Source organism: Lactuca sativa, chromosome 6 (assembly GCF_002870075.4).
Source record: "Lactuca sativa cultivar Salinas chromosome 6, Lsat_Salinas_v11, whole genome shotgun sequence".
NCBI lineage: Eukaryota > Viridiplantae > Streptophyta > Magnoliopsida > Asterales > Asteraceae > Lactuca > Lactuca sativa.
In genome coordinates this window covers 14,120,738-14,192,826 of record NC_056628.2, presented here as the reverse complement: position 1 = coordinate 14,192,826, position 72,089 = coordinate 14,120,738, and the positions used below count along the sequence as shown (strand labels likewise).

Here is a 72,089-nt window from a genome sequence, read left to right as displayed (position 1 = left end):
ATCGTGTTTCTCACTCCACGTATACGTAGCTCCTTTATGAGTCAAAGTTGTTAATGGAGCAGGTATCGAAGAAAAGTCTTGGATAAATCGTCGATAATATCCGGCTAATCCTAGAAAGTTTCGAATCTCCGTGGGACTCTTTGGACGTTCCCACTTCATTACAGCCTCGATCTTTGCGGGGTCAACCATTATTCCCTCCTGGTTAACAACATGACCCAAGAATTGGACTTCCCGTATCCAAAAGTCGCATTTGGAGAACTTTGCAAAAAGCTTCTCCTTCTTCAACACTTCTAATACTTCCCGTAGATGCTTGCCATGCTCCTCTTGGCTTTTCGAGTAGATGAGAATGTCGTCGATGAACACTATCACGGATTTATCGAGGAATGGTTTACAAACCCTATTCATCAAATCCATGAATGCTGCGGGAGCATTGGTTAGCCCGAATGACATAACCAAGAACTCGTAGTGTCCATATCTCATTCTGAATGCAGTCTTCTCAATATCCTGCTTTCTCACCTTTAGTTGATGATATCCTGACCTAAGATCGATCTTTGAGAAGTAGCTCGAACCTTGCAGCTGATCGAATAGGTCATCAATCCTCGGCAATGGATACTTGTTCTTCACCGTTTCCTTATTCAGCTCTCGGTAGTCTATACACATTCTCATACTTCCCTCCTTCTTCTTCACGAATAACACCGGAGCTCCCCAGGGTGATGAACTAGGTCGAATAAAACCGTTGTCCAACAGCTCCTGAAGTTGTGTCATGAGCTCCTTCATCTCCGTCAGTGCTAATCGGTAAGGTGCCTTTGCTATCGGTGTTGTTCCTGGTAACAAGTCTATATGAAACTCCACTTGCCTATCAGGTGGTAATCCGTGAAGATCTTCGGGAAAGACTTCCGGATAATCACACACAACCGGTATATTCTGCACCTCTTTCTTCTCCTTCTTAGCATCGATTACGAATGCCAAGTATGATGCACATCCTTTGGACAAACATTTCCTGGATTTCATCAGGGAGATGATTCCAGAATTCAATCTGCGTTTGTCCCCGTACACAATAAATGATTCCTTTCTGGGTGGGTTTACCCTTATTATCTTCTTTCGGCATTGAATCTCAACATCGTTGGCGCTAAGCCAATCCATACCCAAAACGATGTCGAAACCGTTTAACTCTATGGGTAATAGCTCTTCGTGGAATTCGTTTCCGTTTAGGTCAATGACGATGCTCCTAATACGATTACTAACAGGTACGAATTTGCCACTGGCAACTTCTACAATCAGGGCATTATCTAGTTTTTCTACAGGCAATGCTAATTTCCCACCAAATTTATGCGACACAAAGGAGTAGTTGGCTCCGGAATCAAATACTATATTTGCAGGCAAACCATTTACAAGAAAGGTACCTGAAGCGACGTTTGCTGCCTCCTTTGCAGCCTCGAGCGTCATCTGGAAGGCTCTCGCCTTCGGCTTCGGTGGTATGTTGGGTCTTCCTGTCTCCTTCTTCTTCGGGCAGTCCTTCAAAATGTGCCCTTCTTCATTGCACCCATAACAGGCTTTCTGGTTGAGGGTGCATTCATTGGCGTAGTGCCCAGGCTTTCTGCACTTGTAACAAGTGACCCCTCCGTCACACTTCCCAGAGTGCTTCTTCTTGCACTTGTCACACCACTTCGCTTCTGATCCTCCTCCCCTCGAACCAGACTTCGAGAATCTACTCTTCTTGTTGGACTTCGAGGATCCATTGAACTTCCGTTTCTCACCAACCTCAGCCCTCTCCAGACCTCTTTCCTTTTGTTGGGTCTCCACGTTCTTAGCTGCTCGAACAGCTGATTTCAGAGTGGTTGCCATCTTAACTGTTGGGCCAAAGTCAGCCGGCAGTCCGTTTGCGAATTTCTCAATTTTGGAAAGTTCGTTTGGCACTAGGTATGGAAACAACTTCATCTTTTCCGTAAATGCAACAGCATAGTCATCGATGCTCGTTCTCCCCTTCTTCAAATTTTGGAACTCATTGTTCAGATCAATCAGGTCTATCTCTGAACAGTACTGCGCCTTCAGTTGTTCCAAGAACTCATCCCATGACATTTTCAGAGCTTCTCCCCGTGGCATTGTAAGTGCCAATAGCTTCCACCAGCTCAAGACTCCAGTTTTCAATTGTCTCACAGCGAAGACAGTCTTCTGCTTCTCGCTGCAGTCGCAACTCTCAAACACCATCTCCATCTCGGAGATCCAGTCCATAATCTCAACAGGCTTTGGGCTTCCTGAGAGACTTGGTGGTTTCGCACCCAAGAAATTTTTGTACATCCGCCCATCCTTGTTGTTTCTCCCTTCTGGGCCATCCTTTTTCTCACCTTGAGTCCCTAATTGACTCACTTGGCGGCTATAGTTCCCTTCCTCAGATGGCTCGGGAACTGGCTCCGTCGGTTCAACATGTATGGTAGGTTCGTCCCTATTTTCGTGGAGCATCCGTCTCATTTCTTCCCTTTGTTCAGCTAGCATAGCCTGAATCATGGCTTGAGCTCCAGCCATGGTGACTGGCTCAGGTGCAACTTCTTCAACAACAGGTATTTGCTGAACCACTGGGGGTTGGTTCCTACCTCCATTTGCGTTCACGTTTCCGCTACGGGTCCTTGCCATCTTGATCTATACACCGAATAAGGTGAATTTAGATCTTTATTTAGGATAGACGTTTTAAATTGTCCTTATCACTCCAAAACGTTTACATGCTAGTTCTAATATCGTAGTCGTACGTTTAGAATCCTAAACACATAAGGTTTCCAGATCCGGTCGGCAACAGACCATAGATCCGAACAATTAACAGCATATTATGCATAAAGCATTTAGCACATAAAAGCATTTTAGGCACAATTCCTAAAATAAGCTAGTGCTCACACCTCACAATCATCGCTTAGCATTCTAAGTTTAAGTCTAGAAATCCTACAAATTCCTAGTTCGCTTAAACTAATGCTCTGATACCAACTGTGACATCCCCAAAATCACAGCCAGAAAAGACCGGTTTGTTTATGCTTTGTTTGAAAATCAGAGTTACATTTTAAATGAAAGTGTTGCGGAATTTGTCCCAAAACAAAAATATGATAAAGATTTATCAAAGCATTTCCATAGAAATGTATTTCATTAAAAGACTCGGGATGTCATGTTCGTACAGATCAAAAGCATAAACAGTACAATATAAGCCTTACTACATTATTTCATATCTACAGGCCTATATCCGTAATCCCTCGTCCAAAACATCACACCTATGCTCATGCGCCACTATCTGTAATACATAAAACCGAGTGGGTCAGGCTTGGGAGCCTGGTGAGCACATAGGGTTTTCAACCCACAATAAATAAGTTTATTAATTTCATCGATCAACAATAACCCGATTACCCGTTCCCGTTATCCTCACTTTACGTCCCTAAACACCTATCATAAGGGACCTAGCCTAAGGATCATCATCGGGACGGACACTGCTGCTAAGGGGATTCCTCAGCAATAAATGTCCTAAAGGCAACCATGTGGGGGATGGAGTACACCGGTGAACACATCGTTCACAAACACCTACAAGTTGTGAGCCTGCTAGTGTTCCACTGGACTGTCTAGAAGAGTCCGTGGTCGTCATCCATACTCCGCTAGATGACAGAATCAACAACATCAACATCGAGGCCTCTCATCATTTTATCACACATCACCTATTGCATCTACCCATGTTTTACCCCAACATTTTCATAGATATAAAATACATATACAGTTTAAATCATTGAAAACATGTATAACAACGTTCATCTAGCATAGATAGCAAGTATTCAGATAATATGCACACATAGCACGTAATTTATATAAAATACTTCATATCTATGTGTAAGTTGAAAGTAACTATGCACTCACTTGTTAAGGTGATGATTCCAAAATCGGGCAGCGCTTGCTTCTAACGATTCTATTTTCCTTCGACGAAACCTAGCATTATTATCGCTAAATTTTAGTCTAATATTTACCGTGACCAACTATTAGTCTTAGTATTATTATTATTATATAAGCGTTAAACAATATTTTCCAACCACTATGTACAGACAGGGGCCAGACATAAAACACCGGAGGGCAGGACCATTTTGGCATATAGCACTTCTGAAATCCAACAACCCTATGCGGCCCTTTAAACCAGATTCCCCGTACCGCGAGTAGTTAAAAAAAATATTATAACGACACTTATATAAGTTATAATAATAGCTCAAATATTTATTATAAGTTCATAATAACAATACTAATTTTAAATATAAGCTATATTAAAATAAGGTAAGCATAACTTACTTACAAGGGGGTTTTAGCTAGGAGTCGGGCTCTGCAGGGGCAGAACTTCGTCGCTGAATCTTTCTAAGAAAGATTCGTGCAGCGCTTCAGCGCTCACCTTACTATACTAAGCTACAGAAAGAGAAGTCGAATCACGAGGGACCGAAATGCTCGGGGGATAAGGAGAGAAAGACTCTTGAATCAAGAGAATGGTGCAAGAAATATGAGAGCCCAAGGCTCTTATTTATACTAATTGAATTTTCAAAAACTACCCTCCATAATTACTTAATGACCTTTTAGTTATATAAACAACTAAACACCCCTCTATAATACTATTATAAATGGATTTAATGATATTTGTACTAAGCTAATGTCGAAAGAACTCAACATTAGTCTTATAATGACCGCATCGTCGATACCTTTCTAATGATATATACATATGTATATATATGTGTACGTATACATGATTTATACTTTATTTTAATACGTAAATATGCTATTATAATTTGTAACTCGTTCATACGAACTCCGTTTTTGACGTTCTTTATATCCACGCGTAGGTGAAGACGTACTCTACAACTTTCGTTTAGACTCCGTCGGCTAATTTTGACTTTATTTTTAAAGTTATATTTTTAACAAGCCGGGCCAGGATTGGTCTGTTTAAAATCTCATAACTTCTTCATACGAAGTCAGATTTGGGCGTTCTTTTTATCGATGTTCTTAGTTTAACATATTCTAAGACTTTCGTTTAGATCACTAAGGCTAAATCTCGCTCTATCGTAAATTCATTATTCACGCTTCCCGGTATCGTGTCGGTTCTGTCGTGAAACTTCGACGGGTCATAACTTCTTCGTTATAACTCGGATTTCGGCGTTCCTTATATGAACGGAAACCTTGAGACATATTCTACAACTTTATGTAGAGATATCGGGATTATCTCACACTTTAATTTTGACGCTCATTTTTATTCTTTATTAATTATACATTTATAATTAAATAATAAACACATATAATTCACATAATACTCAAATATTTCATCTTTATTATTTCAAAAAGAGTTACAAGAGTTGACCTAGACTATTACATTGACAAAAATGCTTAGCCCTGAAACCCGGGCGTTACAGATACCATTCACATGGAACGATCCTAACGCATATATATATGGCACATATCAATATCATAACATCATAAAAATAAAAAATAGAGGAAAAGAATCATACCCGTCACCACATCGGGTGCGGCGCGAGCCTCCTCGGTAGTCAGCTGAAATGCCCGACTCCTCACCACTGGAGCCTCTGCCTTGCCCTGCCGGCCATCAGTGATCCGCAGGGTCGCTGGAGCTGGCGCCTTTACTGGCGCTGATGCTGTCAACTGGGGGCAATTGGCCTTCTTATGGCCCCTCTGGTTGCAGTGGAAACATAGAAACTCAGACGTCTGTATCACAGGTGCAGGGGCGGTATAATCCCGACTGAAGTGCCCTGACTTGCCGCACTTGTAGCATCTTGACGATCCCATCTTGCATGCTCCCTCGTGCGCCCTGCCGCATTTCTTGCAGCGGCCCCGCCCCTGTTGGCCTTTCGGCCCCGCATCCGATCCCTTGGGCTTCTTCCCCGAAGCCCCCATAACATGCCCCTCTTCCGCCTTCCTCTTCCGGATGTGCTCCAGATCTATGTCCCTCTCCCTTGCCCTAGCAATCATAGAGTCCAGGGTAGGGCAAGCTGAAAAACTGACATGCTCCCGAATATCAGCTCGTAGCATGTCATGATAGCGGGTCCTCCTCATATCCTCATCACCCGCGTACTGGGGCACCAGCAACACCCTCTCCCGGAACTTGGCGGTGATATCCGCCATAGTCTCCGTCGTCTGTCTCATATCCAAGAACTCCCTGGCCAACTGCTGAAGCTCGACAGCCGGCACGAACTCTGCCCTGAACCTGGTCGCGGTCCGACCAAGTCATAGCCTCGACAGCCGAGGCTCCCAACGAGTCACCCACGGACTCCCACCAATCCCTAGCTCGATCTCGTAAACACCCTGTCGTGAACCTCACTTTCGACCCCTCAGGGCAGAAGCTAATCATTCTGTGCAGACTCAATGTCTGCAATCCATCGTCTGGCAGCTATGGGGTCCTTCGCCCCGTGAAAATCCGACGCACCACTGCCCCGGAAGTCCTTGAAGGACAATGTGCGAGATCCCGACTGGACAGATGCCATGTCGCTCCTGAATGCCCTGAGGCGATCCTCCATCAACTCCAATATCCCTTCCTTGATCGACCCGAAGATAATGGGGGTCGACTCAAGGATGCCTCTGGTGATCTCTGACGCGATGAACTCGCGTAGTCCCTCATCTACTGGCTCGGAACCTGATCCTGAACCCGATCCCTCTCCTGTACTGCCAACTGCTGGCCTCGAGCGTAGTACCACCATTCTGAAATACATAAATAATAATTTTTAGTGATACTGATACCTCTGGAGGGATCACACCTACTACAAGTTCCCTGGTCTTATCTTGGCCTTCCTCGGTTCGGATACGGATCCTCTGCTTTCAGTAGTACTAGCCCATACTACCTTCCACATCTATCCGTACCTTTTCCAAGGACTGCCTTGACTCCACTAGGTCCCTTTCACTACTACTAATCACTGATATACTCATCCTAGGCTTGCCCCAGGAAAATCTCTAACTCCACCCTACCCGGTCCTCAGCTGCCGAAGGCCTCCGTGTAATGTCAATTAGTCATTACCTGAATACCATCACATGTGGTGATGCTCAAATAATCCTTCGAGTAACAGACTCGACCCTACAACGGTTAGACTCAGACAAGAGCTGCGCAATAGGGCCAAATCCAGCACTCTAAGATTATTCAACCCTGATCACATGTGACGTGACGTATTCACCTAATGCCTAACTCCCATCATGCAGAGTCCCACGAAGCACAAAGCAAGCAGCATTCAGACAAAAAGGAACAATCTCAAGCAAATCCGTCCTCATAGAGAAAAGCTGAACTAGCATACAATGCTAAACTCATACTATTAGGCATAACCCTAACAGGCTATCCTACTGCTGTCTACTCAATTCTAGCATGAAATTTTCATACACTGAAGCACATAAAGCAGGCACATATGGCATCACTCCTAGATCCTTAGTCCTATTCTAGCATGTTGTTCTACTGAAACTGATAAACATAACATAAGCTGGTATGGGTACTTTGGGGAATACTTACTTGAGCTAGTCCGGTCTCTCACATCACACACTTCGTTCCTTCTTAAAACTCTTTACTTAGCTTTTTTGAAAATATTTTCTTCTTTAAAATATTTTAATCCCTCTATTTGAGTTCAGACACCCCGAAGGTCTGTCCGAATCCCTCAAACCAGGGCTCTGATACCAACTTGTAACGTCCTAAAAATACGAGCCAAAAATTTCATTTTTTTAAAAACATATACTTAGCATACATTAGAATTAAAACGTTCACCAATCATATCATTTCATAAAAGTTATCGCATGTCTTGAAAAACATTTTATAAAACATAATAATGTCAGAGTACAAATTCCCAGGAGGATCTCATAGTGCGGAATACAAGGCATGTGTGTGATGGGCCGCTACCGTGCCAGCTCCTTCCCCTTCGAAGAAGAGGTACCTGAAACCAAAACTGAAACTGTAAGCACGAAGCTTAGTGAGTTCCCCCACTGTACCACATACCATATAATCACAAAACACACATATACTGTCGGGCATATCTGGGTGCCCGACCTACCCCTTCGTTCCTCTCAACCAGATACTGCCTAGCATATATGGGTGCTGGCCTCCCCTTCGGTCCTCACGACCGGATATTGACTAGCATATCTGGGTGCTAGTCTCCCCTTTGGCCCTTACGACCGCATACTGCTTAGCATATCTGGGTGCTGGCCTCCCCTTCGGTCCTTACGACCGAATACTAGGGACTATTCCACCCCCTACTGCTACCACATAACACATATCACATAGCATCATATCATACTAGCACATAAACATAACACAGGTAGTAGCAAACCTAGATGAATATCACAGAGACAATCATCTATCATACAACTCCTACTGGTGGGCCGACATTGTGGCCGTAGACCCACCGCTACTGCATGGTAACTCACCTCGAAAGTAGCTGCTGATGTCTGTTTGCTAAGCGCCTGACTGCTGAACCGGAAATCCTCCGGCTATAAATCATAAACATAGATTAGCCTCTCATACATACCCTTAGGTCAGATGACTGACCCACCCTTGGTCCAAGGTCAACTTCCAGTTGACTGGACTCGCCGAGTCATGGCACCGACTCACCGAGTCCTTCTCCCACTAACCCGGTCCCACTCTACAAGTCCCTTCTTCCCACTCACCGAGTCGTCCTTAACTCACTACTCAGGACGATAGGACCGACTCGCGATTCCAAGCTCTTTAAGAGGTCATGCACTCCATGGGGTCCTCAATCACTTCAACTACAACAACTTTATGCTTCTAACATGTCCATAAGGTCTAGATCTGAAGTCCTTTCGGATCATTAAGCACAAACACATGGAGTTTGGTGTTTTAGGGCTTGAAAACCACCAAATTGGGACAAAATGGGATCTAATGAACTAAAGATCAAGGTAGAGGCTTTACTACCCGAATGGAAGCTCTACTCCCTCTCTTGCACTCTTCAATCTCTTCTTTTCTTCTTCTAAGCTCCAATTCCCTTCACCAAGCAAGAACTCACTCACAAGCACAATATGGGGGACTAGGGACTCTCACTACAACTCTCTGGAAGTGTTAAGGACAAGGGGCTGAGTTAATGTGCTTAAATAGGGTGACAATACTCGGGTTAGGGTTTTTTCCTAAACAGGGCTTACTCGCCGAGTCCAAGGCTCGGACCCCGCATCTCATCTCGCTCCTACTCGGCGAGTCGGTGGACCGACTCGCCGAGTCCAAGGCAAAAATTCAAGAATTAAGAATGTAACATCCCGAAATATCAAGAGTAGAGTTGAAGGGCTAAAAAAGTAAATTGGGAAAGAGTGACTCGGCGAGTCAATGGATGGACTCGGTGAGTAGAGTCGCGATTTAGTCGCGTGTTAAGTAGCCGACTTGGCGAGTCAATGAGATGGACTTGGTGAGTAGGCGCTGAGTGGAGAAAACCCTAATTCTCGGGGTTGAGCCCTATATAAAGAACATTATGTTTCCTTCCCAGCCTCTTTAATACCCCTTGAGTCCCAGAAAACCTAATTTCATGGAGGAACCCCATTGTTGAGCAAATTGGAGCTTGGAGAGGTGGTTGTTGAAGAGATCTTAGAGAAAAAGAGGCTTGGAGCAAGGGGCTTTGCTTGGAATTGAGTTTCATCGCTGTTGGGGCGTTCTTCTGAGGTAATATCTCGTTTTTGAGCTTCTATTTCCTAGATGCATCATTTTGGGGGTATTAGAGATCATATCTTTGGATGTATTGGAGTTTAGAGGTTAGATCTGAGGTTGCTACCTCATATCTGGAATGGAGAAGGGTTGGAATGCATGAAAGTCCCCGTTTGTGAGTGGTTGATGGAGCTATTTTGTCCCAAACCTTAGCCCTAATGTGAAATTGCATAGATCTATTTGGATTCACGTAAAGTTTGCCACTTTACGTGATAGATGAGTTGTAGGAGGCTAGATCTATCAATTGCATGGCCTGGAATGCTTCTGTATGGGTTCAGACCGGTGATACTCGGCGAGTCACATGGGTGGACTCGACGAGTTGGATGAAGATGGCCTGGAACTCAGCGAGTTGTATGAACAACTCGGCGAGTAGGTTGAAGATAGCCTTAGACTCGGCGAGTCTGTTGTTGGACTCGGCGAGTCTTTTCGAAGAGTCCCAATATTTTCTGGTTGAGTCGAGAATCGGCGAGTCAAGGGATGACTCGGTGAGTTGTGTGCGAGTGGACTCAGAGTTGTGGAACTCGGCGAGTCTCGGGGTGACTCGGCGAGTTGAGTCGCGGCATGGGGAAGTTCTGAGCATGGGGACTCGACGAGTCGACGGGTTGACTTGGCGATCAGGGTCAACCAGGAGGGTTGACTTTGACTAAGGACTTTGACCATGAGTTGACCGTTGACTTTTAGGGCTTGGTCAGCGATGTGGCCTTTGGGCCAAGAGAGGGGTAAAATAGTCTTTTACCCTTAAGAGGGTGCTAAGAGAGGGTTGATTCTAGTCTCGAGAGTTATATTCATGAGAGTATATGCCTTATGTATTAGGCGGTGGTGAGTTCGAGATTCAAGTGTGGGGATATCTGCTTTCTGCTTGCCAAGTGAGTCTTCTCACTATACTTTACCTTGAGTAGGTAACCAGAGTTATGTGACAGAGTATTTGTATGCTATGTATGATATGTGTTGTACTGCATTATTTCTATGTGATTTATGCTATGCATGTTTCTAGAGTTGGAACCGGAGGGTTCCTAGAGTTAGAACCGGAAGGTTCACAGAGTTAGAACCAGAGGGTTCACAGAGCAGGGTCCACGGACCCACAGAGTTATAGCCTCGAGTGGCTAATATGTGTTATGTGTGGTATTTTGGGGAACTCACTAAGCTTCGTGCTTACAGTGTTTTGTTTTATGTTGTGTTGCAGGTTTCTTTCTGGATCACGGGACGGCACCGGCTTGATTGTACACACCAGAGAAAGAGTCATGTTTTGAGGATCCTGGTTTTCTACACAAGTGAAAATGGAGTCATGTTTTGTAATTCGATTATGAATGAGAATTTAAACAAGTGTTTCTAAGAATTAAACGATTATTTTAAAATGAAAATTTTGTTTGAAATTTTCGGTGTTACAAAGAATTTTAAATTACAAGAAATACATACCGGGAACCAAGTGCTACAAGGTCACTCTGCAGAGAGATCTCCACGGATTGATGAGTTGCTTCTGTGGAATGAATAAAAAAGCGAAAAAGGTGTCTCCGCAGAGGTGTAGGTCACTTCGCAGAGGGGTCTCTGCGGAATGACCTCTAGCCTCCACGGAATGACCTTAAATGCCTTCCCCCCCCCCCCCCCCCCCCTCTTTTTCTGCCATTTGATATCAACTATTTTTCTATAAAAAGTACATTGCTATTTATTTCATAAACCGAATTAGAAAAGTAATTTTGAAACCTTGTTTTTTATTTTCAATTACTAACATTTTATATGAAATTAAATGTATATGGTATGTAGCACGATGATCTCAATAAAAAAACAGATTTAACATCAAAAGGTGTGATGCGTACGATCATTGAAGACTATTTAACACAATCGCAACGAGTATTATTTGAAGCTTCAGCATTTGGAAGATTCTTAGGAATGCATGTCCCCCATGGTGACCTCTTACTTGTGCATTTGATGATGTTGCATGAAGTAAGGTCTCAACAAGTGTTTGAAATGGGGAGGTTTCTTTTTGAGATACAGGGGATGTAGTTGGATTTTGGTGAAACTAAATATATTTTGATTTGTAGTTTAGGAGTTGGTCCTTATGTGGATTTACTCCATGATGAAAAAGTCCGGTTAAATTCAAATCCTCGTGCTCGGTTATTCCCAGACATTTCTGATGTACATTTGCGGCTGAAAGATTTAGAAGAATACATTATGTCTCTGAATTATTTGTCACTTCAGGATGAAGATGTTGTAATGCTTATCCAACTTGTTTTTATGTTGAAAGGTCTCCACGGACGGGACGTTAAAACGGGCATTCCCGAGGCAGTATACAAGCTTGCTAATAATATAGATGATTGGAACATGTATTACATTTAAAGATTATGTATAAATACAATAATACCTAATTGTAATAAATAAATTGAAATTGCAAGTTTGCATTGGGTACATATTTTTAGACCTATACTTCGAGGTTGATGCGTTGAATGTTTGAGAAAATAGAAAAATTTAGAATATTCAAGCAGGCCAATCCTGAATCCAAGAAAGTACACAAGTATACCGTTGCCAGTTTTATGCTTCCGTTTAAGGTTAGTTTCGAATGCATTTAAATAGTTATCATACTTTCGTGTTTGATACGATAATAACATTGTACTTCGGTTTGTAGTATATAATACCGTGTACTTTCATTTTTATACTATAATAGCATGATACTTACCTTTTTTCCATAGATATGGATTTTGGAGACGTTCCTAAAGGCAGCCCAATATTATATACGGATGCCGACATAATTGTTACAGATGAGGTCGTGGAGAAGTAAAACACTATTATCTTGGGTTCAATATCGTTGAATAATCAATGTGTCTGTGGTATGCCTTTTATATTATATTAAGGATTATATATAATTAGAAATTCCAATGTTTTTTCATGTTAAACTAAGAATATGATTTTTGCAGCCTAACGACCAACATATTTCTGTCGTGGCAAACACAACAAAGCTTATGTTTCCATTTTATATTCGCTACGTCAATTGGACTCTTACCCATGAAGAGTCTCCCCCACGACAACATAGTCCACCTATTGTTGCCTCACCTCCTCAAAGAAAGAAGAACAATTCGGAAACATATTCGAATGCATCTTCCACAAATGCTTCTTCCTCGCAACATCCTGAAATAGAAAGAACTTATATGTTAAGCGACACATCAACAAGGTTAGTAAAGATATATATTATATTATACATCTTCTAAAAACGAATGTGAGTTAACCATTTTCTCCCTTACATTTTTCTTATAGTTCATTTCACCCCTATCATTTTCACTCGTTGTTTATAATTGCCCCTTCTCTTTTATTTAATCACCAACACCTACAATTTTTAACTTTTTGCAATTTAAGTCTTACTAAGTTTGCTATTATCCTTATACTTTGTAAAATGTCATTTTCAACCCTTTATTTTTTAAAATGTTATATTCACGTCTGTGCTTAAACTTTAAAAAATATCAATTTCACCCATTCTATTTTCTTAACTTTTGTTTTATCCATCGTAATATATACAATCTGATTTACCTACGATTACCACTCCTCTAATTTTCTAACCTTTCGTATACATCGGTTTAAATTAGAGGTGGTCAACATTTCAACGTAAATTTAAAACTTTAATTCGCTAGTTTAAAAAATTATTTGTTTTTTTATATATATGTTTTGGTATAAATTCGAGTTCGTCTACATTTCTTTGTAATTTTTTTACGCTCCAATGCTTATTTTTATGTACGTTTCCTATGTATGAGTCGGGTCACATGCAATACGTTTTCTAATTATTTGAATCTTACTTACTTATATTCATATACGTTTTGCATATAATACAGTTTTGGTTATCTTTGTTTGGCATGACTTTGACCATTCACTGTTGTGGTTTTTCAACTTAAGTCTTCCTAAGTTTTTGTTCAAAATATAACAACTTACTTTCTTGTGCTTCTCGAATACAAAGTAAAATCCTAGTTGGAAACTAAAACGTGTGGTTGGTTGTGCAAAACAACTAAAAATAATTAAAAAATACAAAATCCCATCAACGGGTGTGGTCCACCAAACATATAGTTGGGCTTTTTCATTTCTCAAATTTTCTTTTAATTTAGGTTTTCAATATATTTACATTATCAATAACTAAATGATATATTTGTAAGTTAAATAAATAAAATATATTAAAATATGCAGAAAATAATTACCTACAAAACCATATCACTATTGATATTTTTTCTAATATATTTTTTATATAAAATATTGGATTGAGTTTGTTAGATAAAGTTGTTAATATTGTAAAAATTAAGATTAGTTGGTTATATATACGTGGAAGACAAGAGAAAATAATTTTTTAATAAATAGTTGGGTTGGATTTGATTATTAATGAAGATGTATTGTTGGTATTTTTTAAAAATTCGAAAAATTATGATTATATAATAATATGAAAGTTACATTTTTTTAATTTTTTTTTTTTTGTGAATAACTAGAAATAAAACTTTAAAAGCTTTGTATTTTGATAATTAAGACGTTAAAAGGAGAAAAAAGCGTAAACGTCTTTTTCTAACAGTGATTAAGCCCCACATTCACAAGGTTAAGCTGAGTTGACCACTTTGGCACACTTTCCCCATCTTTGACCTCTTTCTTCCCCCAAAAAAAACCACTTTCTTTCGCTCCCAAACATTATCCTTTAATAAAGAGACAATACAATTCAATGTCCAGAAAGTACAATCCTATATTGCTATGTTTATGATTTAATAAAGATCATTATTTCTCATGCCAAATAATAATGGATAGAATTATTTCTTTTCTGGATAATCAATAAGATAACCTTTTACAGTAGAATTTAAAATTCAATTTACCTATTTATACGGAACAGATAAATTTTGTGACATCGTTTTCTTAAATCTGTTTACTAAATAAATTTTTTATTAGCTTAACATATTTTTTTAACTACATGTTTTGTAAAACATTAAAAAAAATATTCTACTCACTTCTAATATAAAATCCGAGATATTTATTATATAAAAAAGAATATATTAGATTTTTCATTCAAAGAAAAAGATTATAATTTTTGTTTTAATTAATTCAAATAATAATATTTTTTAAGGTAAGTTTTGATCCGAAGAAAAAAAAAAGATATCTTTGACCATCAAAATAAGTATTTAAATTTATAAGACAAAACTGCAAAATTGGTCCCTGTGGTATTCAAAAAACTTTGGATAGGGTCCAAAAAAATTTCAACTTGCATGGATGGTCCAAAATTAAGAATTTCCTTTGGTTTTGGTCCTGAAAAAATTGAAAGGACTATTTTGCCCTTAATATTACTTTTTATATTTTTTTTATTTGTTTTAGTATTTTAATAATTATAGAAAAATAGAAAATAAAATAAACCCCACAACCTCTCTCTATCTATCTATCTCTCATCCACACAAATCATTCCTAACCCTAGCTCCTTCTCCGTTTACACAATCACCGACCACTCTCTGAACCACCCTAATTGTTGTGGCAGCACTGACGTGTGACCTCCCTAGAAGTCTAAGAAACACAACCATTGTTGTCTTTGTCCCAGAAGTGCCTACTACTTGTAAGTATGACTCCATTGTTGATAACCAAACACCCTCTGGAATCCCCTTATTCACCACCATGCCCTTTAGCTCGTTCTCTGCTTCCTTCTCCGTATCTTCCTAACCCTAACGATCAGATCTACACAAAGCATTTCTATGTTCTGTCACCGTTAAAATCTTACCTGGGCCTTATTTATCGATGATTCTTGAAACCATAACCAACAAAGCCGATTCAGAGGCTGCTTAACCCTAACAAAAAGTTCCTCTGCCGCCGATTCAAGTACTCTGACATCGATTGAAGCTCTGGTAAACTCTAGATCATTGGTCATTTGTTTATTTGATCTACACCCGTTCTCCTTACTCTGCCCTTTCATTTATGTTTCAATTTCATTTTCCCCACCTAGGATTTTTTCAGAAATTGATGATTCCTCCCTGGAATCACCTATTACTGTGTTATATTGAGCATGTCTTGATTGGTGATTCCTGAATTTAAGGGGGTGTTATAGGAAGAATTGTTGGTAAACCCAGATTTGTCTTTGAAATGTACAAGAGGTGATAATCGGTGGTGGTTGTGGTGTTACCGGAAAAATGGAGGTGCGATGAATGGAGATGATGAGAGATGGGGTTGGGACCAAATCCGATTGGGGGGGAGAGAGAGAGAGAGAGAGAGAGAGAGAGAGAGAGAGAGAGAGAGTATGTGTGTATGAGCATTTTTTATTTTCAATTAAAGTATAAAAATAAATATGAAAAAATACAAAAAGAAATTAGAAGGGCAAAACGGTCATTACAAGTGCTTTATGGACCAAATTCACAGGAAATTCATGATTTTGGGACCAAAACCAAATGAAATTTTTGATTTTGGACCATCCATGCAAGTTGAAAACTTTTTGGACCCTATCCAAAGATTTTTGAATACCATAGAGACCAATTTTACAGTTTTGTCAATTTATAAAAAAGTCCAAAACAACAACAATAAGCTTTTACAACGAGGCAGCAATCAGTGGCGAGTCTAGAAAGTAAAATCACGTGGTTCACTAAGTGGGTTCGGTAGACAATATATATATATATATATATATATATATATATATATATATATATATATATATATATATATATATATATATATATATATATAGTCATATGTCTATCCCGTATAAAGCGGGAGAAGAAACGACATGGTGAAAACACCTCTTTCTTTTGCCTTTTTTCTTTTATCTATGTTTAACTTATTTTGAACTATTTTTTATTGGATTATATCTTAAATGAATTGAATATTTGGCCATAAAATATAAAATGTGGTCTTTAAGAATCTTGATTTATACCTTTTTTTTTTCAAAAACATAAAATTGATTTAAGGTAGTTCACTTTAAATATTTAAGATAGGTCACAATTTATATTTATCAATGAACTCTTATAAGGAAAAGAAAATTAGGTGGGTCAAGTGACCCACCTTCAATACACGTAGACTCGCCCCTGGCAGCAATAAATAACCAGAAATTTAATTTAAAATAAAAAGATATCGCAACAAATATTCTACCAATCTCTTTGATAAGAATCTAAAAAATGCATTAAAATATGTTTTATAAAGAAAATATAATATTTCTTTATTAGTCGTTAAAAGTTTAAAACGAATCATGGCAAATTGATAAAAGCTCGAGGAAGAATCATCACATGCAGAATAGATCTTAAAACCAAAACATTTATTATTATATGTTATAATAAAAGAATAATGCGACTTTCTTGTTGTTGTATTTACTTTTACCTTTCTATAAATCATTAATTTGATTTAATAATTTCGATTCCATTTACGGTTTTTATTTATTTCTTATCAAGAAGCAATCTTGAATATTTATTTATTTCTTATCATGAAGCAATCTTGAATATTTATCCAAATGACAAATTCATTTCATTAATTATATATCAAAAACATGTTTTTTTTAAAAAAGAAAATGATGTGAATTAACAAACAATAAATTTGATAAGAATAATAAATATAATAATATTAATAAAGAACAAGTTATTATACGATGTTACAGAAGCTTTACAGGACTCCATTAATGTCTAATTTACTACTGTGGGGGCATTCCATTGACTACATAATTTACCAACTATGGCCCCTCTCTACTCGATTGATTATTGCAAACTCATTTCAATTCTTCCTCGTTTTTATCACAATCAACATCAAAACCTGAAAAATCCATACGATTTTCCCGCTTTTTGACTATGATCATTTATCTCATTTGCTTTTGTTGTCGTTGATTTCCACCGTCTCCTTACATTCCGCCGCATCGGACGACGAACTGTTTGCGCTTTTAACGTACGCCGCCGCCGGATCGCTGCCTGATCTTGATAAACTTGATGAACAATCCGACACTGAATCTGTAATTTTTTCAACGAATTTTGATAACTTTGAGATGTTTGGAGTATTATTGAAGTATATCAATTGTTGAAAAATCGTGATTAAAATGAAATTTGATTGATTTTGTTACCTCTGGACGCTTTGAATGATCTCTTGCAGTGTAAAATGGCGCTCTGTATCCCATCCTGTTGTTGTAGTAACGAATCGTCGCGACGTTTTGACGATACTGTTCCTGGAGGTGCGGCGGCGACCACCGCCGTAGAAGCGGACCGGCTCTTTCCTAAATGCTTGCAAACAACGCGAAGTCCGGCCGGTAAGTTGCCTTGTTTCAGTCCTTTGGTGTTGCTCATCAGAAGCGGTGGTTCCGAAACTTCTGGAATCGATTCCTTTTCTCTCTTAGGAGACTGTTTTTGTTCTTCCGACGCCGGCGATGCTACCATACTCGACTTGGTTGCCCGTGGTAAGTTTAGTTGGCCGGAAAACTTCAACTTCTCGCCGTATTTTTTCGAAACACGAACGTATAGAGGCTTCACTTTTCTCAGATACTTCTGCATCGATTCCTTTGAAAATTTCTTCTCCTCAGAAACCACGTCGTCGTTTTGTCGCTTTTTTGGAGCCTTTGAACTGTTATGTCTCTTGAACAATGACACAATCGGAACCTCTTCCACTTTAAATTTCACCGTCATCGACTTGCCGGAACCTTCATCTTCTCCGGTTTGATCTGTTGTCTGTTTTTCTTCCTTGGAATTCGAACAACCAGATGCGTTCGCCTCCGAACTTTCACTCCATTTCACATTCGATTTCTTAAACTTCAACATCATAACTCGAAGCTTCGTCGCCGATTTCATCAACGAAACACGAAGCTGCGGTGGCTTTAAATTAGTCTCCGTCGTCTGGTCAACAGGAACGAAACCGCCGTTGAAAAACAACTCATCGGAGGGGGAAACCGAAACATTCGCATCATTCGTACTATCGCCACTGGAACCAGACAAAAGCGTGAACTTCAACTCCCTCTCATCTGATTCCTCTTCATCTTCTTCATCCTCCTCTTCCTCGCCATAATCGACATCGTTTCCAGTGCCACCGTCTTTCGTATCCTCATCATCTCCTCCTTCCACCGGTAAACTGAACTCCAAGTCAAAAAACGGTCCGTGATCATTCTCGTCGTCTTCGTCGTCTCCCGTGTCGGAGGTTTGGGTGCTGACTGCTGTAACAATGGTGGTGGCGGTGGGTGAAGCAGCGGAAGTTTTTACGTTAGCATTGGCGCTTCCATCACCGCCATTACTCCTCCAGTACCTTAGCAAGCTGAAAGCTTCCATAGTTGGGAGAGCCAGAATACAAAGTGATGATGGTAAAAAGAAGGAAGTTAAAAAGGAGGAAGAAGAAGGAGAGAGATGGTGGGTTTAAGGTGTTTGTTTAATGGCGATGAAGTACAGAATCAGAGAGTAAGTAAAGCTTTTTCTCTTTTTACTCTTGAGAGAGAAGAGCATATACTGTATTAACTTTTTAACAGTTCATTTGGAAATTTATCCGATGAATATTAAAAATATATTTAATAAATATATAATTTATTAAATGCACAGGATGAAATATGTAAAATGGTACTTGCTAGGGTTTGTCTGGTTGTTTCGTATATGTGGTTGAAGAAACAGAGTAGTCATGTGAGTGCTGTAGTATATGTAAGCGTGTGTGTCAGAGGAATATGGAATTAACACTTTTACCCCTTATGTTTCAATCCACTTCATAACTCCTACTTTCCAAAAATCAACATGGAATCAAAGATTGAAACTTAGTGACAATTATATATGGATAAACTCAAGTTTAGAGTGTTTATACTTATATCAAGTAAACATCACTAGACAAATTTTGGAGCGTTTTATAGGCCCAAATTTTGGGGTGTTTTATACTTGAACTCATGATATCAATAGACCAAAAATCTTTTAATGTCGATTTTCTTTGAAATTTACTCATCAAGTTAGCTCCTTTTGGCAATTTACTTATTTATAGTTCACTTTGAAAACAAAATATTGAACTTATTTTGACATTTTTACCTTTTTTTTATTGTTAATCAACTATAATCAAGTTACTAAAATGCCCCATACAAAGTGCGGAAATGAAAAGCATACTTTATGGGTAGAAAGGTACTTATACAACAATGAGATCATAGGGTGGTAAGAACTTGGAACATAAATTATAGTAGTTTGAACCTTAGAACAATCATTTGGAGGTTGGTACACTTCGTTTGCAACAAGACTTTGAAGATAAATTTTTTATGGAGTTTGGCTTATTTAAGTTTTAATAAAGAGTATTGATGATTTTCAAGAATTTTTTATTCTTATGAAATCATATTTGTATTAACGTTATTTAATGTAGATTTATTTTAATAAAATATATTTCTAATTGCTTTTTTATTTATTTTTACCATTCAATATTTCCGTTAATACTTAATTTTTGAGAAAAGTAATTTAAACAACAAAAATTCTGCATATATTTTTAAATATTAATGTATTTTTAAAATAATCCTTCATATTCATTTCATATACTCTAATAATAAAGCTGTTGAGAGAAGAGGAATCTTTTATTCTCCTTTTCAAATGATAGCGTATGATTGTCAAATGTACTTTTTTTTTAACCATGTAAATTGCATATGTAACAGCAAATATTTATAATAACTTATTACATAATATTTTGGTATGTATTTAATACCTATAAATTATGAGTAATACAGATATTAAAACTTCACTAACTAACCAACAAAAACACTTAGGAGATATGAAATGAGGGGGATTTTTTTTAAAGAAAAGTATTTGAGATATTTAATATTAATCCCACAAATTTTGCTAATCAAGTGAAGTATGATTTTGTAAAGCATGCCTAAACAAGAGAAAGACAAAGTTAGTCAATGGGTCTAGCGGGTTGTATTGTTGTAGTTAGTACTTAGTAGGGATATAGGGATGTCCCCAAAGTTGAGCACAATCACCCTCTTTTTCTAGCACAACTTTTTTTTTTTTTTTGGTTTAAATTTATTTAGATTAGAGAGAGTAATTATGAGATTTTTTTATGCATCACTTAAATATAATATAGTTTGTTAATCACAACCCTCTATGTCTATCTATCTATATGTTTGGTGCACTAGGGTCAGCATTCAGCGCATACCAAACATTTGGCGCATCCATTTTCTCTATTCTAAACTAGGTTACAACCCGTGGAAACCATGGTAAAAATAAAATAAAATTTTACATTTTGTTATAATATCTTGTATACTACATGGTTCTACAAATTAAAAAGAAAATTAAATAAAAAATGAGTTACATAAAAATTTCTAATTTGATATTTTTGAATTTTATCTTACTAAATGAGCAAAAACAAAATGGATTCTATCAATCGAAAAACCTATTTTCCTTCGATTAAACCAACGTTTACTTTCATAAAGATCATTTGCACCTTTAGTGATTTGTGGTTAATAACTTCCTTGTTAGGAAAAAAGTATATGAAACAAAAATATAATATTCATTGCATTTAGCCCGATTTTATTAGGATTAGATGCCAGAAATAGCAATGAACTCTCCACATGGAACCAAATTGTAGGTACCAGAAAAACTTGAGATCAATGTAAACAAAACAAATGCCAAGTGGAGAAGTTGTTACATTGATTTCAAAAGGTTTTATGGACAATTGCTGCCTAATAAACCACCGACATCGTCGCTTCGTCCTCTGCCACCATCGTCGCTTGCCCATCGCCGCTGGTTCATTCATCCACCATCGTCACTATTCTTCCCATGAGTGGTTTGCGATTTTCGATTCTTTTTGTTACTGATTAGCATATGGTTGTTCACCCTGAGTCTCATTCTTGTCCTTTTTTGCTATACATGAGTACTGAGTAATGTATGTTTTTCTGATGAGTTTTAAAACCCAATTCAGTTTTCATAATCAATTTTATGAATCGTCGATCATGATTTTGATTAATGTCAAACTCTTATGACCGATAATTCCTTTTAATCTTTTTAATCAATGGTGAACAAATCCATGTGCGTGAAACAAATACAAACATGGTGAAAATATTCATTTTAGATGATTGCCCTCTTTTATTAGAAAATTGGGTTTGTCTTTTGACCAAACTGAATTCTTATGATTAATATTTAATACCCCAATATATTTGCTCCAAAGACTTGCATTATTTATGTAGAGTGACATAATGTCTATACTACAGATGATGCATGTGATTGATTTAATAAATTGTGATTGATTTTTTAAATTATCTTTGATCAAAACCATTGAAAGCTACTGAGTTTCTGTGTGATTATTTAACAAATGAAATGGATATGTTTGTTTTTGTATTTTTTTATGTCTATGCGTGAGAAAAGAAATTAGGCATAAAAATATATTATTTTAGCCGGAAGTGGTAAAATATAAAGTTTGGTAAATAAAGGAAACAGTAGAATTAAAATTGTGCAAAAAAAAATGTGATATATGGCAAGCTGAAATATATCTATTTAGTGGGAGGGGTAATATGTAAAGTTTGAACTAGATTAGTTTCCAAAATTTAGGCGACATTACTGCACAGTCACTTTACATTAAAAGAGGGGCATTTTTGGTATTTCAGTTTGTGTGAAAGGGGGTTAAAAATTTGACACGTAGGACATGAAGGTTTCGATTATTAGATAGGAAGATATCCAGTAAAATTTAGAAAATGTGTTACCTATTTGGTATATTTGTAAAAGTTTTGTTTTGAAACCGCTGAATTTTACTTAAGAATCTAGTAAAATATAAAATTTACAAGTGAAGAAGCAATAGTAAGGATAGGACTTTAAATCCAACCGCTCCAATTCACTTTAATTTTAACACGTCTATAAAAAATAAATAAATAAAGATTAGAAAACTATAAATCGAACAAAATTGTTTTCTTTGGCTTACTCGCTCTAAAAGTCATATTGTTTATGAACTTTCAATGTACTTAACATGTCGTAAGAATGACTATGTCTAAACCTTTTTTCTGGCTAATACTTGTTTCCCATTGAAGAAGGTCCAAATAATATCACATGACATGTATATCAAGATTCCATCACTTTGAAATTAACTTCCAAATTTAGACCATTATCGGGCATATGAAAAAAAATGATCTAATAATTTCAAAGTGTGTATCACAACTACTAAGAAAGGAGAGTCCACCTCAATCCTCCACTTATCAAGATTTACCTTTGTTATTAGTTTATTCATTGTCAACTTCCACATGGACAAGTTAACCTTAATGTGGGCCCAATTATTCAATTTAGCTATGAGTCCTTCCTAAATTAACATTTATTTATCAATTCTTTCCTACTCGATGATATATAAGACGCACAAGAAGCATCTAAGTCGCATCGTCATCGGTGACTTCTATCATATATATGATTACTCTTTGCAACATTGTCTTCATGTTAGCTGATCGAGTTTCTCCGCTACTCTAGGTTCACGCCTCAAGCATGTCGAAAATAAACATAGAAGAATATTTACACTACAAAGACGAGAAAACAATAAGTTCTTCCCTTTTCCTCTCCAAATCGCCAAAACAATTTCGTCTCGTTCTTGCTATGATGTGGCCCATATTGAAACCCTAAGGGTTTCATGACAACTGGATATGCTTAAACTTTGGTAGATTGACAATTGAAGTAGATTAGGAACAAAATTGGCCAAACTGCACTTAAGTCTCTCCTTCATTTATACCACCACACCCATAATTACCATGTTTGATTCAATTACCGCGATCATTTGAAAAGCAAACACTAAAACTTGACTTACTCCATGTTTTGAAAATTTTAGCTAGCTCATTATAATTTAGCATTTGGTAAAATAGCTTATCAGATAGTTTGTCAAACATAACCTAAAATTAAAATCTCAAAATATAAAAAATAAATAGATATTAAAATTATTGTAATTAACAATTATTTTTTTTAAAAATTATAATGTCTAATTAGGATATAAATGAATGATAATAGTCAACAAATTAATATATTTTTTAATTTAGATGACAATGAAGTAAAACTATATAATCAAATTAAAATTACATGTATCAATGATATATTTCGATACATTTCTAAAGGTTAATGTCACTGATAAGTAATAAGTAAGAAACTATTTTATTTTCACAAAACATGATTTATTATAAAAATGCTATAGAAGGCAGTTGTAACTTTGTGTTCATAAATTATCACTATTTTTATGATTTTAATGTTATTTTGTGAATAAAAACAGTAGTTTATTATCTATTTATGTAGTTTTTTTTGGATTAACAATAATTTATGAAAAAGTAAACAATTTGTTACTTATTTATGATACTAACTTTATAATGTATGTGTTATAGACTCCATTACCTTTCACTTGTCTCGTGTTACGTCAGCACGTTATAATTTTCTCATCTATCTTTCACTCATTTTTTAACCTATGTTATAAACATTCTTTTACCTTTCACTAATTTATTTACTTTTAATACAACGACTACTACACCATATACATGTCTTTAATGTAGATTATCTAAAAAAAATAAAAAAAATGATATGTTAGTCGGCAGAGGGAGGAGAGAGGCTATGTGGCCAAGTCCATGGTAAGAAAGTAATCATGGTGGCGTCGGGGGCTCATGGCCGGAAGCCACCAAAGCATCTTGATCCATGTAAAGGGTTTAATAAAATATAGCATTCTATAACAGCATTATTAAGCTTGAAAATTAATAAAAGAAAATAAAAATTAATATACATAGAGTTTTTCGACTTATATACAAATCTAATTATAACGTAATTAAATCGGTTTGAAAAAAATATCATTATTACAAATTACAATTTAATTTAATAAAAGTATTTTGTTTTTTGTATTTCCCATGTTTTTGTCAATATTTTCTTGTGGATAATCACGTTTGTTACTCTATGAATCGTGTGAAAATCATTTTAATATGAGTTATGCAGTTTTAATGTGTAATCTTAAAATTTTGAATTCATAATAAGTTTTATCGTAAGTATGTTGAAGTTGAATGATTGATATGATAATTAAACATTAGATAAAACTGTAAAATTGGTCCATATGGTTAGTTAAAACCGTAGATAAGGGGTGTTTGGATAGGACAAAAATAGGTTGTTTATTGCTTATTGTTTAATCTTACGGCAATAAGCAATTTTAAGTGTTTGAATAGGAGTCCTTAAAAATCAACTTATTGCGATAGGAATAAGCTAAATAAGTTTATTTTAATAAGCAAGGGGGGATGTTTATTGCTTATTGGTCATTGTACTCATATAAGTTGTTTTATTTGTCAAACACTTAAGATGTTTATTGCTTATTGCTTATTCTCACTGCAATAAGTTAATCCAAACACATTTTAAAAAATTGTTTATTCCCACAACAATAAGCAAATAAACAATAAACTAATAAGGTAAAAACTATTTATCCAAACACCCCCATAGAGTCTAGAAAATTTTCAACTTAAAAGTCTAAAATTAGAAAATTTTCATGGTTTAGTCCCTAGACTACTTGAAATGACTATTTGCCCTTTTAATTTTTTAATATTTTTTATATCTAGTTTAATGTGTTACATCCTGATTTTTGACATAATTTTTTTTCATTTTTAAAGCATAGGTTTAACATCTAGTTTTCATACAAGATCATTTAGATATATTTATTAAATATAAAAGAGAGTTTTAGTGGAAGCCTTAAAACATTACTGATTTCTTTAATATGAGTACAGTAATGCTGGAACTTTTCCTGATCAGAAGAACAACATGAAAAATAGTTATTCAATAATTAGCCCTACGTAACCTTGTTGTGGGCTTTTTGGGCTAAAACCCACATTGGGCCTTAAGTGTTGGGCCTGGATTTTTGGGCCTATTGTGCTGGAGATTTTGACCAGAGGAATATTGTGTAAGAGTTGAGACTTGGGAGAGCCCATTTAGTATTGGGCCTTGGTGGGCCCAATGAGCTTGAGTTAAGTGTAGGCCGAGTAGTGAGCTATATTTAGACCTAATGAGTGAGGTTTGGTCTTAGATCTTAATTGGGTAATTTTGGGTTTTGGTTCAATGTTAGAGGTTGGTGTGCAACAACAGCATCTATAGGAGTTGTTCCTCATCCGAGGTGGGTCTTCTCACTATACTTACCTAGAGTGGTAACCTTTGTATGACCGGAGGGTCTTATGTGCTTATATTGAGTATTGTGATATTCTGCATTATGTCTTTGTGATTTATGTTGTGTATTATTCTGAGCTTACTGAGTTAGGGCTGGAGGGTCCATCCGAGTTGTTGGACCAGAGGGTTCCACAAAGACACATTGACCGGAGGGTCTTATCTGAGTATAGCCATGAGAGGCTAATGAGATGTGTGGTGTTTTAGGGAACTCGCTAAGCTTTGTGCTTACCATGTTATGTAAAATGTGTTTCAGGTACTTCTCAGGATCGCGAGAAGGCGTCGGCTTGATTGTACACACGAGATGGAGTTATATTTGAGGATCCTGGATTTTTATAATGGATATGTCTTAAATAATTTGATACTGTGGGATTTTTGTGAAATGTGTTAATGAGAATTATGTGATTTTAAAATGAAAATTTTGTTTGAAAATTTCCGGTGTTACAATAGGACACTTTTGGGATAAAAATCAAATTTGAGTATATGTTATGGGTAATGTAACACTGGTGGGAGGTGGTTAAACCGGTGGTGGTTAATGACAGTGGGATGTGATTAAGGGCGGTGATTTCTTCCCAATCTCTCATCTTCCAGTAAACCTAACCCCATCGTTTCCATTTTTCAACTCTGACGGAACCCACTACCATCTACCGGTAAACATAACAGCATTGCTATCATCCCTTTTTTTCTTCTTCCCTTTCAACATCCAAACTCTGACTCTCGACTTTCTAGGTGGGTTTCATAGCAGTAACTGAGTTTGGGGGTTTGATTTGGTTAAGGATTTTTGTTTTTTAAGATTTAATTTTGGTTTTGTTTTTTAGATAATTTTGGTTTTGATTTTTAGAAGGGTTGGTTGATTTTCAGGTTTGAGGTTTGATTATAGTTTAAGGTTTGATTCAGGTGGTGTTACAGGTTGTGGATCTATTTTCCGGTTGCCGGTGTCGGTTGTCGGTGGCTTATGGTGGCCATTGGTCGGAGTGGTTAGAGTGGGAGGTGGAGTGGGAGTGCAAGGGGTCCCACCTATCAATAAATCAATTAATTTGTTTTCCTTAAATAAAAAATAAAAAATGAACTGAAAAAATAACAAGGGTATTATAGTCATTTCTTATCGGACAGGGACTTACACCGTAATAAAATCAAAATCTAAGGACGGTTCAAGTGCAAAAAAAAGAGATAAGGACCAAACACGTAATTTTTGACAAACCATAGGGACGATTTTAGTAATTTATTCAATGATAAAATATCATTCTTGAAAGACATATATTAGGTGTAAATATATAACCTATCCTAAGATCATCTACACAATCCCAACCGATCCTCACGGATCCTAATTTGACATTAATCTGGAAGAATCACCTTACCGGATGAACTGTCTAAACAACTGTTTGACTACACCTGCTAGGGGAGTCATTGGCTAGTGTAAGTCATATAAAGCAACCAATGTTCATAGATTTTGATGAATATGGCTTTCCATTTCATCTACTTCCATGGGTTATAAAGGCATGCTAGCAATGTAATTCACAAGACGCCGAGAACAGCTAAGTGTTGGTCATCTACTTTGGTCGATGACCCAGACATACCGTCTGGTTGTCTGATCGAGACCCACCATTTCTGGTCATCCCAAGACGGGGAAGATTACACTCTGATCTGGTCCCAAACTTTAACCCAACTATGAGACCTAATCGATGTCAAGCCTATTCGACACTAAGCAATCCTTTATAAGTCTTATTCCTAATCTAAGGAAAGACCTACATCTAAAGGAAATTGATTTCTACAACAATTCCTAATCCAAATGTTATTATCTTATCTTTACAAATAGCACAGAACATAGATAATACAAGCAAAATTTATTATATGAATATTTTTAAGTTAAGATTATGTTCTTGATAATAACTACGCACTAACTTGATAAAGTGTCTGGTGATTGGTGAATTGGGCAGAGCTTCGCCTTACACCTTCCTCGAAAGACCTAGATGTACATAACGCTACGTCTTAGTCGAGTTTCATACTACGTGGAATTTATCTTAAGAGTTTAGATTCCTCAACTATTCCAAAGTCTACTTCAAGATCAAACAAGTAAGTGTCAGTCAGGCAGGACAACCAGGAGGCAAGATCATTTCGACATATAGTCTTTTGGAAATCCAATAAACAAGTTGACGTAGTCGATCAATGTGACATCCCCAATTTTACGGCCAGAAAAGACCGATTTGTTTATGCTTTGTTTTATAAAATCAGAGTAAATTCTTTTGATTTAAAAGAGTTGCGGAATTTGTTCCCAAAACAAAATATGATAAAATTTATCAAAACGTTTCTCAAAGAGAATGTATTTTCATTAAATAATAAAACCTCGGGATGTCATGTTCCGATACAGACCAAAAGCATAAACAGTATAAAATAGACCTTACAACAGTTATTTATAACTACTGATCTATATTCCAAAATCTCTCGTCAAGTCCACCAACTTATACTCTTGTGTCATTACATGTAATGCAAAGAAAACTAAGTGGGTCAGGCTTGGGAGCCTGGTGAGCATATAGGGTTTTCAACCCACAATATTATATCTTATATATATATATATATATATATATATATATATATATATATATATTCAATCATCAAACGATCATTCCAATTACCCATCCCCATTATCTTCCTTACTCTTAACGGTCTACCCTAAGAGTCATATATTCGTTCATTCCATAATAGGCACTAAGACAATAGCTTCCAGGATTCTTTATTAGGCACTAAGACAATAGCTGCCAAGGTTCTTTCGTAAAGCACTAATTCCATAGCTGCTATGGTTCATTCATCGGGTACTAAATCCATAGCTACCAGTGTAGGTAATAAGTCCATAGCTACCAACGTTTATCTAACAGGTACTAAGTCCATAGCTATCATCGTCTATCTAACAGTACTAAATCCATAGCTACCAACGTTCGTCTATACGGTACTAAATCCATAGCTACCGAGGCTTATCTTTACAGTACTAAATCCATAGCTACCGAGGTTTATCTTTCGTCTCATCCTCAAACTCATCCTTCATCACACACCAACTATTTCGTCTACCCATGTTCTACCCAACATATTTGTAAAGATAAATACATATACAGTTTAACTCATTTAAAACCTATATAAAACTTCAATTCTATGCCCATCTCAAATAGACAAATAATATATAAACACATAGCACGTATTTCATAGAAAATACTTCGTATTTGTGTGTTAGAAGAAAGTAACTACACACTCACCCAAACATATACTTAATACATTCAAACAATACTTGTATTATACTCGTGTTTATGAAAGGGACTATACACCCACACGTATAAACAACTTTATATAATACACATAGCACGTATTTCATAGCAAACACTTAATATTTATGTGTTAGAAGAAAGTGACCACACACTCACTCGATCAGAAGATGATCGGATAGCACTACGGCTCTTCAAGTAGATATTCTTCGGTGAAACCGGGATCACTTCACACACCGGGTTTCTCGCGGACAGAGCTTCGGCTCGAAAACTCTTTTATTCTCGGGATCTTCGGGCTTCGGTACTTGCTTCGGGTCTCGGGGTTGATACCAGGGCTTTGGGGGGTATTTCTTTGCACGTAAGTCGATGCAATACAAGTGAGAGATAAGAGAATGAGCAACCAAACTCCGCTGGCCCTTCAAATCTATTTATAGGGCAAAATCTGCCCTTGCCAAGTCGTGACACCTTTTTCCACGTCGTGGCTTGGTCGTCGTGACACCTTTTTCCACGTCGTGGGCTTGGTCATCACTGCATGCGTCATCGCAAGTTGCATCTAGGGGACTCCCGGAGGTGTCAGAAGACTGGCCACGTCGTGGCACTGCTTGCCACGTCGTGGTATCTGACAGTTTTGGGGTTTCGCGCCCCGAACTTCAGAAATTCATAACTTTTGCATACGAACTCCGTTTTCGACGTTTTTTATATCGACGTGAAGGTGAGATTATGCTCTACAACTCTCATTTAGACTCCATTGGCTAACTTTGACTTTATTTTTAATATATTATAATTATATTACTTATATATTATTTTTAGTAGGCCGGGACAGGAAAACTCCATTATAAACGCATAACTCCTTCGTCTGACGTCCGTTTTCGTCCGTCTTTCTGTCGTTGCACTACTATCGATGAGATGTTCAATTCTCATTTAGATTGTTTTGGATAAATATCGCTCTAACGTAAATTCACTATTTACGTCGCGCTGTGTCGTGCCGGTTCTGTCGTGAAACTTCGACAGGTCATAACTTCTTCGTTAATATCGGATTTCGGCATTCGTTATATGTACGGAATCCTTGTATCATATACTATAACTTAGTTAAGATTAATCCTTCTAAATAATCTTCCATCAAAAAGTCATTTTTGATGCTTACCGTCTCTAAATTGACTAGTCCGGATCTACGGGCGTTACAATCAATCAACATAACAACTTGGAATCATTGATAAATCTTAATTATAAGATCCTATTAACGACTTACAACTATAATTATAAATTACACAGGGGTAGAGTAATTGTAGCTCACTAACATAGTATAATAGATGAGAATCAGGATCTAAACGGGTAGAATATTGTCTTAGGTCCTTCCTATATGAATATTATGGCAATATGAGCACTCGAGGGTGTCGTAGGGCTTCACCGCAGGCTAGAATGAAGAAAAATGGGCTAACTATCAAAATTTTCAAAGAAATATCCGCTGGAAGGTGTGGGGAGGAGTGAAAGAATGAGTTGGTATTTATTGGTGAGTTTGGAGTCTTGAACGTCGTGCAACAGGAGGTGCGCCATGTATAAGGGTGACGTCGATCCACTAGGCTGCCGACACGTGGTACGATCTGGGTGGGGCGACATGGCTAACTTCGCACGCAAGTTACGCGCGACGCACGTGTGCTTGTGACGTTTTCAAGATTTTCAAAATTGCATAACTCCCTCATACAAGATATGTTTTTTATGTTCTTTATACCCATGGAAAGCCCTCGACGAGATCTACAACTTTCCTTTAGACTCTGTCGGCTAATTTTGACTTTATTTTATTTACACAGGCTTAGCCTATAAATGCCCGTATAAAATGCATAACTCTCACATCCGGCATCCGTTTTCGATGGTTTTTATATCATTGGAATCCTAACAACGAGATCTTCAACTCCCTTTTAGATTGTTTTGGCTAACAATCTATCAATCTAAAATTCAATATCGGTGCACACATTGTTGCACCGAATTTTAGAAAAATCATAACTTGCTCTAGTGAAGTCAGTTTTAGACGATACCTATACGCACGAATTCGCTTTTACAACATCTATGAATTCCGTTTAGACTTCCTAAGCTAAAAAGCAATCTAACCCAGATTCACTTTTTACACTATCTGTAGCCGTGTCGGTTTTATCACGAGACTTTGGCGCTTCCTCACTTCTTCGTTCTAAGTCAGATTGAGGCGTTCTAGATATGTACGGATGCTAATTAGGAATACTATAACTAGGTTGAGATTATTTCCCTAAGTGATCTTTTATTTTTGACGTGTATTTTAAATCTTGTTTATTTTGTTATATAATATATCTTAATATCATATAAAACACATAAGCACAAAATATATGTATACTCCTATCTTATTCGTTCACAAAATCACTACATGACTTGACCACAAAGGTTACATGTTTGATTTCTAAGCCTAGCTGGAAACGCGGGCATTACAATCGTTTAGGTTTCATAACCAATATTTGTGTCTTGGTGGTTGAAAATTCATCATCCAAACCAAGCAATAGCTCATAGAGCCTTTTTTTCTTTCAAATCTACAATTTTTTTCACAATTATACAAGAGCAACCATCAAATGAGCATCTCGGGTTTTGCAAAACCAATTATAGTTAGTCCCACAAAACATAAAGTTTTGTGTAGTATGTCAAGACGAAGGCTCTGTATTATCGTGTGGCTGCCAATCTTTGCTTTAGTTCGTATGTCCTCGGGGCACTTTGTTTTATGAATCTTTCTTTTAGGTAGTTCCACATTTCTTATGTTATACTACATCTTTAATGTTATTTCATATCTCCTTCTCTATAGTCATGTTTAGCCAACCTTTAATCATTGCATCACATCTCAACCACCCTATGTATTCCACATTTGTCTGGTTCGTCCTCTTAATGTTCCCATTAATGAAACTCGTTTTGTTTTTGGCAAGAATGAAGTTGATTATTTCTTGAGACCAGTCAATGTAATTTCCATCGGTGACGGCTTCGCTAACGTGCATTTGTCTAGGGTAGCCAAAGGAATGGATATAATATGGTGTATCATGATTAGAGGTGACTCCAACTTTCTTGTTGTTTTCGTTGGTTTTGTCGGACATAGTAAAGTTGACGGAAGAAAGTGACGAGTTGAGTTTTTTTTTTTTTTTTTTTTTTTTGGGGGGGGGGGGGGGGTAGGGTTTCTTTATTTTGGTCTGCTTTGATACCATCAATGAATATGGTAATTAGATATGTATCTTTCTTATTCATCTAGTGTACACAAAATACAAACTATAAATAGCCAAAGAAATACAACAAAAACGAGAAAATTTATTTACCATATACGCACAAGTCCCTTCCTAGTCTATTTTCGAAAAAAGGAGAAAACATATATTTTCTCCATTCCAAATATGGGAAATCCCTACGTAATCTCGTTATGAAAATTATGTGTAAGCATTATCTTGAGCTAAGAACGCCACGACCCTATTATAATCCCATTCAAAAATGGTACTAAGAAGCATGATCACAAAACCCATTCCACGACTAGGTAATATATTCTTGATACAAAGGCTACTGAGTGTAATACATGTCACAATCTTATCTCTACGATAACCATAAAACAAGAACATATAAAACAACCAATAACGGATAACGTTTGATATATGGCTTAAGTAATGTGATAATTCTCTTCTATGATGGAAATGAGGAATCAAGGCGGGAACTCGACAACAACTTACAGATCCAAGACGCTCGTCTAGATCCACACATAAAGGCCTAATGGCCACTTCTATGTTGCATCAATGATGTTGGCATGTGCTAGATTCATGGTATAGATGTCAAAACATAGTTTATCACTAGTATTGGAAAAGGCATACATATAAAATTTTTCATTCATTCACCACCTTTTTCATCCTTAATATGATCAGTCAGATATACCGTCACAATTTCCATAACTGCCCGTGTGTATACTTATCATCACAACAATTCAAAATATCATGCAATATCAATATATCTCTGTTAGGTATTCAAAATATCATGCAATATCAACATATCTCTGTTAGGTGCATTTTGTGCATTTATTTTGCACATCTAGTTCTATCACTTCATTGCATTTTACTTCATAATTCTTGCATTTGGTTAACTATTTGGGCACTTGCATATTTTATTCGTAATGAATGGTGCTCACTATTTTTGGTTTATTTTGTAGGCATTATGGAGCAATGGAGGTGAGAATGGAGTTGGGAGCTTGGAGCATTGGAGCATGAAGAGAAGATGGACTTGTCGTGTAGCGGAAGAGAACTAGAAGACACAACTCGAGTTGTTGCATTTCATCCTAGAATAGGACCACGTTTGAAGCACGGCCTGTGTCACACCGACGCGGGTCGTGTTTGTCCTTTTCATCTTATATTTGAGCAACATGACTCGGAGTGAAGTTAGGCCGAAGACAAAGCAAAGTTTGAAGACTTATTGGAGTTTTTGCAAAAAGCATGGCCATGCTAAAAAATGGATGACCTTAAGTTAGGCACGTGAACCGTTACTAAAAATTTGGCTTATGTTTTATTGGCCGCTTATATAAATTGAACTCTTGTGTAGTTAATTAACTTTTTGGGCACCTAACCGTTCTATAAAGTTGATAATTGGTAACAAACAATAGCTTTCTTATTATAGAACATATATCACATGTTTTCACACTTTCGAACGTATAAGAAGATATGAACATTGTTGGGAAGCTTGTATAAAACAATTTGATGCAATTTTTCAGTACAATCTAAGAGTGTGTTTAGGTTGAATTAGTAAAGCTAGGTTTAGTCAAAGAGCATGTTTTGGTTAGATAATTTGGCAAACGAGATGTATTAGAGCATGCTAATATCTTTCAGTACCAAATTAGAATAATAATCATGAATTACATCAAGTCATAATCAAGTTAAATGACAAACATTGAGAACTAGAACTAGAACCATTTCAACAACTTGTTTACAAATCTATTTCATTTTCTGTATGTTTTCAAAGTAGATTTTTATTTTTATTATTTAAATTTTTGCAAACAAAATCCCATTCGTGACCAAAATACCTTGTGCAAAGAAGTATATACTTTTATCTTGTGTCTCTATGGTGCGACCATGTTTGTCTTGCACTATTTTTAATGCATTAAAAGAGTATATTTGGAGTCTATTATACCTCTATTATTTGATGAGTTTGATACACCTTACAATCTCATCACCAATTTGTGATTCTGTCAACCCCGTATGTAAACTTATCATCACCAACATGATGATCGTTGTGTGGACGAACATGCTTAAAACCATCTAATTTTGTTGTTTCGTACACAATATCAAGAGGCACCGTAGAATGGAAGAAGTTACATACGTGCTTGTTTCCAACAGCTAACAAATTTTCATACAATCGGTTTTCACCATCAAATCGATTTACAAGGAAATATTTCCACCTTTGACAATATGATCAACATCAAACAATGTTATCATATTTGGTAACAAACAACGAACAACATCTATAAAGTGTTTGAGATCATTGTTGTCATCTAGCTCGATAAGATTATACATTCAAACATATTAAATGAATATAATTATATGCTAAACGTATCTTACTCACCACCAAATTAACCAACCCATAAAAGTTTATATCTAGAGCAAATCCATATAATAATGTATTAATTAACACGCCCCACGCTCTATAAAGCCATTGATTATCACGTACAAAGTACTCTAAAATCCTCATTAAATTTGAACCAAAAAAGCGTGACAACTTGAAACTAATGAAACTTTTGATTAGATCTACAAAACTACTCAAACATATAACAAAAATTTAAGATTTTTCATGATAAAGAGAAATTTTCCAAGGTTGCAAAAGTCCTTCTCTCGAATGATAAGTATTTGTGAGATTTGCTTTGAAAAGATTAATAGCAATTAGTAAAGCTGCTCTGCTACATATTTGGTATCTCACAACTACATCCATATACAAAGTCGATGGTCATTGACAATATGTTAAAATTTGAAAATATGAAAATGGCAAATAGAATAAAATAATCTAAAGATGGAATAGATTAAGATTCAATTACAAAGAAAAAAAACAAGAAAATTGTGAGAACTAACAATTACAATCAGTTATAATAATTAAAAACTGCAGTAATTATAAATTAACAAAACATGAAAAAAAAACCCATACTTTTTATACAACTAAAAAATAAGTAAATAAAATAATATCCAACAATGATATCATTTTATCAGTGTTTACAAAAATACAAATTTACTTAAAATAACAGATGTCTTTGTTATATATTTTTCCAAAATTTACCTAAATATACTGAAATAATAAACAAATATTACAACTGTACAAACAATTCATACTGTACTAAAAAAAATACAAAAACTGATTTGGTAAAAAAAAAAATGATTTTTCAGAAACAATCACAGTTTGGTACATTATAATTTATAAATATCTATAACAAACCCCATTTACTTGCTTCTGGGAAAACAAATAAATAACCCTCATAATAAAAACTCAAAAGGCTGCTATCGTTAAATATTTAATCAACCAGCTTTAAAATAATGAAAAAACAATTTGTGAAAATAAATGAAAAAACAAACTCTGAAAATTATCATTTTCGACGTCTAGCGGTGACCATTTCTGGGCTGCCTTTTCTCATCATGGCTGCAAATTCATCATAATTTATCCGCCCATCCTGCAATAAAAATAAATAATAATAAATAATTTTTATTTTTTCAAAAGTAGATTGCTATTTTTTTTGAGAGAGAGAGAGAGAGAGAGAGAGAGAGAGAGAGAGAGAGAGAGCATAATACATTATCTGTGTCAACTTCAGCAATAATTTCCTTTATTGTTTTCTCATCTCCCATATTGTACTTCTTCAAAGCATGCTCCAATTCTTCCACTGTTATATATCTAAATAATAATAAAAAAAAAACCAACAGATTAATATATAAAAAAAATCAAAAATAGTTTGCATAGAAAATACATATATACTCACCCACTCTTATCCTTATCAAAGTACTCAAAAGCTTTATACAAATGATCTTCCCTTTCCACACGATTCAAATGCATTGTTGCAGAAATAAACTCAATATAATCAATCGTCCCATTTCCATCCACATCAGCCTAATAATAATGTAATAATCAATACATATACAAAGTATGTACTTATAATGTATAATGTATTAAGGGTATTTTAGGAAAATTACCGCTTCCATTAACTGCCTGACTTCTGATTCAGAAAGCTTGGTGCCAAGTTTAGGAAGACCTGCTTTGAGTTCTTCAAAAGTGATTGTGCCACTGTTATCAGTGTCCATGGATTTGAACATCTCCTTCAATCCAATAATCTCTTCTTCTGAAAGATTTTCTGCAATTACTTTCAGAGCTACTTTTTTTAATTTGTTCATGGCACGGAATTGTTTCATTCTTGTAAGGACAGCAATGTCAATTGGCTTATCTGATGCATCACCATCTTCTCTCATCCATGGGTGATCTATTTATAACATTTTACATTCCAAATTTATATCAAACTTATTGATTTCAGACAAAAGTACAAAACCATGCATATTGTAAACTTACTTAGGACTTCAACTGCTGTAAGTCTTTCTTTAGGATCAGATTTTAGCATCTTTTTCACAAGATCTTTTGCACTACTTGATATGCTTGGCCATGGATCAGATACAAAATCAAGATTCCCACGTAGAACAGCATCAAAGATGCTTTGCTCAGTTTCTGTAAAAGATATGAATTGTTGATACATGTATTCTATGATGATAATAACTTCATTGAAATTATGTATATATATACCTCCCCAAAATGGTGGGACACCACTAAGTAAAATATAAAGAATTACACCAGCACTCCAGATATCTGCCTCAGCACCATAATGTCTACGCAGGACTTCAGGAGCCACATAATATGCACTTCCAACAAGGTCTCTGAATACATCTCCTGCAACATATCATCTTAACATGATAAAACGCAAGAAACACAGCAGGATATATCATCTTTTGTAAAACAAATAAACTGCATATGGTAGTATGTGGTTGTGCAAACTTGGTGTAGAAACCTAACCAAGGTACATCGAGAAAGAAAGAAGTTCTATATGATCATTATACTCGAATACATCGTCCGGATGGAAGTGTCCATTTTGAAACCCTAATTAGAGGTTATGTGTTCGAATCTGGTGGAAAATGGAAACTGTTTGATTGATTATCCCCTTTTGGATGTTGGATTGTGATAGAACATGTATTTGGGGAAAAACATCTTAAATGATTTAAATGGAATACCTGGTTTGAAAAACACCGAGAGACCAAAGTCAGTAGCTTTCAATGGCGAGTCTTCATCGGTACTCAAGAACAAAAAGTTCTCAGGTTTTAAGTCTCTATGGAACACTCCCATCGTATGACAATCATGCACCACCGTCACCATCTGCCGACAGAGCCCAGCTGCAGCACGCTCCGAATAATGTCCCTTCGCTATAATCCGATCAAATAGCTCCCCGCCGGCGCACAACTCCATGATTAGGTTAACAGAGTGCCGATCCTCGTAGGCGCCATGGAGTTCGACAATGTTACGGTGTCCGGTGAGGTGATGCATGATCTGAACCTCTCTCCGGACATCGTCGATGTCGTCCTTGTTGATCAGCTTCCGCATCGCGATCGACTTGCAAGCGAACTGTTGGTGCGTGGTTTTATGAGTGACAAGATACGTCACGCCAAATTGGCCGCGGCCTAGCTCTTTACCGATTGTGTAGGTTGCGCGAACATCTTCCATTGGCCGCCCGAGGACACGGCCGACGGAGGCCGGCAGCGGTTGGCGAGGAGGTGCCGGATCCGATGCAGGAAGGATTGTGAGTCCCTTGGGTGGAGATTGTTTCTGAGATGGTGGGGCAGTTGAGTTGGACGTGGTGGTGGTGGTGGCGCCGCCGTTGCCGGCAGCCGGGACGCCGTTGCAATTACCCATTATGCGGTGGGAGTAAATATCGTCAAGATTGAAGTCAAAGCATGTGTTGAGGCATGTGGAGAGATATGTGGAGGGTGTCTAAAATAAGTTGCAGATGCTAAAATTACCAATATACCCTTACAGATGTAATGCTTTAAAGAGTGAGACAAAGGACAGGTGAGTCTATGTAAGGTTATGTTTTAAATACAAAAACAGCATAATCCACTATTTTAATACATGAATTTTGTGAAACAATAATATTATATTTTCAGAAAATTGAAGTTTTTTTTTTATTTTTTTTATCGTCCGTAATAAATAAAAATATTTTTAACACATGTCACATTTTCATGCCACATGTAATTTTATGGTTATTTTAAATTAATTTTTATTTCACATGTTATTTGTCATTTTATGGTAATAAAATATAAATAGTATTTATATTCAATAATAAATACATATTAATTTTATTAATGAATTTTTCTTCTAATTTCAAAATTATCAAATTAAAGATTCATTAATTTTCTTTATTTATTTATCTAAATTATTCGTTTAAATTTAAAAGAGAAAAAAACACTTTAATTTTTATAATTCAATATTTTTCACTTTTCTTATAAATTCATAAATGTTTAGAATTTTATATTTAGTTTTTTAAAAATAAACTCATGTAATACATGAGTCTCACACCTAAATTATTCTTAAATTATTTTTGATTCCACATGTATTGAGACTTAAACCCTCGATTTTAAAGAGAAAGCATCACCAGCTACTATTGGACTAAAAACTATTTGGTTTCTGAAAATTGAGTAACTCATATAAATGTATTTTTTGAAAAAAATAAATCAATATTTTTTTATTTTTGTAAAATCACCGGTCTGGAAATAGGTATTATGTATTCAGGAACCTACTCTGGAATATCGGAGAAGGATTATGCAACAATTAATTTCTTTAATGTTTTTTTATTGTTTTATATTTATGGTTTTATATGTTTTGCATGTTAATTTTTTTTATTTATGGTTTTATATAGTATTTAACTAGACTCTATCTTTGATTTATTGTTTTATATTTATGGTCGTATGTATTACAAAAAAATAATAGTGTTTGAAATCTTTAAATCTAAAAAAATAATAATTATATAAAGTTAAATATGTTTTAAATAATACTACAAAGTTCAAATGAACCCTATCTTATCATCTTACCCCAAAAAATTCCATCAAACCCTTGCGATATTATATGGCCTAGGTTTCGGTTGACTCCTCTATCTTTAATGATTTATCCACGATCAACAACCATGTGAACTAACACAAAAACACTCACAATCCTTTTAACCCATAAAACGACATGTAACACCCGTAGATGCAGGCTAGACAATTAAGAAATAATAACGTGATAAAACGACATTTGATAGAAGGTTATTCCGAATAAATAATATTAGCCAAAGTTTTAGTATGCACAAGGTTCTAAAAAGCTCATCATGGCTCCATGACTTGTATATGCCGTCAAACTTTACCAAAATGTTGTTTTAACTCATATATGTTTATAAAAATGAATAATAATTGAAAATACATATAAAAATATTAATTATATATAAAATTGTCGCCTTAAGTCACGCCTTACAAACGACGGGCTCGCCAACGCTTGGAAAAGCTTGAGGCTTGACATTATCGTCAAGTCATGTCTTACGTTATATAGAACCTTAGTATGCATAACAAAGATTTCGTAAATATAAGGAAATCTGAAATCTGACTTCGTGTGAAGAAGTTATGCTTCTTCGAAGTTTCGCGTTTAAACCGACATGGATATGTGTATCGTAAAAGTGAATTTTTGATAGATTGCTTATTAACCCAGGTAATCTAAATAAAAGTCATAGTAGTCGTAAAACCGAGAGCGCGCATATAGAGAACGTCCAAATCTAACTTCATATGAGGAAGTTATGATTTTTCGAACTTTCAGCGCAGCAGAAATCGAAATCCAAATCGGTTTAATGTTAAGACAAATTTACCTAAGAATGTTAAAGTCAATAAGTTTGACTCTACTTCAGGTAAATTTCACTATCTAACTCTGCTAAGTTTCAATTCTGAGATTCTTGATACATGATGTGACTGGGTCACATATTGATATTTTAAGAATCAAATAAAAGTAAAGAAACTTAAAGAAAGAATATGTTGAATCTGATCGCGTAGATGGATTTCTATCGCATAGTTTGAAGATTGGATTCTTGAGCTACGTCTTAGGAGTTATGAGATATTGCTTAGGAATATATAACAACAAGTTTTCATATTGATTGTAAGGATAAGTTCTTCCGCAAAGTTTTTAAAATAAAAGGAAAATTTCTGATTTTATTTATTTTAAAATATCCTTACAATGGCATTTGTGGAAAAAAGTGTTGTTTATATGATTCCATTGATAGCAATAGTGGGAATATGAATTTGATTCTTTCATTTTTGGTAGTGTCTAAATTTACCAAATAAGGAAAGATACTCATCACCCAAGTTTCAGTTGGATAGAAACTTGGAATCATGCAAGTTGTATAACATGATGAATGAGAACTTTCAAGCATTTGAAAATTAAGACTAACTACTTGTTCACATGGATGTGTGAGTCAAGTGAAGGACTAAGGGATCAAGTACACTTTCTTGTGCACTTATCAAAGTCCACCACAAAAGATGGATAAGACTATTCGTCATGATTTACTAAGGTTTAGTAAATATGATTATACTTACAAGCTTAAGTATAATTCTGAAACATTGGAAAATTTTCAATGTATGACATAGCGAATAAGAAGAATCAAATTAGGCAGAAGGATAAAAGTTTCTCAAATCTGAAAAGATTGGAGAGTACTTTAGTATTAGTTTTTGTGATCATCTTAATGATTAAGAAACCATATCAAAATTAGTTCTCTAAGGAAATCTTAGTGCATTCTTATGACTAAGAAGAGGAACTTGAATTGTTGAAATGGTTAAATCAAGAAGAAGAGTCATACTTCGTTCCAATACAAGTCTTAGAGTCATACTCCAAGATTGTAACTTGAGTGACATGTCTTAGAGAAGGTTTAAAACACATGTCAAATGTAAGAGTAAAAGTTTTCTACTCTTGTACATTTGATATTGGTAAGTTGTGATGTTTTGGATAAAACAAAGACCAACTAAGGCCAATTGTGTGACGTGTTTGTCTTTATTAGAATGCACACTATCTCTTGAATATTTGACAAGAAAGTCTTATATGTCAAGAGGACAGTGGGAGTCTTAAAGGTCTTGAAAGTCTCAAGAACTAATCAAGAATAAAACCTGAAGTTCTTCACTAACACACAACTTGAGGTTTATAACCTATTGTGTTGACATATTTTGTGCCCATTCCAATTAAAGTTGGCTTTGCATATGAGTTCTTAGAGTTCTCAATTGGTTGCACAACAACTTGGAAGCAATGGAAGGCCCTTGAGCTGCCAAGTGGCAAGAAATTAAGATTAAGTTCAGTCCATATGACTTTTGATTTTTCATTATCCTTGTCTTGTGACTATGGTTTTGACAATTCACATGGATAAGAACACATACACCATTAAATCTAAGTGTCATAAGGTTTCTCTCCGACTCATGAAAATGATGGTGAGGAAACACTTTCACTAAGTAGATTTTCGTTGGATAGCAATTGTGATATTTGCATTCTCAAAGTCATTATTGGAGCGTGTGTGGTTTACCGGCACACTAACATGGACTTGTGAGAAGTGGAAAAGGTCTAAACAATTGAGACTATGATTACGACATCCCTTTTCATAGTTCTAAAATTGTTTAGACACACCTGTGAGCTATCTAAAAGAGGTGTATGATTTTGATAAAGTTTTATCAAAACAATCTAGTATTAGAAATCTGAACTTTAGTAAGAAAGTCAGCTAATTTCTGAGTACATGTCAAAGCTAGTGGGAGCATAAATGTTATGCTAATAATCATCATGTTAGTGGGAGCATGATAATTATGATAAAGGTTGCAAGTTAGCAATGTTAATTATAGAAAACAAAAAAAGTTTAAATTGGGAAATAGTTGTTTTGCTATAATTAAGGGAGAGGAAATTATACTTCATCTCAATTCTGTAAGCTTAGATCGTGAGGTTTTAATCGTATTTAGTCAAGGATATACTCAACATAAGGGGATTCTATATATGGGTCCATTATTTGTATTCTCAAATTCGAATATGATTACAACATCCCTTTTCATAATCTGAATTATGAGATCTTGGCAAACTGAAATGGAAATATTATAGCAAAAAACTAGTTTAGTCTTTATGTGAGACATCATGAATCGTATCCCATATGCTTCAGATATAGGATCGATTACATGTGCTATATTCATCCTTTCTAAAGTTTTCCAAATGCCTGGGGCATTAAGAAGGGAAAAGGTCTAGAATTAGATATGACTAAAAGGATTAAACAATTGTCGAGGACAATATAAGGTTTACCAAAGATTGGTTGCTCAAGGACAGTTGGAAGTATAGTGATAATTCTGGAAGGACCATATTGACATAATCTGTAAGGAGGCAACTCTTGTTCAGTAGTGATAGTCAAAATGGAATCTGGAAATGTTTCAAAGTTAGAAATTATTCAATCTGTGTAAGATTAGGAAACTTAATACAAGAAGGATGTTTTTCAAGGAGCTGATCTCCTTTGGAATGCTTTGTAATGGTTTTTGTCAAGTCTTTCTAACTTTGTGCATAATCATTACAAGAGGATCAATGCATATAAGTTTAGAATCTAACAGATTTCAGTAAATGGAATGAATTTGGAATTCTTGCATTTGCAATAAGGATTTGGGACTGTGAAAAAAGGATCATTGGAGTTATGTTCAATTGATCTATTTCACAAAGTAAAGATCATAGACAAACATAGTATGCATACTTGGTGTATGGTATGACTAGTGTTTAGAAAACATAGTGTACATGCTTGGAGCATGGGACAACTATTGTTCTAAATTCAAGAATAAAGTTGATAGCTGAAACAGTATACAATGAATAATGTGTAATCATATGGTGATAAATAAAATGTGTTTTATTTATGTTCATAGGTTTTGATACCATATTGGATTCAATTATTCTTGTGTTTCATTTTGCATGTTTTGACTTCCAGAATAAACTAGGTTATTCTTCCGGAATGACTATGTTATTCAAACCATCCACAGTCGGTCATATGTTGGATTAATTTCTACGTCCATAACTATAATTGGTAAGACTTGACACGACCCGACATGGTCCATTTGGGTTGCATGGCATCATGTACTTGGATAGACTAAATCAGAGAAATAAGACACTTATGGTTATTAATATATTATAAGTTCTAGTATATTAATAATAAGAATAATAATATTTAATTAGTATTGATCAAGAATTAATCTAGAATTAATTATGTGATCAAAAGAAGACTAATTAAATATATGGGTTGATTGTGCAAATCATCCATAACTTATATAGTGGGCCAAAGCTCTATGGATAATCAAGTTGGGTTAAACCCATAGGATGCTCCATGGAGGTTACATAACCCATGGGTCATGGAAATGAAAGGTCATGACAATTAGGGTTTACATGGTGTAACCCTAATTGTAACACACTATATAAGCATCATATTATTCACCAAAATCAGAAACTAGTGTGTGTAAAAGAAGGGCTAGCCGATTTCATGAGTTATGGATTTCTCTCAAGTCATTCCAAGTGTATTTGGTGTTGTGTGAACCATTTGAGGTGTCACACTTGAGGCACTAGGCACTCAAGCTTCATGAAGACTTTCTACATCAAAGAGGTATGTATTCTATCTTGTTATATTCATTGTCTTGTATGCTAGATTAGGATAATACCTTGGAAAGTTCATATTTGTATGTATAATAGAGAAAACATAGATCCAAGGTATTTAGGGTTGCATGTACACTTAGGAGTGTTAGAATGCTCAAAACCCAACAGTAACAACACGTGATATTAAGAGCCATAGAAAGGTACATAATTTCCTCTATTGAGATCAAATCTATAAAGGATCTTATCATTTCACATCACTAAAAGGACGACTTCGCAATATAGCAACAACTTCACAAAAGAAAATGAAAAAATAAATCCAGAATATAACAAACTTACAGTAAGCAGAAACCATAGACAAAAATTTGGGGTAATACACCCGATCAACCAACAGATCATTGTGCCGCCTCACTTTGTCAACCACTTCCTGAGCTGCAACCTTCCTCAAATTTCTCTTGATAATAAAGAACAAGATGTTAACAGATAACATAACTGATGTAACTTGAGCAGTTCATGAAATAGGAACCAAACACAGACCTCTACTCTTAGTATTTAGCTTTGTATCTCCTTTATCAAAGTCTTAGAATTTAATTCAAATTTTCAATGAATTTTTCAGCCTAATTATAATAAATAAAACAAAATTTATTCTAAACTCTAATTGGTTGGTGAATTTTAAAAAGTATCAAAGAGAAAGACATGGATTTTTCATTTGATTGGCACAATAACCACCATATTGCTGAGTGACTTCATATCTTGATACCTTAGTTGATCAAGCAACAAACCTAAGTTCCTACTTGCTTCAATTGATAAATTACTAACATTAAGTATGGGATCCCCTCTATGAAGCCAGGTTATGTTAAATTCATCCGACATCTCTACAGCACACTCTTTTGTAACTGCATCATTCAACCTCACTGTAATAAAAGGACAAATCGGTCATTTTTTTTGCTTTTTCCATAATAAATAGTATAAAAAAATATTTAAACTCATCATTACCTTGTGGTTGTTCCATTTTCACTGCGTCTAATTTATCTTGTAGTTCCTGAAACATTCCATACAATCTTTCTCAGCTTATTCTTTTACAATAAGAAGGGTATTTTCGTCTTTTTAACAGCAAAATGGTGAAAACATGTATACCTTGATTCTTCCTTCTTGAAAAAGGGTTGGAGTAGTTAATAATGCAGAGTATCTGCAATGATCAAGATGAGTATCTAGACATTTTTATAAAAAAAAAAAGATAATACAAATAAACGTGTCACTATGTGAGTGGCATTATTTTATGGATCTTAAAACATAAAGTTAGTTATATTGGTAAGAAATCAGGAAATAGGAAAACAAATTGTTGCAATTTCCTTTTATAAGGATTATTTAAGAAGAGTCTACAAACGTATGACATCCTGGGAATGCAATTGAATAATCTCACTTATATTCAAAAATCTAACAAAAACGGTCTGGATCGTTTGGTAAATATAAATAAAAATATGAAATAATGGATTTTTCATTAACAACCAACACCATTGCAATACTCAGGGAGTTTTCCATGAACTGAAGTTGGTGAAACCAAAAGAGGTGCTCCTCATATGCCTATGCTTCATTTTATTTGTTCAATTTAATTAATTAAGTAATAGAAAGGAACTTATCTGTGTTATAACTTCACAGGTCATTAGATCAAACAGACGTAATTATCAAGAATAATGAGGACACTCTGCCTTCTGCTTTTTATAATGTAGCATAGAACCATCATGAATGAATGATTGCTTATTGGGAAGACCTTCTAAAGATCTCCAATGGATTTTTTTTGATTTAGGATTGGCTGCAAGATTCAACACCATGATGTGAGAATTGAGAAAGCAGTTTGTATTGTAGAGGAAGGGGTACACTTACCTGCATATCCAGCTAGCAAATATCCTATAATAACCTCTATGGTTTAAATAAAAAGAGTAATTGAGAAAACGTTAATAATAACCGAATCGGCTGCCCAACACAATCAAATACAATGTCACCACAAGTTGTACAGACAAGGACAACCACCAAATTAGATATCAACCTGCCAAAAAGTGACATTAATAGACATTAACTATATCATTTTTAGTTCATGAATAAACTTACAAAAAAATATGATAAAAGAGGCTGTGATTATAACTAGAAGCAACTTTCAAGTCAACAAATCATTATAAATAACAAAATCCCATAATTAATTTATCAAGAATCTTTTGACTTTTTTCTTTTAATAGATGATGAGTCAGCTGACTTAGACAATATATTCAAAAAAACCATGCCATGACATTCAAAATTGATAAAAGCTCATGACATTTATATTATATTTTGAAAAAAAATGGTTTACCAAGGGAAGAGTGTGAATGAGTTTAGTGACAGGTCGCAAGATTCCAAGAGGGTCAACTGCTAAATCTTGATGCATTGGATCAACTTTTCCAATTGTAAGAAGTGCATGAGGGACACTAGAATTCAGTTTATAATAAATAATTCAATAAATATTATGTAACATAATAAAGCTTTTACTTTTATAAAAGTTATGGCATAAAAATACACAACATACCTTCCTGGAACAAAATTGAAGTCGCCACAAACTAACATTGGAATATCTGCACTTGCAACTATCTTTTCCAATCCTTTTAACAGTGTGTGAACCTTCAATTTTCACAATTATATAGTTTTTAAGTTTTTAAACAAGAAGAAAAAGTGTATATATAGAAACAACAGGAGATACTTATCTTCATTGATGTCATTTCTCTTCGACAAAATCTACACTAAAAGAATTTTGCCCATGTAAGTTAATATCAAAATTCCTATGAGGGCAAAATGGTCATAATAATTCAGAACAATCCTGAGATACTTATCTTCTTTGATGTCACAGTAGATACTTATCTTCTATTTCTTTCCTAATTTGGTGCTTTGTTTACCATTTTCTCCAACCTCACCTGTTTCTTTTCTTTCCTATTACTGGATAGATAAAATTTCACAAATCTCTATATACAAGATGTAAAAAAGTCAAATTAGACAAACCTTGAGAGTACTTCAAAAATTCTAAAGCAAGAATCAGTTACAACTAAAAAAACGTGAAATTGAAGTGCAGAAGTGTAGAAATAGAATAGAAATTGATGATGAAATTGAAGAGTAGAAGTGTACACCTTGATTTCAGATTAAGTTTCCCTTAGAGAGATGCAACTATGACCATGTGGATCCATACATATCAGTAAAACCCTTTGGTCTTCTCTCTTTAGATCGTATAACTCCAGATTTGGGGTCCAGTAAACCATGAATTAGACTATATCACTCGTAGATAAACCACCAGACCAGACGACTACTACCACCCTACACCACGTGACTGATAAGTGAGACACGAAATAGGAGGATTCGGAAATAAAAAATCGGCCGATAAAGACTTAGAGCTATGTACTCGACTGACAAGTGAGAAATTATGTATACGTGAAGACACATGTGAGGGGTGGAGAAGGTGGCAAGTCAGAAATTAGGGCTTTTGGAGAGATGTTTTTAATCACATCCTGGGAGTCGTCTACAGAGTTAGAATTATGTTTCAACCCATTGAGAAGGAAGTGCATATCTAAGGGCTGGCCTGCTAAGAGCTGTCATCTTCCTTCCCCAAAGCCATCATCGTGGCGTCTTCCTTCTTTGGAGCCACGATCGCCGCCCTTTTCCTTCCTTTAAGCCACCATCTGGAACCTTTGAGAGAGAGCAATGTAGAACTGGAGATAGATTTGTGAAAAAAAGCCCTAGTCTCGATTTTGTGTTGAGAGAAAAATAATACTCCTAGGTCAAATGAAGGGAAACAAAGACGGCGGGTTTTCTAATTTTTTTAGATTTCCTTTTCCCGCTGCTAGCTGGTTGCTAAAGAGGAGCCGCACGTTTGTAAATTATAAAGCGACATTTATTGATGACGAACGTTTAAAATAAGCGCCCTCCATGTTTTATTTTATTTTTTGTGAGACACTAAATTTAGGGCACGCAAAAATGCGTGACCTAAATCCTTTAAATTTAGGGAGAGCTGACATTATTCTTAAGACACACGCTTTTGCGCATCGTAAATTTGTGCGTGTCATGGTTTGCGCGTCATTAAAGGGCTATTTTCTAGTAGTGTTATGTGATAGATGAAATATTATAAGATGATTTTTATATGATTTATATTGTATATGTATTTTCATGATTATAATACATTGGGTAGTTAAGTGTAATGAGAGATGAAAATGATAAGATGACATAGTATGATGAGAGATAAGATGCCATGGTATGATGAGTGATGAAAATTAAGATAGTACGTCACAACTTTATCGGTATATTGTACTAATGAAGTAGGAACTGGTAATATTGTACTAACGATGTAGGAGTTGGTACTATTGTACCAACAATGTAGGAACTGATACTATTGTACTAACGATGCGAGGATTGTTCTGTTGTACTAACGATGAAGGAACCGGTACTATTGTACTAATGATGTAGGAACCGATACTATTGTACAAACGATGTAGGAACCGATACTATTATACTAACGATGTAGGAACCGATACTATTGTACTAACGATGTAGAAATTGATACTATTGTACTAATGATGTAGGAACTCAAAATTTTGTAATAATGATGTAGTAATCTAACAGAATATAGATGAAAACCACGATATTTACAACGATAGTCCTTACGATAGGTCTTTATAGATGAATAAAGAAGATAACGGGAATGGGTAATCAGGTTAAATGTTTGATATGAAATAGATAATTAAACAAATTAACTATATTATTGTGGGTTGAAATCCATATTTTAACATCCCAAAATTATAATAAAATTTTTCATTTTTCATTAAAGAGAAATCATTGTTTTCCAATCATCCCATAACATAAAAATCCAAGATCAAATACAAATATCCCAAAATCAATGTTTCATAACATCTCCACAACATGTCACTTAATAATGTGTACAATCACGTCTTTGCTTTCCCCCGATCATCTAAAGTACATGAAACATAAAACTTAACCGATAAGCCAAAACTTAGTGAGTTCCCCCAAAATACCACCACACAACATATAACAACATGCATATTGGGTTCATAGTCATCAGGCTGGATTACCCCTTAGCCCACAGCATGAATCTGGTTTTCCTTTCTGGTCCATAGCTCATTTATGGCTTGTTCCCGACAGCATAAGTCTGGTATGATTTTTCGGCCCTTAGCTTATGTTTGGCATGCTCCCGAACCCACAACATAAGTCTGGTTTGCCTTACCGGCCAACAAATTATGAGTGGTTTGCTCCCAGGTTTGATGGCTTCCGCATAGAGCAGTATTGCCTCAACCCAACCACACTATGTCGACATATGTAACAGATAATCATATAACCAACAAACAGATAGTCATACATAAATATCATAGCAACATCCTATATACCAGGATACATAACCTAGTGGGTCGACATTGGTGCCTTCAAGTACAGTGATGAAAACTCACCTTACAGTCTGAGAAGTAACAAAGAAGAACGTTGCTCCAAAAATCAACTCTACATGCCACCTATACATCAAACAGTGACCTAAATTCAAACTACTACTCAAAATACCCAAAATGCCCCTAAGTCAAACTTGGTCATAATTATGGTCAAAGGTCAAAAGTCAAAAAGTCAACAAGTTAACTCAGACTGAGTACGCTCGGTGTACTCAGCCATTACGCCCCGCGTAGTGCATTCTCTTGGCTAGATTATGGGGTCTTGACCTGGTACATGCAACATACCCTCAAGTACGCACAACGTACTCGCCTGTCACCACTTCCTTTCTATTAAGTGCTTAATCTATTAAGATACCGCATCTAAAACTCAGATCTAGTTCCAAACACTACAAGAAAAAGGCCCTTTAACGACACGCAAACCATGACACTCATTAATTTATGTTACACAAAAGAGAGTGACATTAAAAAGTGACATCTCTTCAAAAAATTTAAGGATTTAGGTCACGCATTATTGCGCGCCCTTAAATTAGTATCATAAGAAAAAAAAATTTAAAACACGGAGGGCGCTGTATCTTAAATGCACGCCCTATATAAGTGTCGCTTTATAATTGTAATGAAACGCGCGTTAAGGAAGTAGACAGGGGGAAACGAAATCCCCAAAATTTTGAAAACCCGCCTTCTACCTTGTTTCTATCTTTCATCTTCCCAATCGACTCTCCCCTCTCCCTCCTTCTCTCTCCTCTCCGATCCACTTATCCGCTACTCCTGATCTCCTTCTTATCGGTCTCATACAACATCTCGTTCCTCACTTTTTCCGTTGACCACTGGTACTTCCCCAGCGGCCAAGCTTCCACCCTATTATTTTCATCTTCAAATCGATTGTAGTATCTCATTTCTGCTTATCATGTACCTTCGACCCTCTTCTCTCCATCTTTGATTATCACAACAATTGTCTCTTTATAGCAAAACGGAGTTCCATCAGATAAGCGCCTCAATTTTCCATCTTTTTATTGGCAACTCAGGCTTAAAATTTTCTTTCTCACTGTCTCACCTCAATGAAGATCGATTTCATGCCTTAAATCTTGCAGACAGTTGCTCCGGTGAAGTTAACTACAGACGGAGGTTGATTGGGGAGGAATAAAGGTGGGAGGCTGAGTCAACCGCTTGATCCCTTTAAACCACCCCCGTCTGATCATCTTCAGATTTTCATTATAAAAATCAGCGATGGGAATTTTTAGGGTTTTTAAGCAGAGTGACAATTACGATTTTGAATCATTGAAGCTTTTTTTATTTTATTTTAGTGAGGGCACGTTAAAATTAGGAGAGAGTTCGAGAGTGGGTTTCGATTTACCCACCATCAGATAACCACCTCCACCTTCAACACCAGAACAACGCCATCATCTTCTAAGGATTTGGAATTTTGGTTGTTTTCGCTGAATCAAGCTTCAACTTTTTTTGTTCCATAAATCAAGGTATGGTTCCCAATCCTGAAGAGGTACCTATATTTTCTTCAATGGATATCAATCACAAAACGAAACCCTATCTAATTTTCTTAATTCGACAACTTTTGTGAAAGGAATTATGACTTTGATGTTCTCCATTATGAATTTAAGGTCTATGCATCTTAGGAAAGTTTAATTATTGATTGAGTATGTAACTTTAATTCGTATTTTGTAGAAAATAGGTGTTGTGTTCCCCTTCACCACAGAGGAAGATATGGATAACTTGTGGCTATTGGAATTAATTTTTTTTTTCTAAATAGTTGTTTTGAAAACTAGCTGCGATGTTAATTTTTACATCCAGGGACAAATTTTATGACTTTCTTTTATCAAGTTTCTGGTAATTATTTTCACATTTCAGGCGGTAAGTGATTTGAGCATGACCAAGTGGAGGGTTTTCCTTGGGATACCTGTTTGTTTATGGGAAGTCAACTTCTTAAGCTCTCTGTTTTTTCTTCAGGTATTGTTATCCTTTCTCTAAACCCATATAGACATGTGTTATTTAAGGTTTATTGGGAAAAAACACATTATCTGTTGATGTTCTTTCCATTGTGATAATTCCTTTAGGGTCTAGTGGGTTTAACAATCATCTAGATAAAGTTAACCCAGTTTTTTCAGTGAACTATTTATTGTCGGCATTCAACCACACCACCACTGTTGCTGTTTGGATAACGCCTTCTATCATGTTCACCAGGTTCAAAGACTAAGGTCTGTCACCTGTTGTAGTTTCACATTTTTGTTACGTCCTCACTTTACACAAAAATTGTCATATTTTCTCATTTATTTGTTAATCCACTTCAGTAATGTCCTATATATATATATATATATATATATATATATATATATATATATATATATATATATATATATATATATATATTGCACACCAACTGTTCGGTAAAATGCTTAAAATAAAATTTTTAATTTTTATTCAATATATGTGACAAAGAATATTCATTTTCTGATTATCGACTTACTTCCTCATGTTATTTGGTCCTTTTTATTCAATATTTTTTTTATTCAGTATCATTTTTATTGTTTCATTTCTTGATTTACTTATTTGATTGCAGGTCCGGTTATTACAACTTCAGGTTCTAATGGTGCTAGTGAACAAAAGCTCAAAAGAAGCATTTTGATTCTCAAACCACTTTTATCCCATTATAGAAGATATTGGTCAGCAGCTCTAAGGAGATCCTGGGCTATTCTCAAATCCACCTCCACTGATCCATTCTCAAAAGTAGCAATAATGGTATTTGATTTAACTTTTTGATTTTGATTTATCATATGAATAAAGGTACACTAACAAGGGCAACTTTTGTTTTCATCATAGGTTTCTGGATGTTGGATCTTGCTAATAACATCGTTCATGTAACAATTTATAAAAAGATCATTTTAAAAAAAAAACTTGTGTTTTAAACCATTATTTTAAATTCAAGTAACAATTTTAATAATTTCAGGGCCCCGCTCGTGCTCTCCTGGCTGATTTAGCAGGTATGTGCCAAGTTTTCTGAATTCCTCAATCTTAATTTAGATCAAAACCCTAAACCCAAATCTGTTAATAGTTTCACCTTATGATGTTTATGTTATGTCTCTAGCAATGCTAATTATAATATTTATTCATTTATTTGATAGGCCTTGATTTTTTACAAATTTGCCCTTACTTGTTAAATATAATGTTTGTAACAGGGAGTCCTAGACCTGGATGAGGCGATTTCTCCAAAGTGTGGACTTCTTTTTCCTTGTTGGACTGTAATAGTTCAGGTAAATGATAAATAATTAATAAGTATTTAAAATATTTTCTTTTTTGTGGTCTTTTATTTTGATAATTTTGGGATCTGATTATAAAATTGTTATAGGGTGGATACAAAGTTTTGTAGCAGATTACTGGATACGCATATCATCGTTAGTAGATTACATACTAATTATTAAAGAGGTGTGATTACTGATTAATAAATAAATATTTCCAGGAGTTGGTGCTGCAATTGCATGGATGCTGATGGGTGCATTGATCTTGGTGGCCTTTTAAGGGTTACAACAGGTTATGGAATAAAAGGTATGCTACTTTTTGTTATGGTACTTGTAGTTGTTTAATGGATTTTGTTATATTAAAACTTAGGGGCTGTTTCTTTTTGACTTAATATGGACAAAATGGCCTCATGTGTTAAGCCAAGTTAATGTATTAAGACACCAACCCCTTTAACCTTCTTTTTTCCACCCTCACGTGTGAAATTTGTTTTTTCGTATGTAAGGGTAAAATAGAAAAGAAATAGACTTTATGTATCCAAACATACATCATCATCCATTCAGTCTGATGATTTTTCTTATAGTTATTTAGATTCCAATGTTGTTTTTATGATTTGAAAAGTCAATTGTCATCAGTATCGCTCTCTGTTGGATCGGATGGACAACCAGATATCATCAAGGAGTGGCAGATTGAGGAAAGGCAGCTGAGATTTGCATCAATGGTCTGAAACAGTTGATCTAATATCTCCAAAATTTCATTAACAACAAATTATAATTAAAAATAATATATGTGGCCCCTGAGCTTTCGACTTTGATCTTTGCTTGTGGTTCTTACTGTTCCAAGTAAATGAGTATCTTTGGCCCCTGAAACCGTTTTTTTTTCTTAGTGTAAATTACATTTTTGGTCCTTGAGCTTTCGATTTTGGTCTTTGCTTGTGGTTCTTACTGTTCCAAGTAAATGAATATCTTTGGCCCCTGCGAGCAGCTGAATTTTGTATCTTTGGTCTTAGAAAGTCATTTTACTTGAAACAGGTATGGACCAAAATTCTAATAGAACTTTTTGGGAATTTAAAAAAAAATCAGCTACATGCTGAGACAAAAAAAATGCAATTTACTCTTTTAGTTAATAAATTCCAAGCAAGCATACACTTGTTGATGTAATAATTGTTGTTGCATTTGTAATTTTGCATTGCAGGTATATTTGGGTGAGGAGTATGTGAACAACCCTACACTTTCTGATGTAACTTTCATGATTGAAGGTACACATATGATATATGATATGTTTTTTAAAAAGGTAAAAATTAAGTAACGGATGTGGCTGGCAGTTTATTTATTTGGTATGATATCAGGCAAAAGGTTTTATGCTCACACAATCTGCCTGCTTGCTTCTTCTGATGCGTTTCGGGCAATGTTTGATGGTGGTTATAGGGTTAGTATCAAACTAGAAACATATAGTATCATATGTGTTTATGAATGATGATGATGAATGTGGTGGTTTGGTTGCATTCTAGGAGAGAGATGCAAAAGATATTGGGAGACATTTGAGAAAATGATGAGGTGCATTTACACTAGATCAGTAGAGGTGGATTTGAGAATAGCCCATGATCTCCTTAGAGCTGCCGACCAATATCTTCTAGATGGTGTTAGTGAACAAAAACTTTTTAGGACCAAAATTTCAAAAATAAACTATACTCAAGAGACCTAAAATGTAATTCACTATAATTTCAAAGATATTAGAATTAGTTTTAAGTATGATTTTCGTTAATCAGGTGATAGATTTTCAAGACGTTTCATTGCAGCCATTGTCAACCAATAAAATTCCTTGTGATGGAGCAAAACCCGATGCAATATCTGCACCTGATAATCTTTTAGCATTAGCTTCAAAGGTATTACTATTTGTAATTTTGACCAACATAGCAAGAAAACATTTTTGGGACCAAAATTGCAAAAAATCAGAAAATGTAATTTAATCTTAAGATTTGTTATTATTATGATTTGATTTGATAGGTAAGATCATGGATGGAAAAAGTACATCCAGGTACTAGTAAGTGTGTAATGTCTTATGTAATCGGAGTTCACAGCCTTAAGGCAATCAACCTTAAGACATACGATTGAGAATGAATGGATTATTTGATGAAGAAAAACGTGCCATTCAATTCACCTAGAACTTCATTGCTTTGTACAAAATCGGACCTGCAGGTGGTGGTGGTATCAGGTCTATCTGAATAATTGATTTTCATAAAAATAAAATAGAAAATCACCATGTGTGTACTTGGGGATATAAAAGGAAATAAATAAACGAGGGCACATTTGTAAAAAGTTAATACTTATATTAATACTCTCTCTTGTCTCTGCTAGGCTTACAATCTTGTATTTTGAAATGCAGCAAGGGACACAAGAAAGAGATCATTCTTCAGAAAGGATTGGTATGTTCACACGAAAGGTATGGAATTGTAGAAGGGTGAATCTGAGGGTGCATAGTATAGTGAAGAAAGCACATCTTGGCCTTGTTACAGCCCTAGCCTTCTCACAGGATTCAAGGTTCCCTCTCTTTTTTTCTTTATAAATTCTTTAATTCAGACTTCATACCTTTGACCTTTCCATACCCGTATTTTTTTATATAAGAAAGCTTGTTGTTTTTTTGTAATACAGAGACCTGGTGTTTGCATCTCTTGATTCAAGTGCAAGGGTCACACAAATCAAAGAAACAAAAAACAATGGTATATCACTTTTTCTCTCCTCACTCACATCATCATATAAACACGTGTACTTTCTATTGGATTTTTGTAGCTTGCTTCAAGTGTTACAGAAGAGAAAACAAACAGTGATAAGAACATGTCAACCATGTTTGATGTGTTGAGAAGGAACAGAACTGTAAAGCTTGAAACTTTAGTCCTGAAATGTAAACCCTGATAACTTCCCAGTTCATACTTATATATATTTTCTATGTACCATTTCTTATCGTTTTCCTCCTTGACCAGGTAATATCATCAATTTTTTCTTTCAACTTAGTATTTCTTACTGGTTATAAACAAGCCTCTCATCTCACATTTGAGTTTATAGGAATCAACAATCACTGTGAAACTTCTAGTCTTTAGATTTCTTAGTGGTTGTGAACATTTGTTTCTTCCCTTTCTACCCTTCACTTGCAGGTTGATGATTTGTCAAGAATGTTCAGACTATTTTCCAAAAATACCCCATGGATTGGATCCTGTCTCTAGTATGTTTAAATAGGTTTGTGATTTAGGAGTTGGATTCTATTTTTTTTAAAGTAGAATGTAGTTATTTGTATTTGTTGTCATCTGTTTTTATCTTTTTGACGCAATGTAGCATGTTGCTGCTGAAGGCACAACCTTGGTCAAACAGGTAGAAGATGCTGCAAGTAATAAGAAGGCAAAAAAGAGATTGCAGGTTGATCCTGCTACATGGCCAATAATGATCTTTAGGGTCTGCTAGAAGGATTGGAGATTGCAGTTAAGCTACTATCTAAGACTTCACGCCAAGGACTTGATGAATTTAAGCTAGCAATGTTTTACTTAATTTGGACATGAACCCTAAGATATCATATTTTGGCATGGCTAGAAGCTTTGGAGGAAACGAGACTCAAGCAAAAGTAAACACACAGAGAGTTGATGGCACATAGTAAGCTAGATAATGCAATTGTATATAAATGAGTTCATTTTTTTAATAACATTTACTCACTATTGGAATAATTATTTGTATTTGACATATTAGTGAAATGAATTATATTTGTTATTTATGGTATTTTATTTTGTATTATGAGATTTTTAATGTATTATTCAATTTGAAAATTAGTAAATCTATAAATAATTTTTTAAAAATATTTAAAATCATGATACGCAAAATGTGTGTCATCTTCATTTATGACATGGCCTTTCTTGACAGGGGCTTTCTTGATACGCATTGCGTGTCATTAACACGCGCGTCGTAAGGTTACGACACGCGAATGCGTGTCGTCTTCCTTTATGACAGGGCCTTCCTTGATACGTATTGCGTGTCGTAAACGTGCGTCGTAAATGAGCGTCGTAAATGCGCGTCGTCTCTCTTTATGACAGGGCCTTCCTTGACGCGCATTTGCGCGTCTTCTGAGCCTTTTACGACGCGCAATGAGAGTCGTAAAAGGCTGTTTTTTTAGTAGTGAAATAATGTTCTACGTCATAAAGTTTCCATCTTTATGACTTTGCGTGGCTATAAGGTGTCAACATATTAAACCCTAACATCTCACAATATTTTAATACACAATACATGTATGGATGAAAATTGAGGGTTAAGATCCTATTTTTATAACTCTAAACACACTAAAACGTTCAAAAGGACAAATAATTTGGTCTTGAGTAGTCCATACTAACTTAGACCAAGAATATGGGACTAAAAGCAAATAACTTCAAAAACTAGCAAGATCTAGAGAGATAATCATCAAGTTCAGAACTTTATACTTTCTGGGGGTTGCTCAAGAAGTGTAAAACACATATTTACAAAGCTTGGAGCTTCTTGCTTGATTTCCAATGGCTTCATTCCTTCAAAGGTGGACACCAAACACCAAAATGAGCTCAAAACACCATAAATGAAGATTAGGGTTTGTTAGGGATGAAAAGAGGGATGAAGGCTGATAAATGAAGGGGTCTCAGTGAGATAATGATGCTTAAATATGGTCCAAACCCTAAAAATTAAGGTTTGGGCTTTTGCCACATACGCCCATCGTACGTAAGTGTACGCCCAACGTACTTAACAAAATGTGCATTTTCATTTAAGTGCCAAAGGGACCAATTTTTCAACATATTTTACATATAAGGGTAGAAATGGAAAATACCTGGATCAAGGATGTTACAAATCTCCCCCACTTAAATCAGACTTCGTCCTCGAAGTCAAGTGCTACGAATAACTCAGGGTAGTGCTCTCGCATCTCTGCCTCGGGTTCCCAAGTCCATTCGGAACCCTTACGATGTTTCCATTGGACCTTGACCAACGATACCACCTTGTTACGCAAGACCTTCGTCTTCCTACCTAGAACCGCCACCGGTCACTCAACATAATTTAGATGATCATCTACCTGAATATCATCTAGAGGAACAACTACTGAATCTTCAGCCACATACAGCTGGAATTGAGAAACATGGAAGGGGTTATGAATCTGACTAAGTTGCTTAGGCAAATCCAACCGATTGGCTACCCTGCCTACCCAGGCTAATATGCGAAACAACCCAATATAACGGGGTCCCAACTTGCCTCTCTTTCTGAAGCGTATTACACCCTTCTAGGATGATACATTCAGTAGAACCATGTCGCCGACCTAGAACTCCAACTCCGATCGATGCCAGTTAGCATAACTTTTCTGCCGACTCTGAGTTGTTTGTAACATCTACTTGATCTGGTGAATAAGCTTCGTCGTGTGAAGAAGCACCTCAGTCTTTCCCATGACACTATGACCGATCTCTCCCCAATAGAATGGGGTACGACACTTCCTCCCATAGAGAAGCTCAAACAATGTTGCACCGATACTAGAATGATAATTTTTGTTGTAAGACAACTCAGCCAAAGGAAGATAGGTATATCAAATCCCATTGAAACCGATCACACATGCTCTCAACATATTCTCAAGCATTTGGATGGTCCTCTCGCTCTGGTTGTCTGTATGCGGATGATAAGCAGTGCTAAAATGCAACCTCATACCCAGTTCCTCGTGGAACTTCTGCCAAAGTCGATATGTGAACCAAACATCTCGATCCAATATAATAGAAATAGGAACACCATGTTGGGCGATGATCTTGCGCACATGAACATCAGCCAATTTTTCGGCTATGGAGCTCTCCCGAATAGCTAAAAAGTGGACACTCTTGGTCAGACGGTCCACTATAACCCATATCGCATCAAATCCATTAGCCATCTAAGGTAGCTTAGTGATGAAATCCATGGTGATCTATTCCCATTTCCACATGGGAACCTCCAAAGGCTGAAGCTTGCCATGTGGCCTCTGATGCTCGATCTTGACCATCCGATAGGTCAAGCACCTCTCAACATATCAGGATATATCTTTCTTCATATACGACCACCAATAACTAAGTCTTAAATCCTGGTATATCTTGGTGGATCCATGATGTATCGAAAATATGGACTTATGAGCCTCTTCCATCACATTTGCCTGATCCCACCGAAATCTGGTACCCAAATCCGACCACACTAGGTCAATTATCCAAGACCATCTATAGAAAACCTGTCAATATCACCCTAATTCGCTCCTGTTTCCAATTCTCCTTCTTGAATCCCTCAGCTTGAGCCTCTCTAATCAAATCCAGTAGTGGCCAATCAATAAAAATCCTCATACATAAGCTCCTAGCAGAAGAACTAGCCGGATTGTGGCTCAATGCATCAACAACCATATTCGTTTTCCCTAGGTGATAAAGAATCTGACAATCATAGTCCTTGACCACGTCAATCCATCTATGATGCCTCATATTCATATTTGGCTGATCCATGAGATACCTCAAACTTTTAGGGTCAGTGTAAATGGTACACCGAACCCCACATCGGTAATGCCGCCAAATCTTGAGGCCAACACCACCGCCCCCAGCTCCAAATCATGCTTCAAATACTGAACCTCATGCAGCTTCAAATGCCTAGAAGTATATGCAATAACCCTCCCTCACTGCATAAGCACTGCCCCCAAATTGGTGATAGAAGTATCACAATACACAACAAAATCCTCAACGTCCACAGGGAAGGTCAACACCGGGGCCTCACATAATTTATGGCTTAGTGTCTCGAATGCAGCATGATGCTCTAGGCCCCAATGAAAATCCACTCCCTTCCTCGTCATACGAGTGAGGGGTACAACAACCTTGGAGAATTCCAAAATAAATCTCTGATAATACCCTGTTAAACTTAGAAAACTACTGATCTCTGAGGGAGACTTTGGGACCTCCCTCAGCATAACAACCTCAATTTTGGCCAGGTCGACCAAAATCTCATTCTGGTTAATGAGATGTCCCAAGAATTGGACCTCCCGTAACCAAAACTCATACATCGAGAACTTGGAATACAACCTTTCCTGCCTCAAACTCCCACAAGCTCTTGAAAGTGATCCTCATGTTGCTCCCTGGTCTTGGAATAGACCAATATATCATCGATGAAAACAATAACTGATTAATTGAGCATCGGTCTACACACTCGATTCATCAAATCCATAAATATCGCATGCGCATTGGTGAGCCCAAACAACATCACCAAGAACTCGTAATGACCATAACAAGTCTGAAACGATGTCTTCTCTACGTCCTCCTCTCTAACCCTCATCTAGTGATACCTTAACCTCAAATCGATCTTGGAGAACCAAGATGCTCGCTACAACTGATCGAAGAGGTCATCAGTCCGCAGAAGTGGGTAAAGGTTCTTCACCGTTAACTTGTTCAACTCCCGATAATCAATACACATGCGGTGAGACTTATCCTTCTTCTTTACAAAAAAAAATTAGTGTTCCCTAAGGTGAACTGCTCGGTCTGATAAACTGCTTGCCCAATATCTCTTAAAGCTAAGAGGATAAATCCTGCATCTCTGGTGGTGCTAATCGGTATGTCACCTTTGCAATCGGGGCCGCACTGGGGACCAAATCGATCATGAACTCAACCTGTCTCTCAAGAGGTACATCGGGTAATTCCTCCGAAAACACATATAGGAACTCTCTGATTACAACACATCAGAAACTGAGACCTCCTTCCCAACCCGAGTGTCAACCAGATACGTGATGTAACCCATACACCCATGCTGCAAATACTGTCAAGCCCTTTAAGCAGAACAAAAGGTCGATCTAGCTCTGGTACCCTCGCCATAAATAACTAGTTCTCCCCCACTTGGGGTTCGAACTACCACCCGTTGACCGAAACAGTCAATCATTGCACCAAACCTGCTCATCCAGTCCATCCCTACTATCACGTACACATCCCCCATAGCGATAGGGATCAAATCGATCGGTAAGACACTCCGAAAATCTCCAAAACGCAATCCCGAAAAACGCTCGAAGCGGAAACCCCATGCTCGTTAGCGATGGAAACTCACAACAGGCAATCCAAATCTCCAAGAGACATGCCAAAAATCTTATTGAAAGACTAAGACACAAAGGACCGACTCGCACCCGATTCAAAATGCACAAGAGCAGGTATGGAGTTCACTAAGAAGGTATGTAACGTCCCAAAACTCAAAACCAAAAATCGTTTTTATATTAATCAAACCATCAACCAAACATATTTGTCAAAAACTATAAAGTAATCATAGTGGGAGCCATTGATTAAGATTTGGTGGGGAGATAGGTTGATATGTAGTGTGAGGGGTAAGTTTAGGAAAAGCAAATTCAGTTTCAACAAACACCACATGTCGTGAGGTGTATATTTTAGAGGAGATTGGATCATAGGCGTAATAAGCACTTTGGGTGGGAGAATAACCCACGAATATACATGGGGTGGATCTAGGGTGAAGTTTGTTTGGGGAATATGGTCTTAGCCACGGATAGTAAAGATATCCAAAACTTCTGAGTTTGGAGTAATTTGGAGATTTGTTGAATAAACAGTGAAAGGAGATAGATTGTGTAAGGTGGAGGTGGGTAGGGGATTTATTAAGTAGGCAACAGTGGTGAAGGCGAAAGGCCAGAAGGAAACCGGGATGTGCGCATGAGAGAGTAGGGCAAGACCTGTTTCTACTATATGTTTGTGTCTTCGTTCAACATATCCATTATGTTTCGGGGTGTAAGGTAGTGAGGTGAGATGAAATATACCAGAGGATGAGAGATGAGATTGAAGTTTAAGGTATTCACCTCCATTATCAGAGAACAACTGTTTTATTTTGGTATTGAAGAAGTTTTCAACTACAAGCTGAAATCTAGTGAATATGCTGAGGGATTCTAATTTCTTTTTCATTGGATACAGCCAGATGTACTTAGTGAAGTGATTAACAAAAATTATGTAATATTTGTAGTGATCAATAGATTCAACAGGTGAGCACCAGACATCAGAAAAAATAAGTTCAAGTGGAGCATTTGATGTATGAGATGTTTGATGAAAAGGCAAACAATGACTTTTATTGATTTGACAAGAGTTACAATTTTCATTGAAGCTAGAACTAAAAGAAAGAGAAGCTGCTAATTGCTGAAAAACTTTATTTTGGGGATGCCCCAGTCGATGATGCCATGTAGATAAGTTGGTGCGCTGCATGGAAAATATCTGAGGTAAGATGGAAGGGCGTAGCTCATACATTCCCTTTGTGTATGTTCCCTTGAAGAGGGGGATTTTGGATGTCAGATCCTTTATAACAAAAACAAAAGAGTAAAATTCGATTAGAAAGTGATTATCAAGACATAGCTTGGAAATAGAAATTATGTTGCGTGAGAGGGCATGAACATATAAAACATGTTTGAGAGGAGTGTGTGGAGTTTGAATAATCACAGAGCCAATGCGATAAATTTGTAAACACGAACCATCACCGATGACCAGTTCTTCGGTTCCATCATATGGGGCGTGAATGGACAGATTCTTGAGATCAATTGTAGCTGAAAACTGGCGCCACTGTCAAACAGTCAGTTGGATGTCTTTGATGAAGTTGTTTGTTGTGGTGTCATGAGATGAGCATGTGCGTTTTTTGCCTGCACATTCCTGGGATAAGAAGGCACAAAAACAATTGGAAAAAGCTTCTTAAAAGTGAAACAATTGTTAAGAGAATGTCCTTTATTGTGACACCATTGACATTTTCCCAGAAAGGGACAGTTTCTAGTAGCTTGTGAGGATTGGTTTGATGGTGTAGGCAAGAGACCGGTCGCAGTATTGTCTTGACGAGTGGGCCATGATTTGCGGGGTTGATGATTTGCGGGGTTGATGATTTGCGAGTTGTAACTGGTTGGTGGAGATTTGGTGATGAGATTTGTTGTGCAAGAGTTAATTCATGATTGATGAGTTTCTCATGTAACTCATTGAAAGAAATGGGTGAGTCTCTTGCGTGAACAACATCCATAATAGGTTTATATGTGGATTGGTCTAGCCCATTTAGAGCAACATCAATCACATCTTATTGATCAAGTTTTTTGCCTAATCAACTACAGTCTTGATGATCTGCATGTATTCAGTGACAATTTGGGTAGAAGTTTTGGTTATTTGTTTTAGGCGATGTTGAAGTTGCTTAATGTGACCTCGTGAAGGGGAAACATAAGTTCCGGCTAGGGTTTGCCATGCTTCTCGAGATGATGAAGCATTTGTCACAAGAGGGACAATTTGGGGAGATAGACTGCCAACGAGTGCTCCAAAAAGTAGTTTGTCTTGGCGGAACCATTTAGAGTAGTCGACATGAGGTGTAATTGTTCCATCGACGGCTATGATTGGCGATGTAGGAAGATGGGTTCCATCAATGAATCAGTACAGATCGAGGCCATGAAGGAGGGCTTCGATATGTGTTTTCCATCCAAGGTAATTTGTAGAGGTTAGCTTCAAGGTGGAAGGAAAGTGAACAATGGTGAGATCGTCCTTGGAAGTGGTGTTAACGATCAGAGAGGAGCTTGAGTTTTCTGCAGTATTGCCCATGATTATGCGTCTGAGAAAGAAAGAAGGAGAGAAATTTGAGAAGTATTCAAAGTCGTAGCTCTGATACCATATAAAGAGTGAAATAGATTTGGTAAGGTTATCTGTATTGACTTGATTATTGATTTACATAACATGTATACATGAGTATATATAATTGAATGTACAGCTATACTAGGAGATAAATACGGAAGACTAAAACAATATTGACTAAGTAAAATACACGTGAATAAAATGGGAAGAGATAAGAATGAATCTGATCAGGTTATATCTTAATAGCCTCGTGGTGTTAGCTTGGGAATCACTCACCAAAAGGGAGTAATCCGGGTTCAATCCCGGTTTGGTTTCTATTGAGAGATAGCCACCGGCCTCCTAAGCGGATGCTTTAAACGATCAACATATACTGCTTGACCAGCGGTCAAAGAACCGGAAGATGATTATCGGCAATGGCTCGGATAGGGTCATCCTTTATCAAAAAAAAAAAAAGAAGAAAAAAAAGAAAAAAAAGAAAGAAAAAGTACATGCACACTTTTTGAAAACAAGTTGCATGCTTTGGGCATGCATATTGCATACGGGCTTTGAACAATTGCGTAACAAGCATCATTCATGTAAATGATATTGCGCATGGAAAACAACTTTATCACAATATACATCTTCATCTTCATAGCAAATATCTCAGTTATCAAGAATCACATATAAAGCAAAACGGATGTATTAAGAGTATACCTCAAGTGTTTATATATGCCATTGGTATAATTTGCTATACTTTAAATATTACAATACAAAAGTTCATGTATACACGTGATCATATAAAACACAAAACTTGTATATAGAAACACTTTGTACTAAATAAATAAATAAATAAATAATAAGCTGTTTAAGTGTGTGAAAATATTTTAATTTACAAAAGATTTTCATTTTAGAGAACGATTTGGTTCATAAAATATTTTTGAAAAGTATAGACTATGTATAAAGACTGAATCTCGAATTCCAGTAAAATTTGAAACCAAACACTTTCCGTTGAAATCTTTGAAGGTCTTACACAAAAAATGATAATTATATAAACAAATTGCGTTTGCCGGGAGTCGAACCCGGGTCTATTGCTTGGAAGGCAATTATCCTAACCGTTGGACTACAAACGCTTCATATCTTTATTTACAGCGTTCATAGATATTAACAAAGCAAAATCTTTGGGGTCGTTATATATTGTTGAAAATAACAAAAGTTTTGACCAGTAGTTTTACTACTTTAACTTTCTAATGTTTTGAATCTCATATTTTTCCCGTTTTATTCTCAAATTTTTTTATGCAATTTTCAGTTTGATGATACAAAAGATTAAAAGTATAATTATGCCTTGTATCTAATTTTATAGGAATCAACACAATTAATTAAAACATGTACAAAGTGAAAAGCAAAAACATAAAAAAATAGGAACATATGGAAAATAATCTTCTCGCTTTTAATAATGATTTATGAAAACATAAGCTTAGGCATATAATTAAATCCTAAAGTTATTCTCATGCGATAACATTCCATATAAATTACATGCATCAAACGTACGTGGTATAAATTGTGGGTTTACATGATTATCTTTTTTTTTTTTTCTTATGCACGTGTAGCATACATCAATATTCCATGTGAAGTGTCAGAATTAGTACGATCAATTTCAATGAATCTGATCGAGCTAACAATGTACTAATGTATGCCCCCATTTATCAACATAACCAACCATGGATTGTAGCATCCGAGTTTTAAAAATAGTTTTTACAAGTTTACCTATCAAAAAGATGAATTCCGAATAACATGAATCATATTTCAATTTTAAGCTGAATCATCAATGATTATTTATATACTATATTTAATGTATACTATACAAACGTCTAATGTGCACAACTATAAAAGTGTAATCTCCTACATTGGATATTGCTAGTTAATGAGGGCTTTTAAGCCTGGGCATTCCAGCGAGAGTTTAATCAATAATTTTTGTTGAATATACAGTGTAATACTTCCAGTACTTCTAGGGGAGGATCAAATGAATATTCTTCGGGATTCAATTTTGAAAAGATGAATTTTCTTTACTTAATATATTTGACCAAACTCGCTTCTAATATGCTCCAAGTAACCTAATAATTTTATTCAAAAGGGATCGATAAGAAGTTAACAGAAAAAAGAGGAAATAAAAAAGCATAAATAATCCTCTCCATACTAGCAAAATCAAGCAAGTCGTTAGAAAATGACAGCCTAATGGATTCTTGAGTTTCATGAAACAACATAAAAGCATCTTCTTATTTTCTCGCTTCACTCCCAATATATATCACATCATCTTGTAATAATAGCATTGTATTTTTAGTTAAAATCTCTTACTTTCATTGATTTATTATACCACCGTACTTTTGTTTATTTATTTATTATTACACCTTATTTTTATTTTTATTTTTCTAATAAAAAATAGTAACTTGACTTTTTTTCTTATTAACACATACTTTGGAAATTGTACCCAAATATAACATTGTATTTATCATTTTATTTTTCTTATTAGGAAAATATACTTTGCAAAAAATACTCATTTATAGCAGTAATAAGTGTTTTATAATTGGATGACAAGTTGTAATTTGGTATATTTTTTAAAGTATTTTGTTTTACTCGGAAGAGATGAAGTAGAAGGCTATAAATAACAAATAAATAAAAGTGTCCTGGTATTCTCAAAAATACATTAAATAAAAGTGTCCTGGTATTCTCAAAAATACATTGGAAAGGCAATATAACTTTTTTATATAACATTCTACATTTATTTCTTTCTACTAAAGTGTAAACATTTTTATTATTAACATTTATTTTGAAGAATCTATCCAATTATTGTAACACCCGTTTTCCGAAGAATATTGCACAATACTTAAGAAATCAAAATAAGGTTTTTGGAGGAAATGCTCTGCCACGACGTGGAGCATGGTGCCCACGATGTGGCATGAAATTTAATGAAACACGTGTTTTGGGGAATGCCACGACGTGGCATAAGGGGTCGCACAGTGGCAGCTACTGCAACTCTAATCTAGGATTTTTAGGGTTTTCCTCATATATAAAAACCTTATCTCTCCTTCTAGGTTATCTTATTCAGCCTCCACCTCCCCATCTCGAAACCCTAGCCTCCATACATGCCTGAGAGTCCATTTTATCAATTTTGAGCCTTGTTCTTGGGTTTTTGGTAGAGTTTTGGAAGAGTTTTGGAAGAAGGAAGTCCATAAGGAAGCAAGGGAACAAGAAGCAAGTGTGGATCCAACACCCTCTTCAATTTTTTGAGTTGTTGAAGGTATAAAGTTCATAACTTGACACATTTTCTTTTATATTCAAGTTCTAGGTAATTTTTGGGTGGTTTTATGCCTTTTTGGGATGTTCTTGGAGTTTGAAGAACTCCAGAACATGTAGTGGCTTTACTAGGTCCTTGGACTTCTGTTGGTTGAGAATAAGGATCATGCTTGGTGTATTTTGTGACCATGTGCAAGTTATAACCTCATTAAGGACCTAATGGACATTAAATGCTAGATATAGCCTTGAAATGGAGTCAAAATGGATAAAGTTGAAAACTTTATCCATTAAGTTAGTGTGGGAAAGTAGATCTAGAAGTATGAGCTTAGCTCTGAAAGGATTAAGCTCTTTGTAACACCCGAATTTCCATGTATGAGATTTTGTTCCTTTATTTTTGGGTTTTGTGGGGGAACTCGGCGAGTTGGCGTATAGACTTGCCGAGTAGGGTCGCGGATTCGTATGTGAGTTCACAGCTGGACTCGATGAGTTCATGAGTGGACTCGGCGAGTCCACGCTGTTTAATGAAACCCTAATTTCCAGGGTTTGAGACCTATTTAAAGGCCCTTATGGCCGTCCATTGCGGCTACCACACCCCAGAGAGAGTCCTAGATCGCTTGTGAGGTGGAGAGAGGCCATTGTTGATCATTTGTTGGTGAAATTTGAAGGAGAAGGTGACCAAGGCAAAAGAAGGCTGAAGGAAGTGCAAATCTAGTGTCTTCAGAGATCAAAGGCTTCATATTAAGGTATTCCTTCGGACCTTCTCCAGTTTTGGGTGTTGATTCATAGAGTTAGGGTTTTTAAACCCTTTAGAAGAAGAATGTGTAGAGTATTTAGTCCCCTCTCGAGTTTATGATTTAGATCTGGACTCAAAGAGGTCCAAAGACTTTATCCCATGGAGCTTTATGAGTCATTTTGGGATTATTGGACTTAGGTTGCCATTTTTGGGACTAAATCACCATTGGATGCCATTATGTTGATATGTAAGCATTAAGTCTTGAGCTTTACGTGACTTTCGTGCTTGGGAAGGCTAGATCTGTGGATTAGGGGCACAGATCTGACCCCAGGAGGTCAATAGAGATGGTGCATGGCATGAACTCGCCGAGTTGTTCTTGAGACTCGGCGAGTAGGGTTAGGGTTTCACGTGAATAGCTCTGTGAGTAGACTTGCCGAGTTAGGGGATAACTCAGTGAGTCAGAAAGGGATTAGAGGATTAGGGTTCAAGGCGGTACTCGCCGAGTTGTTCTTGAGACTCGGCGAGTTGAGTCGGGGTGGCCCCGCGATTCATGCCAGGTGTGACTCGTCGAGTAAAGAGAAGGACTCGACGTGCCAAGATAGGGACTAAGAGGGTCAGTGGACACGTGTAGACTCGCCGAGTCGCCCAAGTGCACTCGACGAGTCGGGCCAAAGTTTGACAGTTGACTTTTGTTGACTTTAGGGTTTGGTCAACAGTAAGGCCTTTGAGCCAGGAGAGGGGTAAAATGGTCTTTTACCCTTCTGAGGATGTTAAGAAAGGTTGGAGTATAGTTATATTTATGGGAGTATTTGCTTTATGTGATTAGGCGGAGGCTAGATCACGTTTCTACCGAGACAGAGACTTACCGAGATATCAGAGGTGAGTCTTCTCACTATACTATACCTAGAAAGGTACCTATGTGTGACCGGAAGGTCTTGTATGTTATGAGATGCATGTTTTGTATGATATGCGTGATGGGTTTTGGTCATAAGAACATCCTATGTGCTCATACAAACCCTAATGCTTGGATATAGGTTTCTCTATTGTACATGCAAGTTATCCAAGACTATAAACCCTACATGCAAGTTAACCAATATAACATATAATTAGGGTTTAGATCATACCTTGATTGTTATGTAGCAATAACAATCCCAAATCCTTCTTGTATTGACTTTAGAAAGCTTAGAGTCACAAATGTCACTCCTCTAATGGTTCACAAACACCAAGAGCAAGAGGATGAGGAGGAGAGAGGATGGAGGCTGCCCAAAACCATGTGAAACCCTAGAAGAATGCTTGTCCACGTTTTTGGGTCATAAGGGATGTATATATAGTTAGGCTATTAGGGTTATCTAACAAGGAAACCCTAATTTGGATGCTTAAGCCCTAAGCTACCCATGAATCCCTTTCCTTAAGGCCTTGGACGATTTCTTATGGGCTTCCCCATAGAATTCGTCCACTCCTTAATATAAGGCAATACATAGCCCAAATTGCAATTATCTTATAATTACAATTCCAGTCCCTTAAGTTTAATTAATCTCTTTTAGTCACAAAACTAATTACCAATTAATTCTTGACTAATATTAATTAACCAATATGATTTCTCCTTTAATATATTATTCTCATAATATATAAATCATATTTAATCCTTTCTCTCCATAATTCATCCTATCAAGTTGCTTTGGTGAAGGCAACCCAAGAGGACCATGCACCATCGGGTCAAGTACATACCAAAATAGTTATGGACTTAAACACTAATCCAACAGTCTCCCACTTGGATAAGTCTAATAACTATTATGCATATGACTTCAGATCCTGATCTGCAATCGTAGCTTTCCAAAGCCGCTGTCAACTTTGATCCTATCAGATACGCGTGTCCTTTAGATAAGGGATCATATATTCCTCCATTCTAGATATCGTATGAGACATGATTTCAAATCATTCTCTTTGTACTATTTCTCGACTTCCGATTTATGACGACTGACTAATTGAACAAATCAAATTAGGCCTAGCCCGGCCGAGCATTTACGTTTGTCATCACTAAATCATCGAGGGGCCCAAAGATATCGCTTTTATCCTACTTTGGATAAAAGGAACGGATAAACTTTGATTCAATGCTCGCTTGCACTCACTCACCGAATCACACACAACAATATGTTTTATAACACCAAGTTACTGGTGCGTTTACATATTATCAATGTGCAACCGATTTGCAAGATACAACTCACACATCTCGGTTTCAAGATTATAAGATGTTATCATCTCACCAATCACTCGTGATAACAATCCATGAAGTGATCCAAGTGAGCGTGGGTTTAATCCAATGCTTAAATCATATTCATAAGCACTCATGAACGTTGCAGCAAACATTTGCTTATGTCTAATGCTCTTTAGACAATCCACACACCAATTCACGACAATCTTTATTCATACCTACTTCCAACATATGAACGACTGTGGCCCGTTCGAATAATTTGACTGTTCTAAACCAATTAAATTATTCAGGAAGTCAAAACATGCAAAGTGAAACACAAGAATCATACTAATCCCATATGACCTCAACCCTTTGAGCATAAATAAAACACCTTTTATTTATCAGCATATCGATTACTCATTATTTGTCGTTTCGGTTAATCAACTTATTACTTGAATTAATACACTTGTCCCATGCTCCTAGCATGCACACAATGTTTATCTATGGTTCTTACTTTGTGAAATAGATTAAATTGAACACATTTCCAATCATTCTCATTTCACAATTCCTAATCCTTTTTCATAAGTGTAAGAATATCAAATTCTTGCTACTTATAGAATATGCTAGATTCTAACATTTTATGCAATGATCCTTTCGTAATGTCACTGCACCAAAGTCAAAATGACTATTGCCAATGATATTACAAAATCCTCTATAGGAGATTGTTACAATACAATTCCTTAGATATGATGTCTCTCACTAAAAGAACATTCCTTTGAACATCCTTTTGCATAAAAGTTTGTAATCTACACATAGATTTTCAATATTCAATTCCCAATATGGACACGTTTCCATATTTTCCATATGACAACCCATTCTTAATAGAATCTCATCCATTCATAATAATGTCGATATGGTCCATCCAATATCATACTTCCAACTACTCACAAGCGACCAATCCTCGGCGAGCTTTGGATTGTCCTATGATAGTATTTTAATTATCTTATTCAAAAACGATTCTTGTCCTTTTTCCCTCTAAATGCGCTAGACATTTGGAAAATTTTAGAATGGTCAAATATTATAGCCTATGCAATCGATCCTATACCCGAAGCGTATGGGACAGGATGCATAATGTCTTACATAAAGATTTGATACTTTATCAATCTTCTGCCATAATGTTTTATTTGCTATGTTCTCAAAATTCGAATTGTGAAGAGGAATGCCGTAATCATAAGCGAAATTTTAAGAACACACTATGTACCTTTGACTAAGTTATTAACATTCCACAACCTAAGCCTTTAGATTTGAAACGAAGCATAATATTCTCTCCCTTAATTATAGCAAAACAACTTTACAACCCTTACAACTTTGCAAGGTATAACTCTTGTTTTCTATAATTAATATTGCCAACTTGCAATACGTGCCTTAATAATCATACAATCATAACATTTATGATCCCACTATCATGATGATCATTATAAACATAACACTTATGCTCCCACTAGCTGTGACATGTATTCAGAAACAGTTTAACTTTCAGAAAAACAATGCTTATTGATTTTCTTAAGTTCATGTTTCTAATACTTAGTGCTTTGATAATCTTTTATCAAGGCTTCTTGAACTTATACACCTTTGCCTTAGATAGTTCATATGTGTGTCTAAACAATTGCCAAACCTCACAATTCAAATTATGGAAAGGGATACCGTAACCATAATCGAATTCGAGAATGCAATTTTACAATCACTATCTTCTTAAAATCTTTCTTAGTGAAAGTATTTCCTCACAGTCATTTTCATGAAGGAAGGAATCTTATGACACTTAGATTTTAATGGTGTATGCGTTCCTATCCATGTGAATTTTTCAAAACCAAAGTTCACGACAAATTCAAACTCATATGGACCGAACTTTCTTGATCTTGATTTCTTGCCTTATGGTAGCACAACTGCCCACCATGTCTTCCAAGTAGTCAAGCAGCTCACCCTTTCCTATCAATGTACTTTTCATTGATCAAGGTCCTTGCCTTTTATGCATTCGAATGAGAACTCATGGAACTCACATGCATAATTAACTCAATTGGAGTGGCCCAGAAACAAAATAGAGTCAACACGATAGGTTGCAAACCTCAACTCGTGTGCTAGTGTTGATGATAAGGTTTATTTTTGATTTGTTTTTGAAACTTTTCAAGACCATTAAGACTCCTACTGACTCCTTGACATATAAGATTCTCTTGTCAATAAACATTTCTTGACAAACAAATATTCAAGAGTTAGTGTAGTTTTTTATCAAAACACTTCATAAATGGGTCCTAGTTGGTCTTTGTCTTATCAAAGACATCACAACTTTCCACATTTGATGAATGTTATAAACTTTCTTAATACTTATCACCCATTGTTACAATCTTAACTCTAAGACTCGTTTTGGAATGAAGTATGATTGACTTCTTGATTTAACCATTTCTTCAATTCTTGATTCCTCTTCTTGGACATACAATTGTACTAATATCCACTTAGAGGATCAATTGAGATTTGGTTCTTAATCATTAAGTCCTTTCATGAAGCATAAAAGGTACTCTCCCTTCTTCTTAGAATGGAGAAACTTTTATCTTTCTGCCTACTTGATTCTTCTTATTCGTTCTGCTATTGATTTAAACTTTTTCAATCAATTCATAAGTACACTTAATCTTATGAGTATAATCATATTTTCTAAACTTTTAGTAAAACATGACGAATATCTTTGTTACTCTTATGGTGGACTTGATCAACACGCAACTTTGTGTGCTTGATCTCCTAGTCCTTCATTTTACACTTTGTCTATGACTTAGTCTAATTTCCAAATATGAAATTTCTCATTCATCATGCAACCAAGTTGCGCGATTCCAAATTTCTGTCCAATTAAAACTTGGGCGATGAGAAACTCTCCCTATTTGGTAAATTC

The 72,089-nt window shown here is 35.9% G+C and overlaps 2 protein-coding genes, 1 long non-coding RNA gene and 1 other non-coding gene across 5 annotated transcripts; all 4 read right to left on the bottom strand.

Moving 5' to 3' along the window:
• Positions 1 to 17,187: 17,187 nt before the first annotated feature.
• On the bottom strand, positions 17,188 to 19,145 carry LOC111918767 (probable membrane-associated kinase regulator 2). The gene is made up of 2 exons (XM_023914388.3): positions 17,703 to 19,145; positions 17,188 to 17,592 (listed from the first exon to the last, which is right to left on the bottom strand). Exons 1-2 carry the CDS (start codon positions 18,889 to 18,891, stop codon positions 17,450 to 17,452), a joined length of 1,332 nt encoding a protein of 443 aa, XP_023770156.2. The 5' UTR covers positions 18,892 to 19,145; the 3' UTR covers positions 17,188 to 17,449.
• A 16,186-nt stretch (positions 19,146 to 35,331) lies between these two features.
• LOC111918768 (calcium-dependent protein kinase 1) lies at positions 35,332 to 44,066 on the bottom strand. Of its 2 annotated transcripts, XM_023914389.3 has the most exons (8): positions 43,992 to 44,066; positions 37,235 to 37,988; positions 36,753 to 36,896; positions 36,525 to 36,677; positions 36,155 to 36,438; positions 35,944 to 36,071; positions 35,759 to 35,858; positions 35,332 to 35,640 (listed from the first exon to the last, which is right to left on the bottom strand). In XM_023914389.3, the coding sequence occupies exons 1-8, from the start codon at positions 44,049 to 44,051 to the stop codon at positions 35,557 to 35,559; spliced, it is 1,707 nt and encodes a 568-aa protein (XP_023770157.1). In that variant the 5' UTR covers positions 44,052 to 44,066; the 3' UTR covers positions 35,332 to 35,556. The 2 variants fall into 2 exon arrangements, with proteins under 2 accessions (XP_023770157.1, XP_052620517.1); XM_052764557.1 differs by having other exon boundaries at positions 36,525 to 36,896.
• Positions 44,067 to 44,113: 47 nt separating this feature from the next.
• Positions 44,114 to 46,454, bottom strand: LOC122194678 (uncharacterized). Its single transcript, XR_006184087.2, has 5 exons — positions 46,210 to 46,454; positions 45,997 to 46,111; positions 44,790 to 45,699; positions 44,649 to 44,694; positions 44,114 to 44,566 (listed from the first exon to the last, which is right to left on the bottom strand). It is a non-coding gene; the product is annotated as an uncharacterized LOC122194678 (long non-coding RNA).
• A 17,543-nt stretch (positions 46,455 to 63,997) lies between these two features.
• TRNAG-UCC (transfer RNA glycine (anticodon UCC)) lies at positions 63,998 to 64,069 on the bottom strand. The gene has a single exon. It is a non-coding gene; the product is annotated as a tRNA-Gly (tRNA).
• Between the last annotated feature and the right edge of the window lie 8,020 nt (positions 64,070 to 72,089).

Excerpts from the sequence above, each read along its gene's own strand:
- LOC111918768 (XM_052764557.1), bottom strand. The coding sequence starts at position 44,051 with ATGATCTGTTGGTTGATCGGGTGTATTACCCCAAATTTTTGTCTATGG. Across the intron at positions 36,897-37,234 it reads CTCGGTGTTTTTCAAACCAG|GAGATGTATTCAGAGACCTT; the intron begins GTATTCCATTTA and ends GATATGTTGCAG. Across the intron at positions 35,859-35,943 it reads TTTGATAAGGATAAGAGTGG|ATATATAACAGTGGAAGAAT; the intron begins GTGAGTATATAT and ends ATTATTATTTAG.
- LOC111918767 (XM_023914388.3), bottom strand. The coding sequence starts at position 18,891 with ATGGAAGCTTTCAGCTTGCTAAGGTACTGGAGGAGTAATGGCGGTGAT. Across the intron at positions 17,593-17,702 it reads ATCATTCAAAGCGTCCAGAG|ATTCAGTGTCGGATTGTTCA; the intron begins GTAACAAAATCA and ends AAAAAATTACAG.